General features: G+C 34.7%; 6 protein-coding genes across 7 annotated transcripts; 4 read left to right on the top strand and 2 right to left on the bottom strand.

Annotated features, from left to right (window-relative positions):
* On the bottom strand, positions 9,446-16,093 carry LOC104724544 (40S ribosomal protein S7-3-like). 2 transcript variants are annotated; one of them, XR_002034352.1, is made up of 4 exons: positions 15,838-16,093; positions 15,177-15,262; positions 15,080-15,088; positions 9,446-9,457 (listed from the first exon to the last, which is right to left on the bottom strand). XR_002034352.1 is itself a non-coding variant. In XM_010443044.2 (3 exons), the coding sequence occupies exons 2-3, from the start codon at positions 15,212-15,214 to the stop codon at positions 14,772-14,774; spliced, it is 261 nt and encodes an 86-aa protein (XP_010441346.1). In that variant the 5' UTR covers positions 15,215-15,262; positions 15,838-16,072; the 3' UTR covers positions 14,531-14,771. The 2 variants fall into 2 exon arrangements, 1 of the variants encoding a protein (XP_010441346.1); XM_010443044.2 differs by lacking the exons at positions 9,446-9,457; positions 15,080-15,088 and adding an exon at positions 14,531-14,994 and having other exon boundaries at positions 15,838-16,072.
* On the top strand, positions 16,199-18,228 carry LOC109127369 (the record flags this gene model as incomplete). Its single annotated transcript, XM_019231988.1, has 3 exons — positions 16,199-16,342; positions 16,463-16,600; positions 16,693-18,228. Coding segments are annotated over 3 exons (408 nt in total), but the record flags the coding sequence as incomplete, so codon positions are not given.
* On the bottom strand, positions 18,240-19,795 carry LOC104724542 (disease resistance protein ADR2-like). Its single transcript, XM_010443043.2, has 2 exons — positions 19,191-19,795; positions 18,240-19,111 (listed from the first exon to the last, which is right to left on the bottom strand). Exons 1-2 carry the CDS (start codon positions 19,640-19,642, stop codon positions 19,066-19,068), a joined length of 498 nt encoding a protein of 165 aa, XP_010441345.1. The 5' UTR covers positions 19,643-19,795; the 3' UTR covers positions 18,240-19,065.
* LOC104724541 (probable serine/threonine-protein kinase DDB_G0268876) lies at positions 28,586-31,572 on the top strand. The gene is made up of 2 exons (XM_010443042.2): positions 28,586-31,013; positions 31,118-31,572. Exons 1-2 carry the CDS (start codon positions 29,066-29,068, stop codon positions 31,312-31,314), a joined length of 2,145 nt encoding a protein of 714 aa, XP_010441344.1. The 5' UTR covers positions 28,586-29,065; the 3' UTR covers positions 31,315-31,572.
* Positions 45,127-46,313, top strand: LOC104724540 (F-box protein At5g49610-like). The gene has a single exon (XM_010443041.2). The coding sequence runs from the start codon at positions 45,156-45,158 to the stop codon at positions 46,254-46,256; it is 1,101 nt and encodes a 366-aa protein (XP_010441343.1). The 5' UTR covers positions 45,127-45,155; the 3' UTR covers positions 46,257-46,313.
* LOC104728457 (F-box protein At5g41720-like) lies at positions 47,213-48,202 on the top strand. The gene has a single exon (XM_010447431.1). The coding sequence runs from the start codon at positions 47,213-47,215 to the stop codon at positions 48,200-48,202; it is 990 nt and encodes a 329-aa protein (XP_010445733.1).

Genomic DNA, 53,443 nt, shown 5'->3' with positions numbered 1-53,443 from the left:
TTTTTTTTTTTTTTTTTTTTTTTTTTTTTTTTTTTTTTTTTTTTTTTTTTTTTTTTTTTTTTTTTTTTTTTAACTTTGAAAATTGATGTCTAAAATTTTAATTTTCAAGTAAAAACTTAAAGTATATGGATCTATACGATACATTCTTAAGAAACTAATTGGCTAAATTTTTAAAATAATAATTATCTTTAATTTAATTTAATATTATTTAGTTTAAATTTATTATAGTTTTAATTTAGTTTTAAATTAGGTTAATTTAGTTTATTTTTTTTGTATTTGTTTTATTATATATTTAATACTATTATTTATTTTATTATTAATTTTTATTTTTCTTTTTTGTAGTCGCTAAGTTGTTTGTTTATTAGTTTTGAATTGCTTTAAATAAATAAAAAAATATAACACAGTCTGGTAGTATGGAAACCACAATTGATTATGTGGAAGATAAAATTAGAAATGAATTAGAGGAAAGCAAAATTAGTCATATATAAGATAGAACTAGTAGTAAACCAAAGGAAATCAAAATTGATCCTCTATAGTGCATATCATAAGTTACTAGAAACAAAGACGCATGAGACAATACATCATGTATGTGAAGATAATTCTAAATACATCTTGAGGTACCATGGGTTATGGTTTAGATGTCGCTGACAGTTTCATTTATGTCTGCCTACATCTATGGGAATGCACTCTAAGTGATTTAATCAGTTTGCGTTCAACTAGACTAATCAAGAAAATATATTTATATGAGAATCAAAAACACTTTTTGAAGAAGTTTAATGAAAACAATAAGTTGTAGTAAAGTACTAGTCCTTGAAAACTCCTTTGTTGTTTAATCAGAAACATAGTTGCTAGTGTTGCAAATTTGCACGACTATAGGATTGTTCACTGAAATATAAACCCAAATCGTTTTCTCATTATTTCCAAGGGGAACTTCTTGAAGTTTTCCCATACTCAAAAGTTTTGCAATAATCTCTTTCCCTTGATAATATTTTTTTTATCATATTACATCATTATATTAGTCATTAGACACACATCCAAATATACAAAGTCATCGTTATCCATAACATCAAAACCAAACTTGCGAGAAATAATATATTATACGGGATTCCAAAGAACAAGGACTATTATATGGTGTGATTTTTGTATGCTCAAATGAGCGATCCTTGACATTTCAGGGTTTGCCTCAAAATTCTATTTAAGGATGTCTAAAATGCTCTTTAGTCGTCTCATTCTGATATACTATATAAATTGCAAAATAAAATTGAATTTTTGATTGGTTATGTTTTCCAGCATTTATATATACAAAAAGGGTTTTGGATACAAACAAATGTCCTGACAGATCTTATGGAAAGTTGAGTTGAGGGCAAGAACAATAGATGAGTGTTAATAATTATAGCAAAGAAATTTATAACAAAAGAAGTGTTAAAAATTGTATAAATTTATATACTCAAGACTCATTAAAAATGGCCACTTTAGGCTTGAACAAGGAGAAGCTTTTAATTAAAAACCTTTCACAATCGCTAAATGATTTTGAGGTTCTACAAAATCAGATCACTCCATGAATGCAAGTTCAAGATCAACTCTAGGCCAAGAACAGTAGTTCAAGGCTAACTATAGACTTATATAAAGAGTTTAATATACCATTTTTTTTAACTTTCTTTTTCTGAAATACCATTTCTGGAAGCTTCTATACGCATATACAGTAAAACCTCTATAAATTAATAATGTTGGGACCATGAAAATCTATTAATTTGTAGAGATTTTAATTTTTCGATAAATTAATAATTATTACTTTATAGAGAGACTTTCCTAATTTGGTAAAAAAATATTAAAAATAAGATTCAATCGTTATAACTAATATTTTATAAATTCAATTACAAGGAAAATAACAATTATCATGTTTTGAAGATAGCACTTAAAAATTTTTATATAATAAAAAAATATTAAAAATGAACTCTAGTAAAAATTAATGTATATATATACATATATTTAGATAATTTTATATAATTATTAATTTATATTATTGATGGGACTATATATTTATAAAGAATTTTTAAAAAAAATATTATCTTATTATATTATTGAATAGTGTCTAAAATTACACTAGTCTTAACTTGAGACAAATTTTTTTATTAATTTATAGGTATTATTAATATATCGAGTATTGATTTATAAAGGTTTTACAGTACCATTCCTCTTTTTTGAATGACCAAAATGCCCCAATTACACTTCTCCATAAACCAAAGCGACACGACCTGCACCCATTGGCCATTGGAAACCACATCACGCCACTTTCAAAGTAAAATAAAACATTTAACATTTACTACTTTGCCAAATAACATTAAAAAAAACATAGTCATTTGTAAAACCACATCGTCGTTTAACCTCTTTGAAATTCTCGCTATAATTTCTGATCCATCGTTTATTCAAGTTTGTCCACATGATTGACTTTACTTGTACACCATTTTTAAGGTTCATGGCAAACCTCACACCATTATCCTAGGATTGCTTTTTTTCTTGGTTGTACCTAGTGATGTTAAATGGGACTACCCTGCCTATTTAGACCCTGTCCATTTAAACTTTATCCGTTTTAGACCCGTTTATATCCTGCCCGTTTATACCCTGCCCGTTTAGATCATGTACCCCTTTAGACTTTGCCCATTTATTTGACCCGTTTAGACCCGTTTAGATGGATTTTTTTTTGCTTTGTCATTCTCAGAGTCCAAGAACTTTTCAACAGCGCTCCTACGCAGCTCAACACAGCTCGTTTCCAAAAGCTCTAAACTCTTTGTGCTACTCTTGTCAACACTGTTTGCTCCTGTACAAATCAAACAGCAAAATTAACACACAAAAAAAATCACTAAACAACTCTTAATTACTCTAAACTGAATCCAAAATCACAAAGATATGGTAACACTAACTAAGTATAAGAAGAGGTTCATTTAAAATTAAGCACTAGTACTACTCGCAGAGATAGCGGTCTTTTTACTGTCAATTTATTAAGACATCATGACCATGAGCTAAACTTTGATGGTATCACATAAAAGATGGTGGACCACTTCTTTCATGCGTTTTGCCTTTTTATGCTCACAACAGAAGGCACTGCTCCAAGAACCTGGAACTGATTGGACCATATGTTTGGACTTAGTTTTTGTCTCTGGAGAATCAGTGCCGCGTCAAAATTCCCTATCTCCTACCAAGGAGAAAGAAAATAATGTTAAGCGTCATATTCATGTAAACAAGAACCTTCATGAATCTACATTCATGTAAACAAGAACCTTAAGGAATCTTCCTAGGATAGCTTGATTCACATAAGCTTCTAACGCTGACGCAATCTACATTCTAACCAGAATCAGTTTGCGTTCACTCTGCTAAATGTAACTTGCAGCTCACACGTTGTTCTTATCAAAAAATAGTGTATCGTTCGTCCCTGGAAAAAAAGTCTTCAAACTCAGATAATACATCTCTTTAGAATATTGACAAATCAATGAAGCCTATACAATGTATTGGGATATGCTTTGTCACAAACTCAGAAAGGTTTTGCAAAACAAAACAGATTTTGTGAATCCCAATTAATTTCCATATCTCCTAATACATGAAGTTACTTTTCTTGATTCCTCTAGCTAGTTTCAAACAATTTACAAATCAGACCAAGCTTCCTGAAGCAACTCCAAAAATCTGTGTGTTTAGTGTTATCTACATCCTCAACTTTAGACACCTCAAACACTTTTGTAGCAGATGTTGCCTACATCTTTAGGTTCACAATCTGAATAGTCATCATATCCATCTTTCAAAGATCAGTACACCACATTCAATAATCTTGTGGTTATCTGAGGCAGGTGAATTCAAACAGAATCTCACTTGTATTCACATCCACTTCAGGGCTTCCGTTTTGTTGCTGTGACAAGTCACCACCAAAGTATAAAGAGATGCTGCGTTTGAAATTACGGAGGCAATTCTCTGAAGTCAATGCCAAATAGTTTATCTGGTTAACGACCACACCTTCTTTGTTTCTTAGATAACAAGTTACATGAAGAAGTGCATTGTCCTCGATTGGCAAAAGCAGGAAGGCACGCCTTAAATCTTGAGGAAGCACTCCTTGGGCAGAAGATGGTTATGGAATTAAATATTACATGAAATATTGACATTAGAGTTAGTTCAAAATATTATACATCATTAAGGATACTTATAAGTAGATTATGGGTTTTAAATATTACTTCCTAATCAACATACACATCACCTTATGAAAATCTCTTAGATATACTTTATATATGAAATCAAGAGAGCCAATTCTTGAGCATCGTCTAGGTACTTAGAGACTGAATTTGCCAATTCTCATTTTGCTACTGGGAATGATAGAGCAAGTGCGGCTCCTACAACGCCTCCTGCAGCGGCTGTCGCAACTGCTATAACAATAGCGGTTATTTGGAGGCCGCCATTTCCGCGGGAGAGTCTCCTCAAGATCAGTTTGTAGGACTTGTCAGCTTCTTTGTAAAGAAAAAAATTGGCTACTCCTTCAGTGATGGCATTTTCGTTCTACAGGCATAATAGATAGCAGGTGAGGTCAGATATGAAGATACGGGTGACATTACTAGTTATACCTTACAAGAGTTTAAGAAAGGCATTAATTATTGTGACAGGAATATTCCTTCATGACTCATTTTATGCTTTTATGCTTTGCTGTAACAGATACATTAAAATGTAATCTGGTTCAAGTTGGTTTAATTGTTCTTTGGTCCGGTTTGTGGTCCAGAGTGACACTATGTAAGGCATTTGTTGCCATTTCAGGAAAACCTAATAAATGAGTGTTGTCTTTTATCCCTCTTATCTCTCTCTCTCTCTTCCATCATCATTTGCGGCGCTTAAGCTTGTTTCCATCATGAATCCAGTCCTTTGAGGTGATCCTTCTCATCATTTGATCATCTTTCAGTTCTGTTTTCACTATTCTTATAACTCACGGTGAGTTCCTAGAGTGGGTTTTACCTTGTGGCTAATTTACTGTTCCATTGGTATCAGAGCTTACTGATCTTTGGACCGACGCAACCATGGCTGACGCTACTCGTTTCCAAACTCTGAGCAAGCAGATCGATGACCAAAAGCAGACGACCGACGAGATTAAAACCCAAATCGCAGATATGGTGAAATCTCAGGTGGATTTGATCAAGTCTCAGTCTTCCCTAGAGTCTATGGTGAAAAAGCTGGTGATGCAAAACTCTGGGCAGTCAAGGGAGCTAACGAATCTCCGATGACGAGCTCCGGTGAGTTAACTGGGTCTTCACAATAACTGCGACCACCGGATCCGCCAGATCTATCGAACAAGTGTCTCACATCTTCTGGCAAACGGCCTATGGGAACAGACCGCGCACCTCCTCAACAAATGGCCCCAAATGGTTTGTCCACACGGTTAACCAAGGTTGGTTTTCCGATCTTTAACGGAAGCGCGTTGAGAGACTGGGTTTACCGATGCGAACAGTTCTTTCTTTTGGACCACACCCCAGCCGAAGGAAAGGTTCAGCTAGCCTCCATCTACATGGAAGGTAAAGCGATGCAGTGGCTACAAAACTACTTAAACAACCGTTTTGGTGTCTTCCCATCATGGTCCGACTTTATCATGGCTCTATCCAAGCGTTTTGCGGAGGCAAATGATGACCCGTTATCCGCCTTGGTAAGCATAAAGCAGGCTGGAGACTCAGTGGAGGACTTTCTAGAGAAGTTCGAGGATGCTCTGACCCGGTTGACTCTGCCGGACCAACATGCTTTGAGCATCTTCCTAACCAACCTCAACCCTCAGCTCGCTCTACATGTCCGCCAGTTCGAGGTAACCACTGTACCTGATGCTGCTCGGTTAGCTAAGCTCCATGAATCTTACCTATCCGTTAGCCAACACAAACAAAACCGAGCTCCCTTCAATCCATATCCCAAACAGAGCACCCCAAACCACTCAAAAAACCCAAACACCTCTCCCATATTACCTCTACCTGAAAACACTACCCCCAAACACTCACCCTACAGACCAAACACCTTTCCCAAACAACCAGATTAAATCCCGCGGAAATACACTTATCCTGAAATGCAAGAAAGAAGAGCCCACGGGCTATGTATGTTTTGTGATGAACCATACTCCCCAGGTCATCACCTAAAACATAAGAAATCACAAATCTTTGTGATAGAGGTTGAAGATGATGAGTGTCAGGAGGAAGAGGAGCTCATCACAAACCACCACGATGAACAAGCTGAGGAGATAGCTGAACCAGGACCAGTCATTTCCGTGAATGCGTTGAAAGGTACTGCACATTTCACTTGTATGATTATGAATGGTCATTATGGAAAAAGGAAGCTGCATATGCTGATAGATCCTGGAAGCACACACAATTTCCTCAGTCGGGCGGTCGCGAATGAAGTAGGATGCCTTTTGGAACCTACTAGGCCACTTACCGTGATCTCGGCTCTTGGTGGATCGATAATCTCCAAGAACAAATGCTCAGCTTTCTCGTGGAAGTTGCAAGGGTACACCTTCACCACAGAGGTCAGACCAATACCTCTAGACTGCTATGATCTAGTCCTTGGGGTTCAGTGGTTGGTTACTCTCGGACCTATTCTATGGGACTTCTTGAATCTGCGAATGGAGTTCAACTTGAGTGGGGTTAAGCACGTACTAGGAGGGACCAAGGTGAACTACAAGGAGGTTAAAGGGGGAAATTTGAACAAGATAATGGATCAGACTTCACAGATTGCCCTCCTGCAGGTTCAGTTGGTATCAGAATCTCCTGATCAACCTTCATTGCAGCCCGAAGCACTCCTCTCACATATTGCCACCCACCAATCAAACATGTCGGAGGACCCCTCTTTACAGTACCTGCTAGGTTCATTTCAAGACATCTTCGAGGAACCCTCTGAGCTACCTCCATTTCGAGAAGGGTTTGTTCACCAAATACCTCTATCAGCCGGTTCAAACCCAGTGAATCTCAGACCTTATCGTTACTCATCTTTACAAAAGGATGTTATTGATAAGATGGTAAAGGATATGATCTCTCAAGGAATCATACAGAGCAGCACAAGCCCCTATGCCTCTCCAATCGTATTGGTCAAGAAAAAGGACGGCACCTGGCACTTATGTATGGACTACCGCAGCCTCAACAAGCAGACAATTAAGGACAAGTATCCTATTCCACTGCTAGAGGACCTACTGGATGAGTTGGGAGGAGCCAAATACTTCTCCAAGCTGGACTTGCGAGCCGGTTTCCACCAGATCAGAATGTCCCCTGATGATGTGTACAAAACTGCATTTAAAACGCACGCAGGCCATTATGAATATCTTGTGATGTCATTCGGCCTCACAAATTCCCCCTGCACGTTCCAAGGCTTGATGAACCACACCTTTCAAGAGGTTATCCGGAAGTTCCTGTTAGTGTTCTTCGATGATATACTGATCTATAGACCTACCTGGGAACTGCATCTCCATCACTTGCAGCAGGTTTTCTTGATCTTGAGGGGTCAACAACTTTACTTAAAGCCATCAAAGTGCACGTTTGGTGCAACCATCATAGAGTATCTAGGACATTTCATATCGAGTGAGGGCGTGAGCACAGATCCTGGTAAGATTAAAGTGATAGAGCAATGGCCAACCCCGACGAATCAGAAACAGTTGAGGAGCTTCTTGGGTCTGGCAAACTACTATCGTCGCTTTATAAAGGGGTATGGAGTTATCACCAGAGCACTCACCAACCTGCTCAGGAGGGATGGGTTCCTTTGGAGTGAAGATGCTGACAAAGCCTTTCAAAATCTGAAAAAGGCCTTGACCACTTCACCGGTTCTGGCTCTTCCAGATTTCGAAAAGGATTTTGTTGTCGAAACTGACGCCTCTAACGTGGGTATTGGGGCGGTCCTTATGCAGGATAACCACCCAATATGTTTCATCAGCCGAGCACTGGGACCAAGACATCAAGCTTTGTCAGTTTACGAGAAGGAATTGCTTGCTGTTGTTCATGCGGTTCAAGTTTGGAATGCCTACCTTGCTCACCGTCCATTCATCATAAAAACGGACCAAAACAGCCTCAAGTTCCTCATGGACCAAAAGGTAACAACTCCATTCCAACACATGTGGCTCTATAAGTTGATGGGTTACACATTCGAGATTTAGTATAAGGCAGGAAAAGAAAACCACGCAGTTGATGCTCTGTCTCGTGTAACGGGGCTCAACTATTGCATATCACTCTATCCCAAGCACACGATGGTTTTTATGACTCTCTGATGCTCCTCTGGCAAACTGATACTCACCTAAGGAAGCTGATCTCTGAAATCAAGGTCAAACCATCATCTCACCCCAACTATACCTTCATAAACAACGATTTAAGGCGCAAGGAAAAGCTTGTGGTTGGTAATGACCCTGAGGTAAAGATGAAAATCTTCAGATGGTTGCACAATTCAGCTATAGGAGGGCATTCGGGCAGAGATGCAACACTGCACAGAGTGAAATCTTTGTTCTACTGGCCAAGAATGAGCCTCGAGGTCCAAAACTATGTACGAAACTGCAACATATGTCAGCGAAACAAGTATGACAACGCAGCTAAACCCGGCTTACTGAACCCTCTACCAATCCCTAAAGGTGTCTGGGAATCGGTTAGTCTGGACTTTGTGGAGGGCTTACCCCCCCCCCCCTCTTCTAGCAAGCATTGCATACTGGTAGTGGTGGACAGGTTGAGCAAGAACACCCATTTCCTTCCCATGTCTCATCCATATACAGCCTTGGACGTTGATCAAGTGTACTTGGATCAGGTATTTAAGCTTCATGGGATGCCTAAGGATATCACCAGCGACAGAGATCCCACTTTCCTGAGCGAAGTGTGGCGAGAGATGTTCAGAGTCCATGGCACAGACCTGCAATTCTCCACGTCGTACCATCCTCAAACCGACGGCCAAACAGAGATTACCAACAAAACACTGGAAACCTACCTTCGTTGTATGATCTCTGAGGCTCCTCAAACGTGGAGCAAGTGGCTCCCCCTGGCTGAATGGTGGTACAACACCACTTACCACACAACAATCCGCTCAACCCCATTTGAGATAGTGTACGGGCAACCACCGCCAATTCACCTCCCATACCTCTCGGGTGAAAGCTCATCTGTTGTGGTTGATCGTACCCTACAGAAACATGAGGAAGTGCTGAACATGCTAAAGTTTCACTTGCTCAGGGCACAGAACAGAATGAAACAGACAGCAGATTCTCAGCGGTCTGACAGAGAGTTTAAGCTGGGGGATTTTGTGTACCTGAAACTGCAACCAACCGCCAGAACTCCTTGAAGGCGAAGAATGTCCCTCACAAGCTGTCCCCGCGGTTCTACGGTCCTTTCAAGGTCATCGATAAAGTCGGCTCAGTCGCTTATAAGCTAAAGTTATCCTCTCAATCCGCTTATCCACGATGTCTTCCATGTTAGCCAGCTGAAGCTTTGTCCAAATCCTCCAACCGATGCACCAGTATTACCACAATACTTGCTGGACATTGGAAACGCTAAGGAACCCGAGGCTATCTTAGACAAGAAAATGATCAAGTACCAGAACAAAGCAGTCACTAAGGTTCTTGTCCACTGGAAAGGTTCAACGCCCGAAGCTGCTACATGGGAGTTCTACCAAGACTTCATAAACAAGTATCCAACATTTGATCCTTGAGGACAAGGATGCTGTGAAGAAGGGAGTATTGTGACATGAATATTCCTTCATGACTTATTTTATGCTTTTATGCTTTTATGCTTTGTTGTAACGGATATATTAAAATGTAATCTGGTTCAAGTTGGTTTAATTGTTCTTTGGTACCGGTTTGTGGTCTAGAGTGACACTATGTAAGGCACTTGTTGCCATTTCAGGAAAACCTAATAAATGAGTGTTGTGTTTTATCCCTCTTATCTCTCTCTCTCTCTTCCATCATCATTTACGGCGCTTAAGCTTGCTTCCATCACTGAATCCAGTCTTTTGAGGTGATCCTTCTCATCATTTGATCATCTTTCAGTTCTGTTTTCACTATTCTTAGAACTCACGGTGAGTACCTAGAGTGGGTTTTACCTTGTGGCTAATTTACTGTTTCAATTACCTTTATCCTCAAGTTATGTATAACATCATTGACAGTGAGAGTATCACTCGGTGATGATAATAGTTTGAGGGAATGATCCTTCCATTCATCTGCAAGCTTTTTAAGAAGAGCAACACTAGCTTCTATGTTCTTTTTATAGAGAATATCCCACTGCTTGAAGCAATCAACGTTTTCAGTCACACACCTGAAAGCGATTGTTGTAGCTTCCTTGGCAAGAAAAGGATTTCCTGTAACTACACCATCTCCAAATAATTTGAAGGAAAGAGTGAATATCTGTTTCACTGTGTTTCTTCCTGGTGCAAACGCTACATCCTTCAACAAGGGGTAAACTGTCCCAAACCTCTCTGTTTCCTGTGCGCACCATGCATGCTTGTGATCAGAATCGACAATCGCATCAAGGTGTTTGTTTTGTTTATATAAACTCCAATACTACTACTACTACTATTTACCTCTACTCTAGCGGATGACGCAGGGAATGTAAGCCGCATCAAGATCTCAAATGAATAAGGTGGAATCATCAGCTGATCTCTCTTCCTAACATCAGCTTCTTTTAGAAGTATGGTCCGAGCGTCTGGCTCTGACAAAATGCTGATTTAAAAAGAAAAACAAAATCAGATGGTTGTTACATTACATAGAGCAGAAGAGGGAGGGAGAGGGAGATGAAAAGAGAAGAAAAAAACTGGACTCACATCTCAACAAATCGGAGGATGAGATCCACTGACTGAGGGCTGTAGCCCTTGTTATTATCGGCTAGTGGTAACAAGTTATTCGCCCATGAATACAAGCCAGCAGATAAATCACCTTTGAAGTAAGCCTGTCACCATTGTACAGTTGAAGGAAAAATTAACAAAAAAACACAAATTTCAGACACACTCGTACGTGGTCCTCCTATCCTAGCTAGTTTACAAAAATTAAAAATAACCTGAGCCATCATCCAAACAAAAACCGGAAGCTTGTCCTCGCCATGATACCTAGGTCTGTCCCTCAGCATGGGCAAAAGATAAGTCAAAGCAAGAGGTTTACTACGCAACATGATCGCTAAAGCAACAAATGATGCCACCTACAAGTAGAAAACAATGGAGTACGTATAAGAGAAACTAAAGGGTAACCGAGTGAGTGAATACAACACTACACCGGCCGTACCATTCATGTCATTCAATCACAGAAAACAAAATAAACCACCTGAGAAGAACAAGTAGTAGTATGTGCAGCCCAATCAATGAGAAGTAGGCGATCAATCGCCCACATAACGAAAGTACAGTGTTTATTAGTTTGAAGTTGGTTGATCCAAGCGCCTGATGTTTCGTAGACATATTTAGGAATAAGAGATGATGAGACATCATGGGACCAAGGAAATTCCTTGAACACGTTCAACCATTGTGATGATACTTGGGGGAATGCTTTCTCGAGGTGAAAGTAAAAACTCCATAAAGCGGCATCCGGCACAGCCTGATAACCCAAACCAAGGACAAACAAGGACTAAATAAAATTGAAATTTTGATTTTTATTTTTGTGGGGTTTAGGGTTATCGATTTTAAAAAACCAATATGTACCACCGAGCAGAGAAAAGAAATTTCACATTACGTTTCCTTTGGCGAGGAAAGCCGCAAGATCTGAGGGAACGATCTTTGCCGCAGCTTCGGACAAAGACACTAACGCCTTTTTGGTTTCCTCCGCCACAGCTTCGGGACAAGAAGACACTAACACCGCCTCCTCCTCCGCCTTCGGATTAGATTTGATCGGAGAATCCATTAATTAGGTTTTCTCGCTTGACCGGGTCGCTTAAACACACAACAATTTTGACCGCAGCCTTTTCAAAATTTAGGCTTTTATATCATATCCAAAATAAATAAATTATTAATTTCGGAGATGGTTAATAAATTATTAAATTTCCTTTTTTTTTTTTTTTTGTAAATTTTCTATATAAAAAAAAAGAAATTAGTTTATATAAAAAGAAATACCAAACTCGGATGATGATGATTCCAAGTTAGTTACTCAGTCGAGGATTATGGGGAAGGGAAAGCGAGAAAACCTAATGGATCAATCGAATCCGAAGGCGGAGAAGGATGGGGAGGAGGAGGAAACCGAACCCCGAAAGGCGTTAAAGTCTTTGTCCGAAGCTATGGCTAAGCTGCGACAAAACCTAATGGATCTTCGAATCAAATCGAATCCGAAGGAGGAGGAGGAGGAGGAGGTGGTGTTAGAGTCTTCTTGTCCCGAAGCTGCGGCAGCGATCGGACCCTCACATCTTCCAATTTTGCCCGACGAAGTAGTAGAAGAAAACCCTAAACCCTAAACTCACAAAAAAAAATAAAAAAAAATAAATGAAACTCAATATTTTAGTCTTTGTTTTTTAACTAACAGGCAGCTACGACGACCGATAACGTCTTTGTCCGAAGCTGTGGCAAAGATCGTTCCCTCAGATCTTGCGGCTTTCCTCGCCGTAACATTGGTAAGTGCATGCAGGCTGCTTGTTTAATTTCGATAACCCTCCCTAAACCCAGTATTTAATCAAAACTTATTAAACTTACTCGATCTTGTTTGTTTGTTTAATAGGACGAGCATTGGCCTATTCCAACTAAGCAGATGTTGATATTCGTCGAATACTATGATGGTAAACTTTCCCAAGAATCATTCCGATGGGTCAAGATGTTCCAGGAGACTCCTTTATCCACGCTGATCCACGTGAGCGAGCTATATATAGTTTCTTATCAAGTCTATAGACGTTGGTTAATTAGTTTCTTGAAGCTGACCATATCTTGATTCTTCTTAATTAAATAAAATAGGTTCCGTTTTCTCAAATTCCTACATCTGTCTACGAATTATCAGTTGATTTTATCAACAAAGTTCCATGTGAAGCATCACTATGTGCCTATGTAATGTGGGCGTCTGATCTCATTCTCACTGAATGGCCTGGAGTTGTCAAAAAAGAACAAAACAATGCTATTGTTGGAATTTATATAAACAAAAAAAAACCTAGATGCATGCGCTTGTCGTTTCTGATCACAATCATGGTGCACACAGGCAACAAAGAGGTTTGAGGCAATCTATCCCTTGTTGAAGGAAGTAGCCCTTGCACCAGAGAGTGCGACAGGAAGCAATACAATGAAACAGATATTCACATTTTCATTGAGATTAGCTGGAGAAAGTGTTGGTAACAAACGAAAACCTTGAAATATTGAGTTTTCTACTTCCCTCTCTCTGTTTGCCAAATAGATTTGTAATGGATTACCGTTGTTACAGGAAACCCTTTTCTTGCCAAGGAAGCTCTAGCTATCGCTATCTGTTGTGTGACAAAAAACGTTGATTGCTTTAAGTACTGGGATAATCTCTATAAGAAGAACATAGTAGCTAGTGTTGCTCTTCTTAAAAAGCTTGTAGATGACTGGAAGGATCATTCCCTCACACTATCATCTTCACCAAGTGATACTCTCGCTGTCAAGCATACTATATATAGCTTCAGGATGAAGGTAATGTCTCTCTTTAGACTCGTATAAGCTATACCTAATTTCAATTTCACCCATATTTTCTTCTCTGACCTCACCTGCTATGTCTGTAGAACGAAAAAGCCATCATCGCTGAAGGAGTAGCCAATAGTATTATTTACAAAGAAGCTGACAAGTCCTGCAAGCTGATCTTGAGGAGACTCTCCCGTGGAAATGGCGGCCTCCAAATAGCACCCATTACCGCTATGGTTATAGCAGCTGTGGCAGCCGCTGCAGGAGCCGCAATTGCTCTATCTTCCTAGTAGCAAACATCTTAGCAAAATTGTAAAAATTGTATAGAACTCAAGAGAAGCATTCAAATGGCCATTTTAGGCTTTGAACCAGGAGAAGCTTTTATAAAAACAGTCTCAGCCGCCAGATGTTCTTAAGGTTCTCCAAAATCAGATCACTCCATAGAATGCAAGTTCTAGGGCCAATTGTAGACTGTATAAAGTAATTCACCAAGGCCGATGGAAACATTATTGTGATTCTAGATTCAAGATCACAAAGACAACAAGACTTTTTCTTATACTTATACCGCTAGTTAAGGCCAATGGAAACAGGATTACGATTCTAAGAGTAATCAATCTTCACCAAGACTTGAAAACTGATGAAACTCCATCAACTTAGGGGTGTAGCTTAGAAATATCACACTCTATCAACAATAACAAAGCGTACAGACAAGAGATATATACTTAACAGGATTTTGTGAATCCCAATTAATTTCTATATCTCCTAATACATGAAGTTACTTTCCTTGATTCCTCTAGCTAGTTTCACACAAATTGCAGCAATAACAATAGAATCTCTTCAATGATTCACACTTGCTTGCATTTAGGCACTCAAGGGAAGGGACTATAAACAATCGAAATGTGACACAGAGTTTTCATTTTTCTCTCTCCCACTGACATTTCGAGTCTCATTCCTGTAGATCAAACATTTGCAGACAGTGGGAATGACATTGGCTTTAATTGTTCAAAGCGCTCTACCTGTTTTACTCCTCAAGGAGGCTACGTGTATCGGAATCCATAGGAGCACATATATCCTTTGGCCGGATTCTTATTTTTGAAAAATATTGTTTTCAAAATAAAAATATTTGAAGTAGAACATAAATGTTTTAAATGTGTAAACATTTAAAAGAGAAGGTAAAGATGAGCTTAAACTCATGAAGAGAAAGATCTGAGTTTACTCTTTCATAGATGTTACAATACCTTCATGATCTTGGAACCATCAAGACGGTAACGAGTACGCTTTCCAACAATCTCAGCGGGGAAAGCAACATCTTCGAGCATTGCTTCATGAACAGAGGTTAGAGTCCTGTTACGTGGCCTCTGAACAGCAGCACCTTTCTTGGGAGGACGCATTATCCTTCTGAATGGGACGTAAATCACAACAACTTTGCGGTTTCCAGAGATATCCATGTGCCTGCAATGAGAAATCAAATTATTTTCCCTCTGTAAAACAGAATGCAACCATTAAATGAGAAGGGGAAGACACTAAATAGAGCAACAAACAAAGCCTAAGAGAAGATGAAAGTTTGTTAACAATCAATAATTCCACAAAGGAGGACAAAATTACAAACAAAGACATAAAAAGGTATTAGTTACCTGAGCAACTTGCTCCTCGCACTCTGTTGGTTCAGCATTCTTATCCTTCTTGATCTTGTTCTAAGCGGAGAACATCTTCACAGATCCTGAATTGCAAAGAAACAAAACAAGAAAAGGTCAGACTTTAGGCATAGGAGATTACTACTAACATAACAGGTGACCTTGTAATGTAAACTCAAGCACCCAGATACGAATCATTTCTACAAAATTCAGGAATACACATTTTAAAAGTCCATGAACGCAAACTGACAAGTAATAGTTTCAACCAAGGCTGAAGGCTTTCAATATCTAGAGAACAATCTATCAAGAAGACGTAAACACAAAATTTGTTCGATTCAATCATACTAGTCTACAGCAAAAGACAATGCTTGATAAACCACAGAGACTTAAAGTATATCTTAACCACAATAAGACAACGTTTCAGAAGACTAATCACAGAAGCTGAATTTTTATATCACCATTTTACAAAGCTCTAAGATTTTAGTAGAAAACATCAGCATTGCCTCTGAATCAATTTCAAATGTGATCCAAAAATTACGGTTTCTAGCCTAAGAAGACATAATTTTCAAAAATTAAAGAACCCTAATTTCCAAAATCAAAGAACACTAATTTCTAAATCCTTACTAAACAAAAATTGATACAAAAATAAAGACAAACATACCATGAAAAAGAGATTGGTGATTGAACATTTCTGAATTGGTGAAGGAAAGGCTCCGATTTGGTGGTCTCCGATTTCATCCAACCAAGTCGTCGATTAATTCACCGAGAGTCGCCGTTGAGATCTGCCATTGGTGGAGAGGCTGAGCTAACGGCCAAGAACAGACGAAGGGTGACCAAAAATCGAATCAATTTCGCAACCTTTGTCGCCGCTAGAGTTCACTGCAAGAGAGAAGAAGAAAAAAATTACATTTTTATCCTTATATATTAAAGATTACATCCAACCATTTTTTAGCACGTTTCTTATAGATTCTTAATTGCTATTTTTGATTTATTTTTAATCAGATTAAAGTTAAGAAACGTGACTAAAGTCCCCATCAGTTGATTTTATCAACATACTTCCATTTGAAACAACACTACGTGCCTTTGTACTGTGGGCGTCTGATCTCATTCTCACTGAATGGCCTGGAGTTGTCAAAATAGAACAAAACAATTCTAACAAATCTAAGGTAATTAAAACGGAACAATGCTGGAGTTGTCAATTTTGTGTCATTGATTGAATGGGTGTATTCACTCACTTAACTTTGTTTGTTTGACTGAGACTCCAATGTTTTGTTTTCTACTTGTAGGTGGCAACATTTGTTGCATTAGCCATGCTGTTGCGTTGTAAACCTGATGCTTTGACTACTGTTTTGCCAAACCTGAGGGAGACCCCTACTTATCAAGGCGAGGACAAGCTTCCCTTTATTATTTGGATGATGGCTCAGGTTCATGTCCTGTTATTATTATTATATTTGTGAACTAGCTAGGACTGTACCAGAAATTTGTGTTTTTCTTTAACTTTCCAACATTTATACAGGCCTCCCAAGGTGATTTATCTGCTGGCTTGTATTCATGGTCACGTAACTTGCTCCCACTAGTCGGTAAAAACAAGTGCTACAGCCCTCAGGCAATGGATCTCATCCTGCAATTTGTTGAGATGTGAGACCAGTTTTTTATGTCATCTCCCTCCCTCCTCTGCTGTATGTAACAACCATCTGATCTTGTTTATGCATCTAGGATTTTGTCGAATCCAGAGGCTCGGACCATACTTGTAAATGAAGCTGTTTGGGAGGGAGAGCGGCTGATTCCACCTTCGTCATTTGAGATCTTGGTGCAACATACATTTCCTGCTTCATCCGCTAGAGTAGAGGTAAGTGGTAGTAGTGTTGGAATTTAGATAAACAAAACAAACCCTTGATGCATGCTATTGTCGTCTCTGATCATAAACATGGTGCGCACAGGAAACAAAGAGGTTTGAGGCAATCTATTCCTTGTTGAAGGAAGTAGCCCTTGCACCAGAGAATGCGACAGGAAGCAACACAATGAAACAGATATTCACATTTTCATTGAGATTAGCTGGAGAAAGTGTTGGTAACAAACGAAAACCTTGAAATATTGAGTTTTCTACTTCCTGCTCTCTGTTTTCCAAATAGAGTTGTAATGGATTACCGTTGTTACAGAAAATCCTGTTCTAGGCAAGGAAGCTATAGCAATCGCTATCTGTTGTGTGACCAAAAATGTTGATTGCTTTAAGCACTGGGATAATCTCTATAAGGAGAACATAGTAGCTAGTGTTGCTCTTCTTAAAAAGCTTGTAGACGACTGGAAATATCATTCCCTCAAACTATCATCTTCACCAAGTGTTACTCTCGCTGTCAAGCATACTATATATAGCTTCAGGATGAAGGTAATGCCTCTCTTTAGACTCGTCTAAGCTATACCTAACTTCACCCATATTTTCGTCTCTGACCTCACCTGCTATGTATGTCTGTAGAACGAAAAAGCCATCATCACTGAAGGAGTAGACGATAGTTTTATTTACAAAGAAGCTGACAAGACCTGCGAACTGATCTCGAGGAGACTCTCCCGTGGAAATGGCGGCCTCCAAATAGCACCCATTACCGCTATGGTTATAGCAGCTGTGGCAGCCGCTGGAGGAGGTGTTGCAGGAGCCGCACTTGCTCGATCTTTCCAGTAGCACTTGCTCGATTTGCAACCATCTTACCAAAATTGTAAAAGTTGTATAGAACTCAAGACTCATTCAAACGGCCATTTAGGCTTAAATCAGGAGAAACTTTTATAAACCAGTCTCAGCCGCCAGATGTTTTTGAGGTTCTCCAAAATCAGATCACTCCATAGAATGCAAGTTCTAAGGCCAATTGTGTAGGCTGTATAAAGTAATTCACCAAGGTAGAAATTCCTCTAGTGTACACAAGCTAACATTTGCATTGGAACCACCCATGTAAACTCTTAAAAATTGGAGATTACGCACTTTTTCAAATGCTCGTGCACTTATAGACAACTCCCTGGTCTTGGACATATCAAAAGATATACCAATGACAGATTCGGCACTCTAACATGTACCCAAAAAAAATATTGGTTGATCAGTTTGTTATCAGTTATCACAATAAGCAAGACGTACCAAGTAAAATATATGTAAGAACTTACTGATCTATTTGCTAGACTGTACCAATTACACTCAGAACATCTTCGGCTTTTACTAAAAACTGACGCTTTCCTGGCTCGTTAGACTGTTCCACAACTTCCTGCCTACCCAATTTTTGGAGTAGATAGTGCATCATTACCTTCCCATTGGTAGATATATACACGAGAGCTTTATTGGCTAGGACCTTCAACCCATTTTTGACATCCAAGTTACTATCAGCAAGCATTGATGTCACATGATCAACATCCTCATTATTGAAGAAACACGCTATGTGGAGAAATACAGCTTGATGTTTCTTCAATAATTTTTGTCATATCCCACTCTTAATATGTCCTCAATTTTACTATCAAGAATAGTTTCTAGACTATATAATTGAAGTTCCCACTCTTCTTTGGTCTCAATTAGTCATGTATTCGTCCTCTCATATCCCACTCTCAAGAGCTTCTTTCATAGATGGAAATCCACATGGTAGATATAATTGATTTCATGTTCCTTAAAAATCTTCTCATCTTCTGTGGTAATGATGATCCGACTTCCGTGAACGAACCAAGACCAAGAAGGTTCTTTAGCCAATACCTCTAACTGCTTTTGATCATCTACATCATCAATAATGATAAGCACTCTTTGATATTGCAGCCAATCATCTTTGCATCATCACTTTCAAGGCATAACAAAGAGTTCAATTTAGTCAAGTGAGCTTCCATCCCCACCATCCCCTCAAAATCCCTTGAAGGGATAGAAAGGTTAAGTTTGTTTGAAACATATGTAGCAATCTTTTGGATCATCTCTGCTTCATCAACCCAAAAAAAAAATTAGAGCATCGCTTGTGAAAGATGATAAAAACACTAATTCATTCAATAAAGACATACCAATTAAGAGAGTGTTCGCCAGCAATGATTGCAACATGTGCCAAAGCTTCGGTCCATCTCAGCTTCACTTCCTCAGTTTTCCCTTGACAAATTTTCTCGAAAGCGCTTCCGAAGTCTCCCCTATGTATCCGTACATAGGAGGGATCAATTTCGTAAAAAATGGTCATCACAATCTGCCCAAAAGCTTCTTTGCACTTGAAGATTTCATCCAAACACCAGCTGGAAGAAGCATACTTCTTCGAGAGCAACACTCTGGATTCTCTAATCGATAGTACTAGCTCAGGCCCGATCGTGTGGCCTCTCTGGATCTCCTGATCATTGAAAGTGGTGATACCTTTGCTTGCGAAGTGATTGTGTAAGTGACTGAGAAACCCTTTGCGGACATCTGGACCATGGAAGCTCGTAAAGACTTGGTACCTCCTGATGCGAGACGAAGAAGAAGAAGAAGCCATGAGACAGAGAGAGATATTGAAGAAGGTATCTATTGAGATTAGGAACCGGTTTACTTCTGGTTCAATGTAATTAATTGGTTTGGTAGTTTGGTTATCTTACTATACTTGTATATAAGAGAATAGTTGTACATTTGTGGATAATTATCCGAGTAATTTCAGATAATCTTAACAAACTTTGGATTCTTTTCTCTCTCACGATCGATAATATGGTATCAAAGTTCATGGTTGGTCCAACAAGCAAATTCTCACCAAAATGGTTTCTCACATATATGACTTATATAAGTAGCATGTATTATTGTATTTTCGAGATATTGGGATAGATCCTTGGATAATATATATGTGATGTGGCAATTCTCCTCTCTTGAACTAGCTTTTGAGAGTGAGTTAGACCCACAGTTGGTTTTGGATAAAACTATCTACGGAGGAGAAAACAAGTCCCTTCGTTTGTACTTTTATATACAATTGAAGCAAAACGCGTAACGAAAGGACTGAAATTTCAAAGGACAAAAATACAAAAAAATGTTTCCCCCATAAGGTTTGAAATTTTTGTGTAATTCGGAAATTTCTCAGTTTTATTTCGTAAAGATTGCAGTTGAGATGAGCTCAGGCCTCAGAACTGACTCCATGAGAGAAGATCAGAGGAAGAAGAAGATAAAAAAGAAGCATACATTTTCCTCAAATTAGGGATTTAAAAACCCAATCCACTTTGTAAATTTTGGTTTGTAAACTAAACCGAAATTGTACAAGAAATACGGATTCATTAAGTAACATTTTTTTCCTTTGTCGTCGTCAACGTCAACTATTAAATTACTAACATTTAATTAAAATACCCTTCTTAAAGTATTCATTTTCGAGAATACCAATTTTTTTAACATTTTTATTTTTTTATCTTTTACATAATTCTAATATACTAAATTATTTTTTTTTTAATTAATTTTTTTTTAGGTTTAAGTTCTTTATTTTATATTTATTATATAGTTTTGATGAGGTAGGGTTTAATATTTGAAATTTAGGATTTATAATTTAGTCATTTAATTCATAGAAAACGAGTATTTTTTAAAATAAGTAACATGAAATGATATTATTGAAAAGTGACATATAAAAAATGATATTTTTGAAAATACCCCTTAAATTAATAACATTTAATTAATATTTTTTATCACATCATTTATGGTTATCTAATTCCATAGGAAGAAGGAAATCCTACCTCCATATGATTGATTCTCGCAATGTCTAATAATATTTTTCTTGTCATCCCACCTCATCATTACACAAGAAACACGCATTCAAATATTGAAAATCAAAAGAAGTGATTAACAAGCAAACAATAAATATAGCACCTGCTAGAACAAAATTAGTGAGAGTTTTAAGAGTAGTCTTTTGGTACAAGATCTAGCAAAAATTTGATAGATGAGAAGCAAACCGATTGCTATGGCGAGGTTGGTCAAAGCTATTGTCCAGGTATTCAGATATTGCTCAAAGAAAATGTACAAGACATAGTATGAAAAGACTTCGATCTGCATTAAGAAAGGCGTGCTTACTATATAAGAAGCATAGCATGCAGAAGAAAAAAGACACATGATGGATATGGACCATCCTCCTTCAAGCAAAGCCAGCTAATCTATTCTTTCTTACCGACTAAAATGGCTAAAGATTGTACTATTTTGGGTGTTCCAAGTTAACTTACAAGTAAGACAACGAATCCATGCAAGAAGTCGATTATAACCAAAGCCACCATTTGGAAGTAATACACCTGTAATGCACCAATACATATCCATTTGCAGGATACATCACCTGAAGACTGAAGCTAACCATAAGCACATGTTAATAAGAGGTTAAGCAATAACACTGCACGTCACCTCTCTTTTGCAGGGTGCCTTGACCTCATCCGTTCGGTCCTTTGGAGCATAGTTAGTTTTTGGATGAGTGCTTTTCGACTCCCACGGGAAGCCATTACCGAGCTGGACAGTTTATGTTCTGCGTTTTTATGGTCTGGTCCGACTCTGAATACTAATAAGGCAAAGTTACCCTGGGCTGTGGTGTGTCAACCGAAGTGTGAAGGTGGATTAGGACTGAGATCTTTGAAACAGACAAATGATGTAAGTTGTTTAAAGCTGATATGGCGTTTGGTCTCTGGGGGAGTATCATTATGGGTTCAATGGTCAAAACTGAATTTATTTAAAGAGGGTTGCTTTTGGTCGATACCGCCTGCATCACTATCTGGCTCCTGGATGTGGCGAAAATTGTTGAAATACAGAGATTTGGCAAAAACTTTTGTTAAGGTGGAAGTGCAGAGTGGAGCTCTTACGTCTTTCTGGTATGATAACTGGTCGGTGCACGGGCGATTGTTGGATAAAGTGGGTCCACGGGGTATGATTGATTTGGGTATCCGAGAACATATGACCCTCCATGCCGCATGGTACGAGAGACGGCGAAGGACTCACCGTAATCCCGTGTTGAATGACATTGAAGAAGTTTTGCATCAAGCGTATCAGTCTAGAACTCCTTCTCAGGCAGATCGTGTACTATGGTGCGGTAAAGGTGATGTTTATAAGGACACATTTTCTACAAAGGATACCTGGAACCATATACGCACAGCTTCAAATCAAGTTGCTTGGCATAAGGGTGTTTGGTTTGCTCATGCAACTCCGAAATATTCTTTTTGCGCATGGCTTGCAGTTCATAATCGGTTGTCGACGGGGGATCAAATGGTCACTTGGAGAAATGGAGGTGATGTAAGCTGTGTGTTCTGCTCTGTTCCGGTGGAGACAAGAGACCATTTGTTCTTTTCTTGTCCTTATACCGCTGCAGTTTGGTCTGGTATAGCACAAAATCTTTATATGACTCGTTTTACTACCTCTTGGTCACAGCTACTCGACATTATTTCTGGAACGCAAGCTGATCGGGTGTCCGGGTTCTTAACTAGATATACCTTTCAACTCACGGTGTACTCTGTCTGGCGGGAGCATAACGCAAGGCGCCATGGGGAGACTCCTACATCTGCGACAAGTCTTATTAGCTGGCTTGACAAGCAAATAAGAGCTCAACTTTTGGCCATTGAAAGACAGGGTGATCGACGCTATGCTATGGGTCTCCAGGCTTGGCTAGCTACCCGGTTTTGAGGAGATAGTTTCTTGGCTTTAATAACTTAGGGATTTTGTTAAAACAGTCTAAGTTTTATTCTTTCAAACAAAGCTGATGTAAAACGTTATTTTTTCTTTGAATATAATTTAACATTTTATTCCAAAAAAATAAAATAATAAATAAGGCAATAAGACCAACATCTCTAATGCATTGACCTTGTTGGTGATGAGTGCTAAGAATTACGAACAAATGAGTATGAGAACAATAAAGAATAAGATAGAATGAGAGAGAGATTCTCATGATAATGACCTAGTTACAAACTATTTATAGGAATACAATGGAGTCTATATAAAAAAACTACTATAATGTACATTTATAACGTAAGGAGAACGTGTTATTAAAACATAAGGAGAACACATTTTTATAACATAAAAAGAACACGTTCTTAGTATATTCATGTTCACAATGAGCATATTCAGCAAGAAAACTATCAACCTACAACATCACAAACATCCTCGTTTGTGTACTAGGTACTTGCATATTGTTCAATAACCGAGACACAAAATGATATGCTGATATACAGTGAGATATATATTACATTTGTCACCCGAAGATCATCACATCATAGACAAAAGAAGATAAATAATTAAACTAACTTTTGTTAGTGAAGTAGAATATGAAATCCTCTTCCGCCTTGAAGTGTTTGAAGACGATATTGTGCACTTACACCATCAGATCCGGATGCTTCTTCGTAAAATACTCCAATATTGATGTTTAAGATACTCCGACTATTCCTGTAATATCAACAACAAAAAATACAATTAGTAAATACTATGTTTAGAATGTGTTATAAATTAGTTGGTAAATATGTGTAAAAATACAAACCTTGACATCATTATTGTTTTCACGGATATGCGCTAGACGTCCTGAGCTTTTTGTTTTGCTTGGTCACCTCCGTTCTCTAATATGCCAATCACTGCCTCATATAACTATTTGTGTATTTTTTTGGGTTGTTGATGTCAATAAACTTTGATTTAGAATACCCAGTGCCAGTCTGGCAACATCCGGGGCCAATTAGGGCTTTTTAAAAAAAAAACTGATTTATTTTTTGTTCATTATGGATTTTTAATAATTTTTAAAACTAATTTTGGGAAAATTATTGTTTTTTTAGCCCAAAATATTTTTTATTAATCATTGTTTCCCATAATTTTGTTTTTGTTAATTTGGGGAATTATGGGGATTTTTCTTAATATGGGATTTTTTTTTGCTAATTTTGTAGTTTTTTTTTACTAACTTTGGGCTATTTTATTAATTATGAGGCCTTTTAATTAAACTTGGGTTTATTTTTGCTAATTTTTGGAGCCTTCTTTAACTATCGAAGTGAGACTTTTTATTAATTATGGATCTATTACTTTATTACTTGTTTATATTTATCAATTTTTTTTTTAATTATTTCTACAAAATGGGCCTCGAAAATATGAGGCCTAATACAAATGTTTTTTAAAAAAAAAATTGGTGCATGACCGGGCCTAACAAGACCCATAAACCGGTGACTAGCCAAATTACAGAAGTTCACATTCTTCTGACATGACCAAAAAATCAAAAATGGTTCGCCAATGTTGTTTCTGCAGTTTTAATAAACTAAGGAGATTGGTTGGTTTGTTAAGTTTATTTAAATAACTACAAAAGAAGAAACAAATAGCATTATTGGTATGTATGAGGTAGAAAAAGACATCGTTTGGCAAACCTTTTCTTTATACACTAAAATTACAAAATATATTCACTATATCATATGATGAGCAGTATCTTTGATCTTGGATGTATAGTGTTATCGAGCAAATTATAAACAGTGTCACTAAAATATGTTGAATGATATTTTTGTAATTAGAACTAAAAATAAGGATAAATGTTGTTTAAAAAAAGAAGAACAGAGAACTAATAAATTTATAACTCAGACTATATAATTTATTTTTCAGTCAACCATGTATATTAATTAATATACCCCATATTATTATATTATATTATATGATATGATAACTCTTTTAACTCAATAGTTAAGCATGTAAGACATACGATGTGCAATTATCATGATACTATAATATTTAACATATAAATAAAATAGTTATCTACACAAATCAAAAATTACTTGACACTATTTGGTGATAAATAGTATAATGGATATCAGAAAAGCAAGTTTATATCGATATCAATAAATGTAAAATTGTAAACTTATCGTGATTATTTGCTAAAATTACAAAATATATTTACTATATTATTATGATAAACAGTATTTTCGATCTTGGATGTAAAGTTTTATCGAGCAGATTATGAACAGTGACAATCGAATATGTTGAATGATATTTTTGTAATTAGAACTAAAAATAAGGATATACAGTAAAACCTCTATAAAGTATTAATGTTTTGGAATCATGACATTTTATTAATTTATCTAAAAAAATAAAATTATAAATTTATAGTGTAAATTAATATTAATTTATAGATTGTATATTTTAATTTTTGTCAGTGGAGTGGTGTACAAATACGAAATCCTCTTCCGCCTTGAAGTGTTTGAAGACAATATTGTGCACTTACACCAACAGATCCGGATATTTTTCTGTTAAATACTCAAATATTGATGTTTGAGACACTCCCACTATTCCTGTAACGTCAACAAAAAAATACAAATTAGTAAATACTAAACACTATGTTTGGAATGTGTTATGAAATAAAAACTAGTTAGTAAATATGTGTAAAACTACAAACCTGTATATCATTACTGCTTTGACGGACATGCGTAAGACGTCCTGAGCCTTTTGTTTTGTTTGTTCGCCTCCGTTTTCTATATGCCAATCATGTCTTCCATAACTATGATCTAGAATAACCAATGCAGGTCCCGCAATATCTGATGCCAAATAAGAAAACAAATTTTGGACCTTTTTTAAAAAAAATGATATATTTTTTGTTCATTATGGGTTCTTAATAATTTTTTTTATTAATTTTGGGGAAATTTGTTAATTATTTTAGCCCAAAATAATTTGTTTTATTAATCATTTCCTCCCATAATTTGTTTTGTTAATTTTGGGGCTTTTTCCTAATATGGGATTTTGTTTTGCTAATTTTGTAGCTTTTTCTGCTAAATTTTGGGCTATTTTATTGATTATGAGGCATTTTTGCTAATTATGAGGCCTCTTAATTAAACTTGGCTTATTTTTGCTAATTTTTGGGGTCATTTTAACTATTTTAGTGAGACTTTTGTAGCTTTTTCTGCTAAATTTTGGGCTATTTTATTGATTATGAGGCATTTTTGCTAATTATGAGGCCTCTTAATTAAACTTGGCTTATTTTTGCTAACTTTTGGGGTCTTTTTAACTATTTTAGTGAGACTTTTTTATTAATTATGTTCTTAATACTTGTTTAGATTTAAATGACATTTTTGTAATTAGAACTAAAAATAAGGATAAATGTGATTTAAAAAAAGAGGAAGAAAGAGAACTAATAAATTTATAACCGAGACTAGATAATTTATTTTTCAGTCAACTATGTATATTAATTAATATAGCCCATATAGTATTATATTATATTGTATGATATGATAACTCGTTTAACTCAATAAATATGCATCTAAGACATAAGATGTGCAATTATCATGATACTACAATATTTAACATATAAATAAAACAGTTGTCTACACTAATCAAAAATTATTTGACACTATTTAGCGATAAATGGTATAATAGATATCAGAAAATAAAGTCATTAAAATTAGATTAAAAAGAAGTATATATCAATAACAAAATCTGTAAAATTGTAAACTTGTTGTGATTATACGCTAAAATTACAAAATATATTTAGTATATCATATGATGAACAATATCTTCGGTCTTGGATGTAAAGTGTTATCGAGCAGATTATGAACAGTAACAATGAAATATGTTGAATGATATTTTTGTAATTAGAACTAAAAATAAGGATATAAAGTAAAACTTTTAAACTAATAATGTTGGGAAATGACATTTTATTAATTTATAGTGATATTAATTTATCTAGAAATTAATAATTATTATTTTATAGTGTAAATAATATATGGTGTAATTATTAATTTATAGATGTATATTTAAATTGCTTAAATTCTTAAATATTATGAATTAAGAAAATTTTAGCAAAAGAAGATTAGATTTTCTGATGTTATAAATTTTATGGTTTTACAACTGAATTTGTAATATTTAGAAAAAATTAGTGACGATAAATTATAAATACTATAAACAAATTCACTTATACGCATGACATACACAAATTCAAATTTATGAATAATAATATCAATTGTCTTATTTTATCTAGAAATTTGAAAATGATGTAGTTATTGTCATTTGTCAATTGTCAATTCAAATTTATGAATAATAATATCAATTGTCATTTTATCAAAATGAAAATGATGTTTATCTAGAAATTTGAAAATCTTTAGCTATTTTTAGGACATGTTATAGAATATTTTATATTATTGTAGTTTGAAAATACAGCATAACAATTTTTTTATAGTTATGAGCTCTAGGGAAAATTCATAATCTTAATGCATGTGTGTAAATTTACATGATTATTAATTTATGATTTTATTGGGACTATCTTTTACATAGAGATTTTTAAAAAGTTATTATCTTACTATTTTATCGAATTTTGATATTTTTTACATTGGTCTGATTCGACAAGCAAAATTTATTAATTAATACGGTATTAATTTATAGAGGTTTTACTATATGTGATTTTAATAAAAAGGAGAAAGAATGAGAACAAATAAATTTATATCTGAGACTAGATCTTTAATTTTTAAGTCAACCATGTATATTAATTAATATAGCCCAAATTCAAAACCATCAAGCAAAACATTCATGTAAATCAATCATTTGCAGACAGTGGGATTGACATTGGCTTTGATTAGTTCAAAGTGATCAACCTATTTTACTCCTCAAGTAGGCTAAGTGTGTGGGAACCCTTAGGCGGCATATATATGCTTTGGATGGAACCTGTTCACCTGATAGGTTTGTGACTTGAATCAAAAGATTATTATTCCAAATTGTAGGAAAAGATGAAATAGTTAGAAATTTTACAAATCAGAATGGGAGCGTTTGACCAAGCTTCCTGAAGCAACTCCAACAACCTGTGTGTTTTAGTGCTATTCTCAGCTTTAGACACCCCAACAATTTGGTAGCAGATGTTCCCTACAGCTTTAGGTTCACAGTCAAAATAGTCATCATATCCATCTTTCAAGATGTGTACACCACACTCAATATTCTTGTTATTATCTGAGCAGGTGAATTCACGATCATTACACCTTCTTTGTTTCTTGACAACAACTTGGTATTGGACATATCAAAAGATATATGTACCGTATAAATGACACATTTAGTGCCCTATAGCATGTATCCAAAAGAATAAGCAGAAGATTTAATCGATCAAGTTTTTTTGTAAAGACTGCACCTGAGATGAGTTCATAGCTGACTCCATGAGAAGATTCGGAGGAAACAGAAAATTTCCAAATTAAGGATCTGAAAACCCAATCCATTTGTAAATTTTGGTTTGTAAACCAAACTGGAGTTGCATTTTTTTAAAACACAATTAGTAAATTTTTAAAACACATCATTTCTGTTTATTTAATTCGTCTATAAAATGTTGTCATGCCACATATCGATATTTTTTTTTGTTCGACAGCACAACACATTCACGTATTGAATCATTTAGTGCTGAGTAAAAATCTGCAGGACGCATGGATAATTTGGCGACGTGACGACCATAACATAAAAAGTATCTTATAGTATGACAAAACTCGCAGGATGACATTATTACTCCAACGAACCAGGACATGTTTTCAACGATTAATCACAATTCTGGGAAAGAAAAAAAGAAAAAAAACGTTTCTGTCCACCTTTTGATTCCTTTCTCCTTTGAATCCTGCCCGTGAATCTAAGTTCATTGTCCGGTACGGTGAGAGACGTTCTCTACAGGTAAAATTGAGACGGTTGATATTTCCATTCTCTCTTAAAGATTCTAAATGCCGGTTTGATGAGATTCTTGTTTGGTGTGATCAGTATTTTTTTGTGATTGTATTATGTGATTTTTGTATGCTCGCTCCATTGATCGATTCTTGACTTTCTATAAAAGGATCTTCGTTTTAGGTTTTTGTTTTTGCCTCAAAACCCTATTTAATAATGTCTGAAATGTTTCTTTGGTCTAATTCTGATCTGCTGTAATTGAAATTTTGATTGGTTCATTCAACAGTTTTGTTGGTTTTGATTAGAGAGATAAAAGAGATTTTGAGGATTTTCACAACAGAACATTTGCTGTCTGATGGAGCAATTCAGACAAATCGGCGAAGTTCTTGGAAGTCTTAATGCACTTATGGTATTACAAGATGATATCTTGATCAACCAAAGACAATGCTGTCTCTTGTTAGATATCTTCAGTTTAGCTTTCAACACCGTTGCAGAAGAGATCAGACAGAATCTCAAGCTTGAAGAGAAGCAGACTAAATGGAGAGCTCTTGAACAACCTTTAAGGGAGCTTTACAGAGTTTTCAAAGAAGGTGAGTTGTACGTTAAGCATTGTATGGACAGTAGTGACTGGTGGGGCAAAGTTATCAATCTTCATCAAAACAAAGATTGTGTTGAGTTTCATATACACAACTTGTTCTGTTATTTCTCTGCCGTTGTTGAATCCATCGAGGCCGCTGGGGAGATTTCTGGTTTTGACCCTTCTGAGATGGACAGAAGGAGAGTTGTGTTCTCAAGAAAGTATGATATAGAGTGGAATGATCCTAAGCTGTTTCAATGGAGGTTTGGGAAACAGTACTTGGTACCAAGGGATATTCTCAGCCGGTTTGAGAATTCTTGGAGAGAAGATAGATGGAATCTGGTGGAGGCATTACAACAGAAGAGGAAATCAGACAGCGATGATATTGGCAAAACCGGGAAGCGTTTAGCTGACTTGCTTTTAAAGAAGTTAACTGGTTTGGAGCAGTTTAACGGGAAACTGTTTCCAAGCTCTATACTTCTTGGTTCAAAAGACTACCAGGTGAAGAGACGGTTAGATGCAGATGGACACTACAAGGAGATTCAATGGCTAGGTGATCGCTTTGCACTAAGGCACTTTTTCAGCGATCTTGAGCCGCTAAGTTCTGAGATTTCATCTCTTTTAGCGCTTTGTCATTCTAATATACTTCAGTACCTATGTGGATTCTATGATGAAGAAAGGAAAGAATGTTTCTTGGTTATGGAGCTGATGCACAAAGATTTGCAGAGTTACATGAAAGAGAACTGCGGACCAAGAAGAAGATATCTCTTCTCGGTACCAGTAGTGATTGATATCATGCTGCAAGTTGCAAGGGGAATGGAGTATCTCCATGGAAACGATATCTTCCATGGAGATTTAAACCCTATGAACATTCTTTTGAAAGAGAGGAGCCATACTGATGGTTATTTCCATGCGAAAATCTCTGGATTTGGTTTATCTTGTGTCAAAGCTCAGTCTTCTCGGTCATCCTCGAGACCAGGCACTCCTGATCCTGTGATATGGTACGCACCTGAAGTTCTAGCAGAGATGGAGCAAGACCTGAATGGTAAAACTCCTAAATCCAAGTTGACGCATAAAGCTGATGTATATAGCTTTGGAATGGTGTGTTTTGAGCTCATAACAGGTAAAGTTCCATTTGAAGATAGTCATCTTCAAGGTGAACAAATGGCCATTAACATTAGGATGGGAGAGAGACCTCTATTCCCATTCCCTTCACCAAAATACCTCGTTAGTCTTATTAAACGGTGTTGGCACTCAGAACCGAGTCAGCGTCCTAACTTCTCTTCGGTTTGTCGGATACTACGTTACTTCAAGAAGTTCCTGGTTGTGAATCCAGATCATGGTCATCCTCAAATGCAAACTCCACTAGTTGATTGTTGGGATTTAGAAGCAAGGTTCTTGAGAAAGTTCCCAGGTGATGTAGGGTCTCACACGGCGTCCGTGAACCTAATCCCTTTCCAACTATACTCATACCGGGTTCTGGAAAGAGAGAAGATGAATCCAAACACAAAAGAAGGCTTAGAGGGAAGTAGTGAATCTGAAAGCGTTTCAGTTGTTGAAGATCCACCCAATGCCATGATTACAAGAGATACAAAGTCATTGTGTTTAGATACAATATCTGAATACTCAGATACAAGATCAGTCTACTCAGAAGCTCCCATCAAAAAGGTCTCAGGTTTAAAGAAGAGCGGCGAAATGGCAAAGCTCAGAAAAAGTCCAAGCTTAGGTTAGTCCTAATCACTCTAATTATCACTATATTGACATGCATGATTTTTAAGTTGTTAGATCATCAAAAAGACAACTATCTTTACGTTAATATCATCAATGCAGGTTCAGAGAAGTTGAGATCCACAGGAACTTCACCGGTAAAAGCAAGATCATCGCCAAAAGCATCACCATTGAGTCCATTTGGAAGAAGCATCAAAGCAAGGAAAGATAATAGATTGCCTATGAGTCCAATGAGTCCTCTAAGCCCAGGAATACGTAGACAACAAACTGGTCATGCTTCAGATTCTGAGCTTACTTAGCTTTTCATCAAAAATAGAGAAGAAGAAGGAGAAGATCCATGAAAAAGCAGAGGACATAGTTTTTTGGTCAGTATTCAAAGCAGAGTTCGTAGTTTCATACATGAAAAAAAAAACACGAAATCGAAAACAATGAGATATTTGTATACAATTTGTGGTTAATATTTAGAGATTTTGTCTTCAAGATATGGTTTATTTGGTAGTGGAAGTTTGGAACTAGACTCATATTGTGGGGCCAAGAGTGAATTTTCAAGATTCAAATTTTTGTAACCCATTCAATAATTCTCAATAATTATTGATGTGTGTCGTCGTCTGGGTTACTATGTCACGACTCTTTCAATCTTTTTTTCTTTAGTCTCCACAAAAAAAAAAAAAAAAAAAAAAAAAAAAAAAAAAAAAAAAAANAACTAGAAAGAGAACAATGAGTGAATATATTACAATTTTCCTGATGCTGTCATGCATGTTTTTTGGGTTTAAGTACTCCATTCCCTCCATTCAATATCACTCCCTGCTCATAACTTTTAGAGACACCGAAGTGTTTCCTTTTGATTCTCACTTACAAATGGTGACTAAAAATGATACTTCTTCAGTAAGTTCTTCATCATATGAGTCTTCCTCTAACGAAGAGGAACAAATATCCACTCCATCCGGACCATCAGTTACTACTCATACTAAATACACCTTGAGTTTGCAGACTAAATCTTCGTCGTCTCAAGAAGAAGAAGAACATTGTGGTGAACAGAGCTCCGAGGAGGATGAGGTTTCCTCCGATTCTGAGCAAGAGGAGCTCACCACAGAACAAACTCCTTCCAAAGCTGAGATAGCCAAGGAGAAAAAGATTTGTGACTCCTCCGAGGAGGAAAAGAAGAGAGCTACGAGGAGGATGAGACTTCCTCGGATTCCACGAAGGAACAAACTCCTTCCAAAGCAGAGATGATAGCCAAGGAGAAGGAAATCTGAGTCTCATCGTCTGAGGAGGAAGAAGAGGACAGTAGTGGAGAAGATCTCTCTGAGAAAGATGAAGCTTCTTTGTATAATGAAGAAGTTTCCAAAAAGAAAGAAACACCTTCCAAAGCTGAGATAGCTAAGGAGAAGGAGATCTGTGTTTCCGGCAAGGACAGAAGCGTGTGAGTGAAGGTTTTTCGTCTGAAGACACCAATGCTGCAAAGAAAATGAAAACGAGTGGCAAGAAGGTTGTCCCTCTACGGTTTTGGAGGGAGGATGACGAGGTATGATTGCTTCATTACAATGCATGTCAAAAATTACATCACTCATGATAAGCTCAAATTGTAATACCCTATTGGTACTAACAGCCTCGCAGTTGTAATACTCTAGGGGTCGAATCCACAGATACTCTAGATCACACAATAGACTTATTAATCTTTTAATTATGCTAAATCAAAATATTAATTTAAAAGCAATACAAAAACAGAATTCAAAAGTGTTGTAAATTCAGAAATTAAAAACGCTAGGTCTAGGGAAATTCTCAGAAATTTATGAAATATTAAATCAATTAATAAATTAGGATTCAATCAGTTAAAATCAGATCTAAAACTCTAAAAACAATTGTAAAATAAATCAGTTCTATATGCAAATATTATCTAAATTTAAAACCCGAAAAAATTCAAATCTCTTTGCAAAATTCAAGGTTAAAAATCAGCTATAAAAACAAGTTTAGATTGTTCACAAAATTACTAAATCAAATCTCTTTGCAAGAAGTAATTTTGCTCATCAATGGTTTAATCTGGAAAATCAATTATATTCTCATAACAATTTATTTTTCTAAGTTATTAATTCTAGGTGATCAATCAAGAATTAATATTAAGAACACCCATTATGCTCCAAATCTTCATATTTTAGCTCTATTATGTTCCATCCGTGTCAATGAGTACCTAATCCTATAAAGACTCAAAAGCAACCTAGGAAACAACTCAAAAGACTCAAAAAGCACACTTATATCATGGTTAAAAACCATAAAAACCATGATCTTAAACTGTCTGCTTTGAAACCTCTTGATCTTAAAGATTTTGAACTGTATGAGAAGATTTGGGGAACCCCGTTAACAGGAACGATTGCTGCTGAAGATTCAAAAAGGAGTGAAAGAATTCAGAAGCTGGAAGGTGGTCAAAAGGATGTGATGAATTATGGACAAGGAGGAGATTGGTTTAGCCACTGGGTTTTGCTTCGTTCGGTTGCTTATCTTGGCAGGGATGAAGATGCAGTGAAAATGGATTGGGGTCGGGTTCCAGATCAAGAGAAGAAGAGGGAAGTGATGGACCGATGGAGAGTCTTGAAGGCCAAAGATGACGAAACTCTCTTACAAAAATTAGCCTTTTTGGATGATATTGTCTCTTTTATCCATCGTTGATACCTTTAGATGCAACAATGTCTCTTTGCAACTTTGGATTTGGTTTATGCTTTTTTGATTATTTCTTTTGATTTTGGATTATGCTATCTTTAAATCTACTGGTTTATGTTATGCGTTATAACTTTGTTTTGGGATTCTTACTTTTTATGTTAAGATATTGGTTTTATGTTTTGCTTATTTATATTGAATTTCGCATTTGGAATTAGACCAACTCTGTTTTAACTGGAGTATTCGTTTACTATGTTCTCTCGTTGATACAACTTTGAAGTATGAAGTGTTTCTTGCACAAAAGTTTAGTTGAACCGTTTTCTCCTGTTACATGTGAAACTGTAGTGGTATTGGTCTCACTTTGAATTGGCTAATGCTCTTCATTGTCTTGGTTCCGTATACATATATAGGCACAACTTCTGCATTCTTAATAAATAAAAAAATCAAATTTTGTATAACTTTTTTTTTTTTGGTTCTAAACATAAACACATCAGCTTTTGTATAAGAGATCAAATTTTAATTATTCTGTTTTGTTTTGTTTCTTTAAAACAATTACGCAATTTATGTTTGTAGTTTTTAACATTGTTTTTGAACAAATCAATCACCCATTCATCAATTTTTTTTTTTAAAAAAAGGTTTCTGTAAATGGAAACTAGTCTTTGATTTTAGTAGCCAATTTTCAAAGAAAATGTACAAACCCTATTATTTTGGATTTTTTTTCTCAAGAACTTCCTTTTTCACATAAACTATTTTTCCATTTATTGAACGGAAAATAGAATATACAAATTTTCACCAATCAATATTCTATATGGTTCGTTGTTATAAAAATAATAAGTTCATAAATCAAAATTTGATATATGTGATCAGAGAGACCTACACATATTTAATGAATTTTAATTTTAATTAATATGAAATTATTTTTGTTGATATATGGTCGCAAACTCGCAATAACTATCAATATTTGATCAAGAATATGTCTTACCTTACGAGTCAGAAAATGTATGATCCCTTCCTACTCAGACTACGTCAGAGTTGGTATGAATAGAAAAGCCAATTACCAAGCAAAGGCGTGCCGATGGAGAGGGAATATGAGAAGATAAATGTATATCCAAGTATTCCATGTTGTTATCGTATTTTTATTTATTTTCTGAAAAAAATATATCATCATTTACCTCTGTTTTACTTCATACTAGTGATCGACCCGCACGTACGTGCGGGGACATTTTTTTTTAATGTTTAGAAACTTTTATACTGTTAGTTTTATCATAAAATTAAAGATTATGTAAGTCTATATGTTAAAATGTCATAGCAAAAGTAATAGGCCATTAATATTGAAGTCCAAATTTATTTTGGAGATGGTTCGTTTGTAAAAAGTTGGGTCATTATTGGGTCCAATATTCATTAACAATTATATGTATTGAACAAAGAAAACAAAGATTACTTCAAAAAAAAAAAAAAAAAACAAAGAAAAAAGATGAAACGACAAACACAAAAAGGTGTGTCCAAAACAAAAATCGATTCCAGCAAATTGATATGATTCATCCGATAATCTTTGAGGCGAATCCGAATCCAATCCAAAAACTCGATTAAAGCTCTATCATCAAACTATCTCGTTCGATTATCTAAATCCTGTTTTAGACAAATCCAAATATTTAAGGGTGGATGTAATTCCTTTTCCGTTTCGTCGTGTCCCATCTAATTGTGTCATACACTCTTTCCTAAATTCCTGTTGCATGAGATACTTTTTATTTCTGATTAAAAACGACATTTAGGCAAAAACAGGAATTTTTGGACATCCCGTATGGAGTAACACAAACACAAATATAGTATATTTATATATCATATGTTATAATATAAATATTACAAAATTAATTGACTTTTTCTTCTTGTTAATTTATAGATAATTCATCTAGTTTAAAATTTTTAATTGTTATATAACATATTATGTATTTAATTTTTATTTTGAACTTATGCTTGAAAATTTCCTGCGGGTTTATTTTAATTTTAACCAAAACGTGCGGAGTTTATTTTGAATTTTTTTCTTCTCAAACTATTTCTTGTTTAATTTTAGATTTTTGTGATTGTATGATTATTATTTATCATAGGTTTTTTTAAGTTTAGTTGTAATTTTTATAAAATAATGGTATTAGTGTTAGTATTGGCCTATTGGGTCATTTTGTACATAATACCCACAACATGTTAATGAGCCTGTATGATTTCACTTTAACTGGGCCGTAACACCCATGAAATGTTATTAGGTGTTTTGTGAAAAGAAAAAAAAGAAGAGAACGAAAGGACATACAAAATTGGATCTTCTTCTCCACTCCTCTTCGACTCTTATTCTCAACGAAGCATATACGATTACAGCTGAATCTAAATCGTTATTCTCTTTTTTTCTGAAATCCAGTTAGAATACTGATTGTCTGAACAAGTAAGTTAACAGTTGAAATTGTTGTTTCAATTTCGTTTAACAATTGAATTTGTTATTTGCCTTCTCACATACTTTTTGTCTATCGTTTTAATGGACTTTCGATGTGAGATCTGTATTCTTACAGATTATTTTAAACCTGGTTTTTGTTGGTTTTGAAGATTTTAATATCTTATTTTTTTCAAAAAAGTAGCGTTCTAAATAGAGTTGTTGTTAATTCATCAAACATGTCAACCGATTTCCTTAGGACAAACTCAGATCCACCACTACAATAACTGCTTTTTGATGTTACTGGAAATCGATTGAACTGGTAAGTTAATAGTTGGATCTATTTATCTAATTAAACCAACAGTTTAATTTATTATTTAATTTGTAATCTAAATATCTAATTGATGCATTTCGTTTGAATATAGCCTTGACGCGGAATTTGTCCAATGTAAATCCGGTATGAGACTTGTTGATCCTTTAGAAATAAGTTTGATTCATATTCTTTTTATTAAAATTTTATAAAATTACATTGTATACTTGTCAATTCTTCTTTTTAATTTTGGGTTTTATTGACCTTTTTCAGGATATGAAACAGTTGAGGACGACGATATCAAAGATAAGTAGCTAAACCAATTTTAAGTATAAATAATTACGGGTTTTAAAGTATACTAAACTCTAATACGAATTTGTTTTTTTACATTAAGATGAGTACACTAACAAACTGGCTGTGGAATAAAGAATACATCATCATTTGTTACTTGTAAGTTTTTCATGTTTCATATTCATCGCAATGTGTTGCTTTTTAATCTTGTCTCTGTTTTGTGATTATCTATGATTGACAAAGAATAATTAAAGAAAATAGTTTATATTCAATATTTTTATAAATCTAACAAAGGAATCAAATATTTATTTATAGAAAACAAAAGTTTTTAATAGTATGGAATTTTTTTTGAAATAAACTTACGATAGATATAGTAGGTATACTTCAAACAGGAAAAACCACATTAACTTATTACAAAATAATCTTAACAATAAAGATAAATCATTTATCCTTGAGATAATACATACAACGAAATTCCTTCACAAAAACGTTTCTCTGTAACAAAAACCATACTCTCTACACCATCTTCGACAGTCTTTTCATCCATTGTAATATCTTTTTCGAATATCAGAAGTGGTATAGGTTATATATTCAAAAATACGTAAAAATTTAAATCTTAAAAAATATTAAAATACAGATAACACTAAAGAAATGTTCTTACCTTGAGGAATGATTTCTAAGAGGTATTTCAAATTTTGAAACACTTCTTTGAAAACAACATTCATAGTTTCCTTACTTCTTTGAAAACAACATTCATAGTTTCCTTACTTCTTTGAAAACAACATTCATAGTTTCCTTATGAGGGTTTCCGTCTTTATCAACAATCAAAATCTTGTAATGACCATTGCATCATTTGCATCATGACATGCTGTCCAATTATTGTCATCAAACTTTCCACACAAAGTACATGGCAGATGCTGGTCAATGCATTGAAAATATTTTGTCTTTATTATGTTTTAGCTCTTTCTCAAGAGAGAAAATCTGTAATCACTACCTTGTGTCTCGTAGCTCAACCTCTAATCTCTTTTTCGGTTTGTCACTGAGCTCTGACGTTTTCATGTCACCAATAGAAAGCACTTGGCCAACAACATCTGCATTAGAAAATATTAAAAAAATATTTAATACTAATATTAGAAATATTAAGCTATATATAATTTAAACAAACAATACATTATACGTACCTATCCTGAAACTTTCAGGAGGCTCTTGTAAGTTAAAAGTTCTCTATTATTCGCCACTCACCAAAGACAATACGCCTTTGAAACTTGTTCAAGTGCTGCTTCTTAACAGTAGCATGAATGAGGGTACCCTAACAATGAGAAATAACGAAATTATATATTTAGAAAACCTTCCAAGATCATTGGAACATATATAAAATATGTCAAAAGTTTTTGAAAAAATAATAAACTTACTGCGGTATGAGCCAAAATCATCTCTAGAGTCTCTCTAGTGTATGTGGTATACTGCTTCTACATATGCATAATGTTGACTCTTATTTTCCATGTTGTTTTGAAGGCCTTAAGTTTGAAGACATGAGTGAAACCATCATTGGGAGCCATCTCTTCTACTAAGGTGAATTTTTGATCTATTTTTCTACGTTTCATGTGTTTTTAAGTGTATGTCGTATTCTCTTGTTTATATAGAAGTTTTATTTGAGTTGTTGCGATTGTGGTAATTGTAGAATATTCGGAAAATCAATTCTAGTTTTTCAGTTAATGTTTTCATTTTCTTATTTGTTTGAAGAGATATGGTAGAAGATGATTGTTGATTGCATTAAAATTGTAACTGTTTTTGTTTAACATGATTGATATTATGGTAAGTTTTTGATATCAATATTGTTTTCATTCGCATAATTTTAGCAGATTAAATTACGATATGGAAATAATTTACTATGGTGATGATTATGGCAACATAATTGTTATGGTATATAATTGAAACAAAGCTGTTTGGATTCGCTGTGTTTTTTGCTGAATAATTGACGAACATATATGGCAATTATTTACTATGGTGACGTTTGTGGTGAATGGTAAGTTGTCTAAAACAGTTTTGTTTAGAATCCCTGATATATTATAAGTGTATCCAAACACTCTCTTCTTCTTCTTTTACATGTAGGATAAAAGAAATAAAAAAAATACATCATAATCATCATAATTGCGGAGGAAATATAAAAATGTCAACTAACAGAATCCCTCATGATCCTCTAGCGTATCATAACAAGAGGCGAAATAAAATCAAATCATTAACTGCATATATTTCAGTATAATCACATATATTCTCATTTCAGGCAATCACACCAACCCTTACCTCTTAATTACCATTTGTTCGTACCTCAATAAATAAGTAAATCAATAGTCAAAACAGAAAAGGGAAACAATTTGATCCAATCCCTATTCTTACTATCCTATATCATATCAAAATACAAAATCAAATCAAAAACAGAAAATCTTCTATTCAATGCAGCGAATATTCTACCTTTCACCCAAAGCAACATCAACTACTATATAAACCATAGTATAGAACGTCAATATTAAACTCATCAAACATACAAACAAACTGAATAGAAAATAGAAAATCACCTTCATATGGCTGCCACCGATGGTTTCACACATGTTTCCAATCTCAAGGCCTTCAAAACAACATGGAGGATAAGAGTCAGTATAGTTCATACTTGGAAGCAATAAGTGAGTCTATGAATCTACCCCATCATCATCATCTAAGCGAGTCTATGCATCTGAACAATCATTAACACCCAAGAAGTTGTCTACACAACCAATACATTAGGAGAAATATGAAGAAGAAAATGGTGAGCATACGAATGATGTGGATTTGACTGACAAAAAGATTGAGACACTAAAGCTGAAGGTTGAGAATAAGTGATTTGTTGTCGTTTTCTAGCAGTTTAGAATTTTAGATTATGTATAAATCTGTTTATCCAGCTATAAACATTTCTATGAAGAAAATAGAGAAATGCAATGAATTTCTATGACGAACAGAAATTTTTTTTTGATCAAGTAACCTTTAGAATCTTTATTAGTTTTATTCACCATACTTTAGCTCCTCTATATTGAAATTTTTTTCATCATGTAATAATACAAAATACGGTGAACTGCACCTTACCATTGACTTAATGTATATAAGGTTTGAAAGTATATAAAAACGTACCATGATCTGTAGGAGGAATGGAGGATAGTAGATGAAAATATGAAAGCAAGTCCAGCAAATCTGTGCAATCAAGAAAATATAAATCTCTTAGACCACAAGAATTCATACACTCAGATATAAGTTTGCTATAGCCTGAGCATATCTTTATTTCGGTTATATGAGGAGGCCTGGAATCCCACTTTTGCCTTTGCATCAAATCAAATATACATTATGATCCTATTTGTATTCTCAATAGTAAAAAAAAAAAAAAAATGTACTATTATTATTCTGTTATTGTCTCAGTCTGATTTGTTTTCACTTTGTCTGATACCAAAAGCAAAGTATGAGATGATGATGATAAGCAAATCGTTGAGTTAAGATGAGAGATTAAAAAGGAGTCAATAAATATATATATATGACTATGATAAGAACTAAAATCTGAAACATGATTACTCTACTTGATAAGCCATTATAAAGAGGTTTTGTGCTGTTGCACTTGAACTGCGTGCATGCGTTAATCTCACATCCCATAACAATGCTTTCCATTCTTTTTCGTTTCTCTCCTCTGCAAAACTGAACAAACAATTAATGAGAAAAACAAAGGAGCGGCAGCAAAGAAATAATATAAAGATTGAAGAGACAGCTCAAGTCGACGGATTCAAATTGAATACAGGAGAAGGATGATGGAATTTGGTAAATAACGTCAAAACCCAATTGGGGCTGCTGCTAATAATAATAAAAAAAAAAAACAACAACTTATTGTAACTAATTAATTAATTAAGCTTTGTGCTTACTTAGAGTGTGTGTGAGAGAGAGAGGGGATCGTAACTCCAAAACTAATACCAGTGACATGGAAGCTAAAGCAAATCCAGCAAATGGAGTCAATCTAATTAAAGAGCTTCAAGTCTTAAACTTACATTGTACCAACAACAGCAAATCTGAGCATTTTATAATTAATCTGGATCGGAAACTTGATTTAGAAAGAAAAAAAGAAGCAAAAAAAAAACCCTCGCTCACAAATTTAAAAGTTCATGAAACACACAAAAAATCCCAATATGAGTAACTCAAGACTCAAATCTAAAACATAGCAAATCGACTTGAATCTGATTTGATTTTGTCGGAAAATAATACTAATATGAAAGAGAGGTGATTAGATTTACCTATGATGGTCATAGCCTCATAGGATTAAGCTCAGAAGATTTAGAGATTCATAAGAAATAGGAATCGAAGGTAGAAATGAAAAGAATGAAGGAAAAGGAAAAGGTATCAAGGAAGAGATCCATTGGCTGACAGGTAAAATAAGAAATTGTTTTCTCAGGCGAAACTGAAGGCGGAGACGGCAAGAATGATGTTTTTGTCGTTTCATTTTTTTCTTTTCTTTTTGTTTTTGTTTTATTTTTTGTTTTTCCCTTTTAATAAACTTCAACCAATACAAAGAATGAGATCCAATTAATTTTCAACATATGATCTATTAAAATATTAATGGACTTCTAAAATTATGGTCCTTGGGTCGATTTTTTTTTTTTTTAATCAAAATTTAACTACTATAACTCTTCTCATTATTTTAAAGTAAAATCAAATTTATAAAAAACCCCGCACGAAAGAATATATGTGAAATAGTTTAATAGTTTATAATATATATGAAATAGTTTAATTTCTATGGAGATTCGTGCAACCCTTAAGGTTCGGATATTATCCCATGAGGTTCGGATAAACGGATTTAGGTAAATAGAACCCATTGGTTATTTTTTGATATATGGGTTCGGTTTGGTTCAAGTATTACCGGGTTTAGGTATCGTAAAAAAATATTTAAATAAATTTAGTTAAATTTTGACTTATCTAAGAAATAATTTTAGATATTTTGATTATTTTTGATGTTTAGGTTTAAAACTAATTGAAAATTGAAATATTCAACATTATAACTAAAATTTTGGGTAATTGAATTATATTAATGCTAAATATTATAAATAGTTTTTTAATATATTTATATATTCGGGTTATGATGGATACCCGAATGGATATCGAGTATTATCCAATCATGACCCTAACCCGAACCCACGGTATTAGAAAATAGAAACCAATAGAGTTTTGTAGGTAAACCCGTATCCAAACCAAACCCAGTTTTTGGGTCGGATTTTGGGTTGGGTATTCGGATACGGTTTTTATGCCCATGCCTATTCTATATTATACAATCTTAAAGTAATTTGTATATTATAATTTTTTTATTGAAACGTTTGTTATCCATAGGTTTTGCAAAATCAAACAAGATGAATGGAACACATTTCTCTTATGGGTTTCGCGGGATGGGTTTCTATAGTTAAAAAATAGCAAAATCATTACAAGGCAGGTCTAACGAGATAGATTTATCCAGCTACAAAATTTAGGTCATTTGATTTGACAAATTTTAATTAATATTACTGGTAAATTTTATCGGTTTGATAGTTCACGGGAGGATATGAGACGAGTTTTTTTTGTTAGTTCCGGTCTGGGATGGGTTTTCTGTTAGTTCCGGTCTGGGACGGGTCTTCAGTTAGTTCCGATTTGGGATGAAACGGTTTCATAGTTCACAGAAAGGGAAGAGATGTGTTTAAACTTTAAACATATCACCTTTCTCTTACATTTTTTTAATGTGCCACTAATAATAATAAAAACAATCAAATCATTTTTTTCTCTATACCGAAGTAGTAACAAATCAACGAATTTGGACTATGAATGTTAATAATATTTATATAAAATACGCTTACAATATAATCTAACACGTACATAACATATTGCAAACTTGATCGTAAACTTAGTTTTTGAAATCAACCTCGCACGTACGTGCGGGTCCGAACCTAGTAATGGATAAAAACGGCCGACAAGCTATAGCATAATTACTATACGAAACAAACAAAAATGAGTGAAGCCTATGAACAGTGCTAATAGAAAGTCGTCTAACTTTGTGAGTAGGATATGGTACGTAGAACAATGGATATAAGACGATTATTTTGATCTTTAATTAATTCGCTTTGTGTGAGAAAACTTGGCTTATTTATCAAAGAAATATCATGAGCCCAATCATATCCTTTGAGAAAAACATTGTGTTGGTTATTGAATAGAGATGCATATATGTTAGTATTTACGTACGGTTGCAGAAACACTATATATACGCCTTAGTACATATATTTGGAAATTAAAATGTTTCAAAAATTACTTATAACAAGGCAAGCTATACATAATGCTTTAGCGGAAGTGTAAACAAATAGATCAGTTTATGATACTCAATGTGCACAATTTGGTGCAAATGAGTTAATGATTAAGGGTTTGAATGATTAATGCGGTCAGGGCGGCCAAATCCGTTTGCGATCTGGACAGCTCTATTTTTGGGGCGGACTACAGACCGCTGCGAATTAATCCTATTTATATGCAAAAGTGGTACTCAGTTGGTCTGCAGCGGTCTTCTCTCTGCTTTATTTGGACCGCACCACTGCGGACTACATTTGCTGAATGATAAATAAAAAGCGGTCCAATCCGCAGACGGATTTGTCTGCCCCAACCGCTGTAACCATTCACACCCCAAATATTTTCTATCCGAATGTATATATCATGCATGCTACATACATGAACACTCTCTAATATACCATCGACAATGGGCATACCCAACCCAGGCCAACATTATATGTTTATTCAACCATTTTTATTTAGCAGTACTTGTTGACACAAACAAAAGATTTGATAGGCAATAAGTGATTTTTATTTAAATTATATTATCATTCAGGTCTATTAAAGAAAGATAGACAACAAAAACTAACATCTAGGTTTCTCTAAATATCAGGGAAACCAGTCTTTGATGATTTTCGTAGCCAATGTTTAAAGAAAATGTACACAACCTATGATTTAGCATTTTCCCTCTCAAAATTTTTCTTTATAACAGAGACTAATTTTCCATTTATTAAAGGAAAATGCTATATATAAATTTCACAAAACAATTTTATATACTGTTAATTGTTATAAAATTAATTTTAATATATTGATAAACCAAAGTTTGATATCTTTTTTTTAACATCTAATTTTAGTATCTTGAACCAGAAATTACATGATTATCCATAAACATACATATACAACCAAAGTTTGATATCTATGATCAGATAAATATACATAGTTAATGAGTTTTAATTTTAATTAAAATACAATCATTTTTATTAATAAATGTTTGTAAATTCATTTCACTAGTTTTGAAAACAGAAAATTAAAATTAAAGACCAAAGACTGAGAAACTATAATATCTTTTCTATAGTTGACAACAAGAAATAAAAATAAGCAAATTATCATTCAATATTTTAAAAATTAAAAATTAAAATCTATAACAAAAAAAAAACAAAACTGCATACCAATATCTGAAACTCATTAAAAAATACTACAATTAGAAACCTAAATATTACTTAGTGATTGATTTGTCTTACAAAGAAAAAAAAATAAAGTCCAACAAAATCATTAAAAGTGAATAAGTGAAGATTTATGAAGATTCTAATTTATGAAGATTTTTGAAGAGTTCAATAAAATCATTAAAAGTGAATAAATGAAAGATTGTTAAAGATTACTAGAGAGTTTTGTTGATTAGTTTTCTAAACTCTTGTAAAATCCTCCAAAAAATATATGTATTTTTATGATACTTTTCATGACTTTGTTTTGTATAAAAAGTGTCTATAAGCATGAACCAATAATATAATAATTGAACTCATTAATAATCCTAGATTCTTTTGTTTTAATTGAATAACATAAAACCTTTAATAACTTTATAAAAGTCTGAATCAAAAAACCCAAATTTGTTAAGATTTTAAATGATTCTTTTGTTTTAATTGAATAACATAAAACCTTTAATAACTTTATAAAAGTCTGAATCAAAAAACTCAAATTTGTTAAGATTTTAAATGATTTTTTACAAATCACAAATCACAAACTAGTAACACTAAACTTTAACAACAAATTTTACCTAGCATTTAAAAATCTTTAAAACTCTATCCAAATCTCAAACCAATAACTCCCACTAAAATAATTGATAATTACAGTATCACATTTATTTCTATTTGAAACCTTATTGATATAAGAGATGCATCGGTTTAAAAGGAAACCAACATAACTTTTAGTAATAATATATAAAGAACAAAATGGAGGTAGTAAACAATCTCCAATAGATAACCTCTATTAATTAAGTTGCTTATAATTAATTATTCTTGACAAATTAGGGTATCCTTTTCACTATAAGTAGGGGATTAATCATCCAACATTTCATATTCGAAAAAAAAAACTTTTTCTATTTGATCTAATCAGAATAATTATTCCTCTACACAATGGCGACGATGAATAATTCTCCGACAACGATGATGAACGAAGACGTGATGCTAGAGATCATGTCTTATTGTCCTGCAACGGAGATGGCAAAGTTTCGTCTACTGAACAAAGAGTGCAACAAACGAAGTTACGAGTTGAGTTTTATTAATCGTAATCTCCATAGAACCAACTCTTTCTTCGGTTACATATTTCTTTACCGAGAGGTCCGGAACAAAAAGTTTGCGCCCTATTATTGGTATCACTCCAGTTTTGTCTCTGTTTTCGATAGTAAAGAAAAAAACCGAATCAGTCTGGATATTCGTCCTCCCTGTCGCAATAATGCAGAGATCAAAGCTTGTGATACACATCATGGCATTTTGCTCTGTGTCAAAGATGATAATTTGTGGGGAAGAATACCACATTACATCGTCTGTAAACCGGCTACAAAACAGTACCGGTTAATACCAAATCCGGAGACTCGGTTTCACACTGTCGCAACCGGTTTAATGGTGGTATCCTCTAACCCGTTTCGGTGTAAGATCATTAGATTTTCTTATATAAATGCCTATAATCTCTCTTGTGAAGTTTACGATTCCGATTCGGACGCGTGGAAGAGACTGAGTAACTTGGAATCTTCCGAGTTTTATCATAGAGGAGTGCAACCGGTATCGGCCTACGGTTGCTTGCATTGGTTAACGGAGAAGAACAATGTGATGCGGTTCTGCATGCGAACGGAAACTTGGTCTACCTTCCCAGTTCCGGACGAACTAGTAGACGATAACTGTCTCCTCTTGGTCAGTTACGAAGGGAAACTAGGTGTGATCCATTCGAGATGGGGAGAAGGATCCAATATATGGGTTTTGGAGAAGAGTTTTGGAACATCGTGGGTAAGATTTGAAGATGTGAAAATCAAAGCGTTAGAGGATGATATCTCCAATGAAGAACCTATATGGCTCCCAAGTAATGACACCATATCAAGGGCGGCCAGTGGTAAGCTCGGTCTCTACAACATGAGTAACGACAACTATCGTTATTTGTATACGATACCAGATTTCTACTATTACCTCCCTTTCTACTCAAACTTCGAGAGAGTTTGTTTGCATAAAGATGACGTTGAATAAAAAAAGGAGTATAAGTATTTGTAGATGATCGAGATTCGAGAATAAGGAATATGAAGAAAAATGGAAGATAACACTCTTGTAGAAGTATTTGTTTTTTGTTATTATATTGTTATTTAAATCTCTTTTTTTCATATCCTCAACTCTCTAAAATATATCTTGGGTAAGTTAAATACATTTGTAAAACAATCACCATGGATGCAAGGCTATTTTAAGATTTTTTTTTTGTTTTTTTTTTTAATTTCAAATACCTTAAATTCCAAGACAAATAATTTAGCACAAAGTGCAAGTATTTACCCAATGACATCATTCAATTATGTGAACTCTATTCCTCTGGTTTAGGTTCTTGAACCATTTAAAATTGGTGTTGTTGACAAAAACAGAACATTGAACAACCAATCAAAGATTTGGTTTTTTAGTCTTAAATATTTCATAATTTTTTTTTATATACTCTTTTTAAGAACAATTTTGATACATCAAATAAATTGTATTTCTATGATAAAAAAAAATTATAAACACACAATTGTTCAAGTTTTTCAAAAAGACATTCAACAAAAAAAACCAGAACAGAGACACATTAACATTTAATAAAATCATTAAAAACTTACTGCTATTAGGAATAGAAACTTAATGTAAAAAGATTGACATGTCGTTCAAGGAGAAAAATATGAAAAGGAAAAAATGAAATATACTATAAATTAAACGGAAAAGGTGATTTAATGTTGTTGTTTTGCTTCTTTTTTTTCTTTTTTATTTTGGAAAATCGCAAATAAGAAAAGAAAATTTTGTACCCCCAAGTCCTCGACAAATTACTATTTATTTATGGATTAGGGTAATTATTTTATTCTCTATATATAGATAAAGGATAGAGCCATCCAACTTTCAGATACGAAAAGCCTCTTTTTCTCTGATCAATCTAAAAACAATCCTCTCAAAGGTTTTTTCTCTGTCCACGCGCGATGTTGAACCAAGACGTGATTCAAGAGATCCTCTCTCATTGTTCAGCGACGGAGATTGCAAGATTCCGTCTACAAAACAAAGAGTGCAACAAACGAAGTTACGAGTTGAGATTTATCGATCATCATCTCCATAGAGCCAACTCTGTTTTCGGCTATTTTGTTCATTACGAGGACAAATGGTTTAGGTATCGCCCCCGTTTCGTCCCCGGCGTTGAAGCAGAACAAGAAGAAAAAGAAGATAAAACCCAAATCTCGCTTCAGTTTCTTCCTCAGAACAACGCAAAGATCCAAGCTTGTGATACACATCATGGGATTTTGCTCTGTATCGGTGATAGGTTTAAAGGAGCCAAAACGATACCAGAGTACATCGTTTGTAAACCTGCTACAAAGCAGTTCCGGATCATACCAAACCCTAAAACTCGATATCTGACGATCGCAACCGGTTTAATGGTGATTTCTTTGACCCCGTTTTGGTATAAGATCATTAGGGTTTCTGAACCAAGGACATGGATGAACAAGGAGGGTTTCTATAATCACAACTGTGAGGTCTTCGATTCTGATTCCTTCGCGTGGAAGCGACTGAATGATTTCGAGTTATCAGAGTTTTTCCCGAGAGAAGCAATACCGGTATCAACATACGATTTCTTGCATTGGTTAACAAGGAAGAACAACGTGATCCGGTTCTGTATGCGAACCAAAACTTGGTCTATTTTCTCTGTTCCGGACGTACTATTAGGCGATAACAGTCTCATCTTGGTCAGCTACGAAGGAAAGCTAGGTGTTACTCAATATTCGGAATCAAGAAACGGAGCTGAGTTATGGGTTTTGGAGAACAGTTTGAGAAAGTCTTGGGTAAAAGTGGAAGACGCAAAAATTACAGCGTTGGAAGATGATTATGTGCAACCCTTTTGGTTCCCAAGTAGCGACGTCGTATCAGTGGCGGCTAGTGATCGGCTCGGTCTCTACAACATGAATAGCAACAATTGTTGATATTTGCATAAGGATAAATTGTTCTCGTCCGGCCACCCACCCAGTTATCATCTTATACCTTTCTACTCAAACTACGACAGAGCTTGTTTGGATAAAGATGAAGCTGAAAGAAAAGATACGAAAGGAGTGAGAGATGGAGAGAGTAAGCTTTAATATGGTCAAGAGAATAGTAAAAAAACATAGAAGATGATTGTTAAGTAAGATTTTTTTTATTGTGATCGGACAGATTATGTCTCTCTTTTTTTTTTTTATCTTGTTTTCTCTGTTGTAAATGAACATATATAAAAGATTTATTCTATTAAGATTATGAAATTTTATCTTCTAAAGTAAATCTAAATTTAGTTTTGATATATGAATATTAAATCATGTGTTCTAAAAACCGAAATAGTAAACAACAAATGATGAAAAAACTTATATTTTGGATATTAATGGAAGATATATGATGATTCATAACATGTTTATGGAAGATTTGACTATATATAAATCTATTTAAAACAGATTAATCCAATAACAAATGAAATGATTCTGCAATTTTATTTTCTAAAGTAAATTTAAATTTAGTTTTGATATTTGAATACTAAATCATGTGNTGATATTTGCATAAGGATAAATTGTTCTCGTCCGGCCACCCACCCAGTTATCATCTTATACCTTTCTACTCAAACTACGACAGAGCTTGTTTGGATAAAGATGAAGCTGAAAGAAAAGATACGAAAGGAGTGAGAGATGGAGAGAGTAAGCTTTAATATGGTCAAGAGAATAGTAAAAAAACATAGAAGATGATTGTTAAGTAAGATTTTTTTTATTGTGATCGGACAGATTATGTCTCTCTTTTTTTTTTTTATCTTGTTTTCTCTGTTGTAAATGAACATATATAAAAGATTTATTCTATTAAGATTATGAAATTTTATCTTCTAAAGTAAATCTAAATTTAGTTTTGATATATGAATATTAAATCATGTGTTCTAAAAACCGAAATAGTAAACAACAAATGATGAAAAAACTTATATTTTGGATATTAATGGAAGATATATGATGATTCATAACATGTTTATGGAAGATTTGACTATATATAAATCTATTTAAAACAGATTAATCCAATAACAAATGAAATAATTTTGAAGTTTTATTTTCTAAAGTAAATTTAAATTTAGTTTTGATATTGAATACTAAATCATTGTTATAAAAACCGAGATAGTAAACAACAGATGATGGAAAATCTTATATTTTGGATATTATTGGAAGATATGTGATGATTCATAAAATGTTTATGGAAGATTTGACTATATATAAATCTGTTTAAAACAGATTAATCCAATATCAAATGAAATGAGATGTCATCTTTACAAAATAAAGGTTATATTTTTAATTTTCTTCTTAATGATATCATATGAAGTACTATATGATAGACCTTACTTAAAAATTTTAAAATATCACAATAAAGGAACATTGCATGTAATAAGTGTGAATAAATTTCCTAATGACACTAAAAGAAAGCAATTCTAGAGATGGTAGCAAATTTGCAATAGACAATTTTGTTATAATATGTTTCTCTAAACAGACGTGGACCAACAATGAATTTAACTAACACATTTGTTAAACCAAATCTATAAAACTACAGAAGCTAAAAATTGACAAAACAAAATATATATAAACCCTAAACAAGTCATCTTGCTAACTTCTCTCTATCATCAAAATGAGTTATCCTGCAATGAACCAAGACATAATCTTAGGAATTTTGTCTTACTGTCCGGTGAGAGCAATTGAAAATTTCAGATTTCTAAACAAAGATTACTACAAACGAATGTCGGAATCTTGGTTTATCAATCTTAATCTCCTTAGAACCAATCCTGTCTTTGGAGTTTTTATCCAATACAAAGGATCTTTTTCAACATTTTATTCCACTTATTATGTCCTCACTTCTGAGAACATTCATAATAGATCTAAAGTCCCCCTCGATTTTCTACCGGTAGAGAAGGTAAAGATCGAAGCTTGTGACCCAAGTCATGGGATTTTGCTCTGTGTTGATCCTAAGTGCTATGGACGAACAACGTATATTGTTTGTAAACCAACCACAAAACAGTACCATACTATATCAAACCCGGAAACCGGATGTTTTCGGACAACTGTAACGGGTTTAATCGTCACTCGAGCAAATCCTTTTCGATATAAGATTGTCAAACTATCTCACCAAAATAAGATAACGTTTTTAGAGAATGATAATTGCTACACACTCATATGCGAAGTTTTCGATTCTGATTCGTTTACTTGGAAACGATTAGACGATGATACCAGAAGGAGAATTCTTAAGGATTTCAAGTGTACCGGTATCGATCAACGGATTCTTGCATTGGTTAACGACTTCGAACAAGAATGTATTCCGGTTTTGTATGAAAACCGAAACATGGTCTCTCCTTCCGCTTCCGAACGATTTAACAAGAATTAGTCCTCTAGTGTTAGCAAAGTATGAAGGTGAGCTAGGAATAATACTCTGGAAACCGAAAAGCGGAGAAAACTTAAAGGGGGTTTAGGTGCTGGATAGTACTTTTGGAAAGACATGGGTGAATATGAAAGAAGAGAAAAGTATAGTAGAAGAAGATAAATTAGTTAGACCTGTGTGGTTACTCCCACAACTTAACGTTGCAGTGATGTGTGGTTTTGATTGGGTTGGTCTTTATGATATGAAGACTAATAGCATGAAATCTGAGCGTTACAAGATAAGCCTTCCATTTACTGTTGATTACAATTCTTCTTCCGTTGATTATTTCCCTTTTTACTCTGACTATGAAAGACTTAATCTGAACGAAGGTCCAACAGTTGTTAAGACAGTCAAGAGTGTGCCAAGATAATTGGTAGAATGGTAGGTAACCAACTTTTGTTGTATTGAAATTATCCTTTATTTTTAGTAAATCAAAGACTATAGAGTATGTTATTTATGATTTGTAAAATTATATTTGAGCATATTCAGTGTTTTCTTGATGAATTTGTAGAGTATATAAAATATGTGAACAACATATATATTTTTTTAATAATTATTGTATTTTGTTAGAGTTTTTAATTGTAATCATTTAGATTTTAATATTTTGGAAAAAGGAAAAGAGTTCTTAAAATGAAAATATCGAAAGATAATTGTGCAGAAAAAACCGGTTCTGTACACTCTCTGAAGAAAAACCTACATTAATACCGGTTAGCAAATTTAACAGCCAAAAACCGTGTCAATCTGGTTCAAGATCCACAAACTTCTTTTGCCGCTTCCCATAAATCTGAAGTGTATCTCCTAAACTTACTTAACTAAGCTGGAGTGATTTTGCGGTGGCTCTGTTGTCACGAGCCGGGGAACTAATGTATCGCACTACTTCCAGAAGGAAACAGTTTTGGAACTGGGGAAGCTCCTGGCCATTTGGATACTCCTGGTCCTGGAAGTGGATTAAACTCCTCGAAAACTCTCTGTCTTGTAGAAGTCATATACATACTGCAAACTGCAAATGATCAAAGTCCAGCCTCCTGCAAATAGCTAACACATGCGAACACGGGTACTAGTAAACTTTTTTTTTTGGTGAAAGGGTACTTGTAAACTTGCCATGTTACACGTGCAAAGTCGATCGCTGCACTAAGAAAAATATTTCTTGTTTCCATTTTGCAGCACTTTTGTGACCTGGAACCTCTCTGCAGTCTGGTCTATAGGCAATACATGGTGTGTTCGAGAAGCTAACGTGTACTCTTCTAGCTTTGCCATGACATGTTTAGCATAGACCTCTCCTCTGTTCTTTTGAGGCTCCTCGAGAAGACCATGTCGCGATTTGAAAAGCTCTGCCAGTGCCAGGTGATCAAATATTAGCAAGATGCAGGCTGTGCTTTGTTTACAAAACTTCTGATGCACGAAAAGAACCAACACCAAGTACCAGCTGACAAAATATTTTGGGTAATAATCGCAAACCCAAGTGGTAAAAGCATGTTTTCGGCATCAAATCCTGCAGCAACCAACATTTTTCCATGGTAATTACCTCTCAAGTCTACTGAATCCACAATAATCAGAGGTCTGCAGTAAGGAAACCCTTCTGAAACGCCCAAAACACAGAACGAAAGGATGCACCTTTGGTAACAGAAAAAATATCATGTTGCCATTCCAAGAGCATCTTGTTAGATGAACTAAGGGCAGCCAGAAAATCTGAGCTCACATCTTGTAGCTTACAGCTATGCGGACCGGTATGTTCTATTATCTCAAAGACATTGCTTTCCGTTTAGCTACCTTGAGAGCCCATCCGCAGTGTCCCTTGCATACAAATTCACATAAATTTTCATACGCATTGTACTCACGTTGCCATCTATTAGAGTACAACTTCACTGCTTTCTCCAGCTCATATCTATCTCTAAAAAGCATCGCAACATGAACTCACATTCATCAAGCCATGAACTAAAGAAATTAACTGTTTTGCCACACTATAATTGAAGCTTGATTGACCTGGCTTTTTTCAAATCCAAATTCAAATTATTACCACCATTTTTCCACAGTTCCCAGCATCCGTACTCTGCTCATACTTAATCCACCCGTTATTGGTATGATTTTGCGGAGTTCTTAGTGTGTTATCTCTTGCACTTGCATTTACATCAGCATCAACATAAGCATCTTCTGTCCGAGAACTCTTTTGGGTAGCCTGATTTGCGGAAGAACTAACATTATTTGCCAATGGCGACTGATGAGAAACAGGACCAGAATCGGTTTCATCTCCAAGTACAACTCCACATTGTTGATAGAAGGATGGTAGCTTGGAACCTCAAGCATGATGGTCTCAAGGATACAAGCCTACAATCATCCACAACGGGCAAACACATGTACTTCACCAACGATTGTTGAACAATAGAAGGGTACCTACCAATCAAATCAATCTGAAACTTTCCCTTCTCAAAACCAGTAACTCGATGCAGATCCTCCAACAATTGTGATAGTTCAACTTTGCTATCAACTCTGATCACTCTTGGGCTTGATCCTTGGTAGAATAGACCATCAGGACCATCTTTTATACACCCATTCCAATAACAAAACACTGAAATCTTTCTTGTATCCATGAGCACCACAAACCTTGAGAAAATACAAAGAAACACAAAAATATCAGTCAAGGGTTTGGATTGAAATACCCAAAGCCATGTTATTGATCCTAAACGAGAAAACCCTAAAAACTTAATTTCAAACGATCAAGGAGAAAGCGACGACGACAAAACCCCATCAAAAGAATAACTTGG

Source organism: Camelina sativa, chromosome 11, assembly GCF_000633955.1.
Source record: "Camelina sativa cultivar DH55 chromosome 11, Cs, whole genome shotgun sequence".
Classification (NCBI taxonomy): domain Eukaryota; kingdom Viridiplantae; phylum Streptophyta; class Magnoliopsida; order Brassicales; family Brassicaceae; genus Camelina; species Camelina sativa.
Note: the sequence above shows the minus strand (reverse complement) of the source record. Positions and strands in the feature narration are given on the sequence as shown.

Coding starts and splice junctions, on each gene's coding strand:
- LOC104724542 (XM_010443043.2), bottom strand. CDS start 19,642: ATGGCTTCTTCTTCTTCTTCGTCTCGCATCAGGAGGTACCAAGTCTTT. Junction 19,112..19,190: donor GGCGAACACTCTCTTAATTG/GTATGTCTTTAT, acceptor GGGTTGATGAAG/CAGAGATGATCCAAAAGATT.
- LOC104724544 (XM_010443044.2), bottom strand. CDS start 15,214: ATGCTGAACCAACAGAGTGCGAGGAGCAAGTTGCTCAG. Junction 14,995..15,176: donor GCGAGGAGCAAGTTGCTCAG/GTAACTAATACC, acceptor TTCTCATTGCAG/GCACATGGATATCTCTGGAA.
- LOC104724541 (XM_010443042.2), top strand. CDS start 29,066: ATGGAGCAATTCAGACAAATCGGCGAAGTTCTTGGAAGTCTTAATGCA. Junction 31,014..31,117: donor CAGAAAAAGTCCAAGCTTAG/GTTAGTCCTAAT, acceptor TCATCAATGCAG/GTTCAGAGAAGTTGAGATCC.
- LOC104724540 (XM_010443041.2), top strand. CDS start 45,156: ATGGCGACGATGAATAATTCTCCGACAACGATGATGAACGAAGACGTG.
- LOC104728457 (XM_010447431.1), top strand. CDS start 47,213: ATGTTGAACCAAGACGTGATTCAAGAGATCCTCTCTCATTGTTCAGCG.